This window comes from Somniosus microcephalus, chromosome 12, assembly GCF_052327205.1.
Source record: "Somniosus microcephalus isolate GS21.2 chromosome 12, FLI_Smic_1.0, whole genome shotgun sequence".
Classification (NCBI taxonomy): Eukaryota; Metazoa; Chordata; class Chondrichthyes; order Squaliformes; family Somniosidae; genus Somniosus; species Somniosus microcephalus.
Genome location: NC_140998.1, coordinates 39,456,125 through 39,528,213, shown reverse-complemented (window position 1 = coordinate 39,528,213; position 72,089 = coordinate 39,456,125).

Sequence of the window (72,089 nt, the reverse complement as noted above, 5' to 3'; positions counted from 1 at the left end):
CTTCTTGTTTGCCTACCGGAATGCGACACATGCGGTTACCAACCAAACTCCAGCCATGATGTTCTTCAATCGAAGGCTACGATGCCGCTTGGATTTGGTTAAGCCAAACGTCCGAAGAGATGTGGAGAACAGGCAGTTTCAGAATATGAATGAAAGGCCGACCAGGAGTTTTAAGATAGGTCAACCAGTTTTGGCCCGGGACTACCGCACTGAGAAATGGCAGCCAGGAACGATTTGTACACGACAAGGACCTCTCATGTATACCGTGGACGTTGGGGAGAGCATTGTAAGATGCCATGCTGTCCAGATTCTAGAGTCACTGGAAAACGTCAACTCCACACCACGATCTGATACACCTGGTAATGAAATCAACGTTCCAATTGCAGCTACCGCAGAATCGGTAATATTGGAAGCAGATGAACCAAACAACGACATTGATTCCGACTCAACATTGCCAGAAGAACCTGTTACCCCAAAGAGGCGTTATCCAGACAGAATCAGGAAGCCTCCTCAAAGACTGAACTTATAATTGCTTAAACTTAACCACTGTATCTAGTAACAGTAATTGTGATTGTAATTCGTTATCATTTAGTTGTTAAATGAATGTTATGTACTGTTTATCTAAAAGGGGAGGAATTGTTGTGTATGTACCTTTAAGAGAATAACTGGTCTCAGACTGCAGTACCGGCAGTGACCACCCCTGTATAAAAGGCGCTAGAGAGCCTCTGTTGTTTTAGCTTCGTTATTGCCTTTCACCAGTAAAGATGTGTTTGTTTTCACTCCTGCTAGTCCGTGTCTAAATCATTCACGGACTTAACAGTCTAGATAGGGGAAGGTGGCCTGCAGCGCGTTCTGGTCAACCATCCGGTCCATCTCCCTTTGGAAGACCGAGACCCCGTTGGTGACGCCGAAGGGGACTCGGAGGAAGTGGTAGAGGCGACCATCGGCCTCGAAGGCCGTGTACTGGCGGTCCTCAGGCCTGATGGGGAGCTGGTGGTATGCCGACTTCAGATCAATCGTCGAGAATACCCGGTATTGTGCTATCTGGTTGACCATGTCAGATATGCGGGGAAGTGGGTATGCGTCTAATTGCGTGTATCGATTGATTGCCTGGCTGTAATCAATAACCAGGCGCTGTTTTTTGCCGGTCTTCACTACCACCACTTGGGCTCGCCATGGGCTGGTGCTGCCCTCGATAATCCCTTCCCTCAGGAGTCTTTCTATTTCTGATTTAATAAAGCTCCTATCCCCGGCACTGTACCGCCTGCTTTTAGTAGCAATTGGCTTGCAGTCTTTGGCGAGGTTAGCGAACAATGGGGGGGTTTGACCTTCAGGGTGGACAGGCTGCATACTTTGCGCGGCGCTGTGTTTAAATTCTGCCGGCTGCAGACTGTAAGTGGGGGCAGGGGCCCACCATATGCCATCGTGACGCTCTCCAGATGGCACTGGAAGTCTAATCCTAGCAGTACGGGAGCGCAGAGCTGTGGCAGGACGAGGAATTTAAAATCTCTGTACTCCACGCCGTTCACTGTCAGAGTCACTACACAGTAGCCGCCGACGTCCGCCGTATGGGACTTTGAGGCCATAAAGACCTGGTGGCGTGTGTGCATAACCGATAGGGAGTAGCGTCGCACCGTGTCGGGGTGGATGAAGCTCTCCGTGCTTCCGCAGTCAAAAAGGCAATTTGTGGCATGGCCATTTACCTTTACGTTCATCATGGACCTGGCTAGTTGATGGGGCCTAGATTGGTCCAGGGTGATGGAGGCCATCGTCGCGGTCGGTGGGTCGCTGTAGTATTCGCCCGCGCTGGGGGCCTGGTCTCGAAATGGTGTCCAAGATGGCGGCTCCCCCGCGGCTGGTGGTGCCCAAAATGGCGGCCCGCACGGCTCACGCGTGGTTGGTGGGGTCCAAAATGGCGGCCTGCATGGTTCACACGCGGCGCTGCGGGAATTGGGGGTCGATTTCACCCTGCACACTCTCGCGTAGTGGCCTTTCTTGCCGCATTTGGAGCAGGTCGCGTCCTTTGCTGGGCATTGCTGTCTGGGGTGCTTGGCCTGGCTGCAGAAGTAGCATTTCTGGCCTCTGGTCATTGCAGCTGTAGTTGGGCTGCTGGCGGCTTGTGGCCTTACCGGGTCCCAAGATGGCTGCTCCCGTGACATCCACGTGGCCATCCGGTCAGGGGGGTAGGCGTCCATGTTCTGGAGGGCCACGTCTAACGAGTTAGCGAGGGCCACCGTCTTCTGCAGGTCGAGCCCCCTCTGTTCCAGCAGCCTCTGCCGAGTATAGTTGGACCTGATGCCGGCTACGTAGGCGTCTCGGATCAGGTCTTCCGTGCATTCCTTGGCCGTCACCGCTTTGCAATTACAGGCCCGGCCGAGGACTCTCAGTGCCAGTAAATATTCGGCACCCGATTCCCCGGGGCGCTGTTTTCGGGTAGCCAGGAGGTGTCTGGCGTAGACCTCGTTAACAGGCCTCACGTATTGTTCCTTTAGCGTCGCGATGGCGGCCGCATAAGTTGTGGCGTCTCGGATGATCGAGTAGACTCGGTGACTCACCCGTGAGTTCAAGACAAGCCGTTTCGCGTCATCTGTAGTGACGGTAGTGCTGGAGGCCTCCAGGAAGGCTTCGAAACAGCTCAGCCAGTGTTCAAAGTTATTGGATGCATCTGCTGCTTGAGGATCCAGGTCTAAACGTTCCGGCTTCAAGATTTGCTCCATGTTGAAAATTTAGTCAATAAAATTGATGCACTATCAACAACACCAAAGACTACGAGTTGAACTTATACGAAGTAGGCTTTTATTGACTAAGAACTGGAGCATGCCTCTGCTAGTGGATCCATCCTAAGAGCTCCCGGGGGAAGGGTGGTGAGTCACCTTTATACCCGGGCTTAGGGGTGGAGCCAGGGGCGGAGAGATGCCTGGACCTGTACAGAGTTAACAGTGGTTTACCACAGTTCCCTCTTCCTCTAAGGTAAGGTTCGATAGAATCATAGAATCATAGAAAGTTACAGCACGGAAGGAGACCATTTCGGCCCATCATGTCTGCGCCAGCCAACAAAGAGCTATCCAGCCTAATTCCACTTCCCAGCTCTTGGTCCGTAGCGCTGCAGATTAGAGCATCCCAAGTGCACATCCAAGTACTTTTTAAATGTGGTTAGGGTTCCTGCCTCTACCACCCTTTCAGGCAGTGAGTTCCAGATTCCAACCACCCTCTGGGTGAAGCAATTTCCCCTCAAATCCCCTCTAAACCTTCCACCAATTACTTTAAATCTGTGTCCCCTGATTTTTGACCTATCTGCTAAGGGATATAGGTCTTTTCTATCCACTTTTTCTATGCCCCTCATAATTTTGTACACTGCAATAAGGTCTCCCCTCAGCCTCCTCTGTTCCAAGGAAAACAGACCTAGCCTGTCCAGTCTTTCCTCATAGCTAAGATTCTCTATTCCCGGCAACATCCTTATAAATCTCCTCTGTACCCTCTCTAGTGAAATCACATCTTTCCTGTAATGTGGTGACCAGAGATGCATGCAGTACTCTAGCTGAGACCTAACTAGTAGTGTTTTATACAGTTGAAGCATAACCCCCCTGCTCTTGTATTCTATACCACGGCTAATAAAGGCAAGCATTCCGTATGCCTTCTTAACCACGTTATCTACTTGGCCTGCTACCTTCAGGCATCTGTGGACATGCATTCCAAGGTCCCTTTGTTCCTCTACACTACTCAGTGTCCTACCATTTAATGTGTATTCCCTTTCCTTATTAGCCCTCCCCAAATGCATTACCTCACACTTCTCCGGTTGAATTCCATTTGCCACTGTTCTGCCCACCTGACCAATTTATTGATATCTTCCTGCAGTCTACAGCTATATGCTTCAGGTGTCAAGTCACACCCCAAATACCTAATCCAATTGGCCAATTCCTCATATACGTACCTATCTTCTTCTTCTTCTTAGGCAGTCCCTCGGGAACCGAGGATGACTTGCTTCCCCATTAAAAATGAGTTTGCAGGTGAATGATGAGTCTAATGCAGGACCTACAGTCTCTGTCACAGGTGGGGCACAAGGTGGTTGAAGGGGCGGGTGGGTGGGGTGCTTGGGTTGACGTGCGCTCCTTGCACTGCCTGCGCTTGACTTCTGCTTGCTCCCGGCGAAGAGACTCAAGCTGTTCAGAGCCCCAAACACTCCTTCCAGGTGAAACAGCGATTTACTTGTACTTCTTGCAATTTAGTATAACGTACTCGCTGCTCATGATGCGGTCTCCTCTACATTTGGAAGACCAAATGCAGATTGGTTGACCTCTTTGCGGAACACCTCCGTTCAGTCCGTAAGAGTGACCCCGAGCTTCCAGTCGCCTGTCACTTTAATTCTCCACTCCATTCCCACTCTGACCTCTCGGCCCTTGGCCTCTTACACTGTTCCAATGAAGCTCAACGTAAGCTCGAGGAATAGCACCTTATCTTTCGATTAGGCACTTTACAGCTTTCTGGACTCAACATTGAGTTCAACAATTTCACACCACAACCTCTGCCCCATCTTATTTTTGTTTCTCTCTCACATGGCAGCTGTCGATCATTCTGCCATTTGCACTTCATCTAGAGTCATCTTTTGTTTCTTAACTTGTCCCATTACCATCTCATTTTGCCTTGCACCAGCATCCCTTTGTCTCGTAATCTCTCCTGCCTTCTATCCTGTCACAGACCTTCCCTTGTATTCTTTCCTCCCCTCCCCCCTTTCCCTGCTCCTACACTTGCTTAAAAGCCTGTTCCATCGCCAACTTTTTGCTGTTCTGACGAATGGTCAGCAACCTGAACTGTCAACTCTGTTTCTCTCTCCACAGATGCTGACTGACCTGCTGAGTATTTCCAGCATTTTCTGTTTTTATATCAGATTTCCAGCATCCGCAGTATTTTGCTTTTGTATTAGATAAGAATGGAACCAGGTGAGGGCAATTCCACCCAGCTGGACGACGGAGAAGAGGTGTTGGAAGAGGATGGTGTGGTCAACAGTGTCAAAAGCTGCAGACAGGTCGAGAAAGGTGAGGAGGGATAGTACATGCAGTAGTACTTAGGTGTACAGTTCATCACATAGTATTTACAATCACACCTGATGAGTGGGCAATTCAAACAAGTTACAATTTCTGAACTCAATATTTAGGTTGATCAAAGCCTTTGGGATCAATTTTGCCAGTGTGAGCGGGCCGGGCGTGTCAGGTGGGATTCGTGTCAGGACCCCAACTCTGAAGTGAAGTGTTGAAAAATTGCGATTTTCCCCTAATAAGGCAATTGATTTCCAGCATTTGGGAACCCCTGGCCCAATGAGTCTTTTTGTTCTGGACCGATGGACTATTTTACATGCAGTAGCACCCTCTGGTGGTGGTTATTGTGTTAGCAGTGTGTTTGTACAAAACAGAGGTCATTTGACCTTTGTTCCTTTCTTCCTGTGTGAGGTCATTTGACCTTTGTTCCTTTCTTCCTGTGTGAGGTCATTTGACCTTTGTTCCTTTCTTCCTGTGTGAGGTCATTTGACCTTTGTTCCTTTCTTCCTGTGTGAGGTCATTTGACCTTTGTACCTTTCTTCCTGTGTAACCCAGGAAGTAGAATCCCAGGAAGTAGAATTCCAGGAAGAACCTGGCAGTAATGGAGGATTCCATAAGGGTTTCACTATCCAATGTAATCTGATTTCATATGTTAGGCCAAGCGCAATATTTGTGAGTATCTTTGTTTGTTAGCATAATAGCAATGTTGTCAGAGTAGTATTTTGACAATAATATTGTCGGCAGCACGGTGGCATAGTGGTTAGCACTGTTGCCTCACAGCGCCAGGGACCCGGGTTCGAATCCGGCCTCGGGTGACTGTCTGTGTGGAGTTTGCACATTCTCCCCGTGTTTGCGTGGGTTTCCTCCGGGTGCTCCGGTTTCCTCCCACAGTCCAAAGATGTGCGGGTTAGGTTGATTGGCTATGATAAATTGACCCTTAGTGTTAGGGGGATTAAATACGTGGGGTTACGGGGATAGGGTGGGATATGTGTTGGTGTAGAGGTTACGGGGATCGGGTGGGATATGTGTCGGTGCAGGCTCGATGGGCCGAAATGGCCTCTATCTGCACTGTGGGGTTTCTGTGATTCTGTGAATATGTTTCTAAAAGGTTAATATTTGATAGTTACAGAAGTGAGTCCAAATGTTAGTTAGTTATACAATTAGTCTATTCTACTGTTGTAAATATGTTTATATCTTATGTAATATCGAATGTATGGTACTCAGTTTATGTACAAAACATACTTTATCTTTGTTTACAGTTTCACAAATTTGTTCAAGTAAAGGCTTCAAACAGCAAACGGCTTCACAAAGAATTATTTTGAATAAGTGTTTAACTTGCTGGATAACTAGATAGGAGCACGTCTAGCGCGGCCAGTACACTTTTCATACAGAAAGTCACCTCCGATGACGTCATCAGTGCTGCTGGATTTAAGGCCTGCAAGCAGCCTTGCTTCTTCTGGAGACTGGAAACGCTTTGGACATTGTATGAAGGATTTCATTTACTGACCATGTCCACCAGCAAGCAAAGGTGTGCACCCCACTTTGATGAGCCCTCCCTCCAAGCTCTGGTGCAGGGAGCAAGATCTAATAATGAGGTGCTCCTCCCTTCCTCAGGGAGAAAAAAGCCACCCCAGCAGACTAAAGCTGTGTGGCTGCAAATGGCTGAGGAGATCAACTCCATATCAATGAGTCACAGAACCTGGCTGCAATGCAGGAAGAGGTTTCATGATCTTCCCCGCACAGGAAAAGTGAGTATGACTTTCCCATCACCCTCAATCTGATCCCCATCGCCTCTCCTCACCAACACTCTGCTTTGCCAACCTCTTCCTCCACATCCCACTTGACACTTACATCCCTGCACCCTTACCCATTCCCTCTCTCTTTATGGTCACATTTACTTAACTATTCTACCATGTAGCCCTCACATTCTCTATCACTGTGATGCAATGACAACAACTTACAACACACAGGGAGGGATCTTTGTCTCCTTCTAAGCATCTATGCTATGGATTTTCTATACTCAATCCTTCATTCTCACTCAAATTCCACTTGTGTCCCTCATTGAGGAAAAGAGAGCCCACAATAAGAGGGAGAGCCATGACAGGAGGAGGGCCACCCTCAGTAGCCCAGCTCACCGCCTGGGAAGAGGCGGCCCTGGAAATCGCCGGGATCGAGGAGGATTCCCAAGTGGAGGACGGTCAGACAGGCGCATCACAGCAAGCTGGTGACAGAATAGTTTGGCATCTCTCTCATTGGCATTGCATGAGTCACTGATAATGAATCTGATGCTCTAACAGATTGACTTATGATCATCTGCACTATTCAATGTGCATGTAACCTTTACCTCACATCTCTAACTCTTTCTTTTACTCCCCCACAGGACCATTGAAAGTCCCCGTCCCCACTGTCCAGGAGGAAGAGCCTGAGCTTCCAGAATCCTCAGAGGAAGCTGCAACCTCTGAGGGCACAGCGTCAGCAGAAATCAGCGCACCCAGCACCAGCGTAGACACTCACACCTTGGTGGGACCTTTGCGAGATAGAGTAGTGTTGGCACCTGGTGTATCACAGCTCACAAGTGATCATCAGCAGATGGTGGAGACAGGGACAGCAGTGGAGAGTCCTCATTGAAGGGCGCAGGACTCTCCCAGCTCGGCTCAGCTGCATGTTGACCCTATGCCTCCGGGTCCATCCAGAAGGAGAGCGGTGCTGGAACTCCAGGAACAGGTGCAGGTTTTGTCTCCAGGGTCACTGCGAGTGGAGGAGTCCATCGCGAACATGAGCAGAACAGCATGGTGGCATAGTGGTTAGCACTGTTGCCTCACAGCGCCAGGGACCCGGGTTCGAATTCGGCCTCGGGCAACTGTCTGTGTGGAGTTTGCACATTCTCCCCGTGTTTGCGTGGGTTTACTCCGGGTGCTCCGGTTTCCTCCCACAGTCCAAAGATGTGCAGGTTAGGTTGATTGGCTATGATAAATTGACCCTTAGTGTTAGGGGGATTAAATACGTGGGGTTACGGGGATAGGGTGGGATATGTGTTGGTGTAGAGGTTATGGGGATCGGGTGGGATATGTGTCGGTGCAGGCTCGATGGGCCGAAATGGCCTCTATCTGCACTGTGGGGTTTCTGTGATTCTGTGATTTGTGGAGGCATTGGCGCATAAACGCATCACCACGGAAAGGATGGCAACCTCCGTGAAAAGATGGCTAACTCCGTGGTAAGGCTGGCTACCATAGAGGAGAGGATTGCTACGGTAGAGGAGAGGATGACTAAGGCCATGGAGGAGCTTAGTTGCCAGGTTATGGAAAATATGGTAATTGTTCAGAATAGAATGACATCTCTTGAGGAGCGATGGTCAGCTATTGAGCTTACAAACCAGACCTTCATGGAAGTCCTCTGGAGTAGGACTTCCAGTGCAGAAACGGATCCTCATGGCCCCCCTGAAGTGCAGCAAGGTGCTGTCAAGCCACTTGCTAGCACTGAAGTGGGGCTGACCCATGAGAGGCATGTTGGTGGCAGAGAAGAAGGAAGTGGGGGCTCCTCTCCAAGCGTTCATATGACCATGCCACTGCAGAGCCCTCAGTCAGAGCCCCACCAGAGTCCTCACCCAACTGAGATCAGCTTCTCAGCCCCTGCACAGCCGCGGGAGCAGCAGACTGTTGGTGAGCCCGCACAGGTTCCCCACTCCAGAGGACGGCTGCCAAAGGCATTGAGACAGGAGCAGCAAGAAAGTGAGCAAGGGGCCTCCACATCTGCTGAAGCCACAGGGGAAGCACCACATAGGAGCATGCGTAAGAGGAAGATAAAGCACAAGTAGTCACAAGGGTAGTCACTTGGGTGCTGTGATGTTTTGTATTTGGACCAGCCATCATTGTCATTGTATTATTAACAGATTTGATGGCAAACTGTTGAAGTTGTAGCCTGTGTCATTTTGCAAATGGGGCTTTCACATTGAGGGCTTAGGGCGGCTTGCAATTCTCAGTATGGTGGTCAGAGTGATAGGAATCCTCAGGTTCTTGTCCATTGTGGATGCTCTGGTAAGAAGGTGCGAAACAAAAGTGTTGATTGTGCAGGCTCACCAAATCTGGCCCAGATGAGTGCATCCCTTGCATCCCGGGCAACAATGTTGTCGCGCGCTGGCGCCTTCTGGCCTGTGCAGCTTCAGGTGGGTGACTAGCAGCTTGGCGCTCCTGTTGTTGCTGCTGCTGTTGGTGCTGCTGTTGCTCATGGTTCTGCTGCTGCCGCGGCTGGTCTTCGTTTGAATCTGATGTCCAGGAGGAAAGGAATTAAATGTCACCATGCTTCTGATATATGCCTCAGTTGAGGAAGCGCTCAGTCAAGGTGGGGAGAGGGGTTTCCCAGGAGGTCACACTGGAGATGGGTGTCAGGCTCCAAACTTCCACAACCATGAGTAGGCCTGCTAAAAGATCCTCCAGACCTGAGACAACAAAGTTCTGCCACCTGCAAATGATCATCGGTGAAAACTCCTTTGTAATGGTGGCGCTGCAGCTGTTAGTAAGCAATCCAATTGTGAGGCCACCAGGATTACCTGGCGTGTTGCAGAGGAGGTGTGTAGGATGGGGAAATGTCTAAAAATCGGAAGGGCCTCTCAAAATGGGATTATAGAGGCAATTAAGTGGTTGTTAAGGGCATCTTAGAGGCGGGATGGAAACGGGGTCAGAAAACACGCATGTGGGAAAATTGCTCGGAGGCGGGATGGAGGAGGGATTGGGCCCGCTCGCCATTTTTTACGATTTTACCACCTCACATGCCTCGAAACCCACCTCCTCGTGCTTGGTAAGATCAAGCCCTTTGATTCAAATTCTAATTACAATTACTGGTGTATATTCTTTTAACTACCTATAGGTCTCTTATCAAAATGATCTTAAATGGCAGGCTCAGCACAACTTGATCATGCTTTGTGCAACTTTTAAATCTTTAAACTACAGAGTACATAAACAATGGATAATTTTACAATGCTCCTATTGATTGACATGGGTGAGTATGACTCTAATTTTCAAACATTTTGCTTTCCAGTTTCTCAGGATCCTTCTCGAGGTTATCAGGTTATTTTAGTTCAGATAGTGCCGGGCAAGTTCATGTTTGGCAAAATTTAATGCAGAGAAATGCAAGGTGATACATTTTGGGAGGAAGGGTAAGGAATGGAAATACACACTCAATGGTTAAAAATTGAACAGTTGCAGAAGAACAGAGGGAATTAGGATCCCAGATAACATCTTAAAAATTGCAGGCCAAGTTGACAAGGCTATACAAGAGGTGTGTGGACATTGAGTACAAAAACAGAGGTAATGCTTAACCTGAACAAATCAGTTTCGAGTATCCTACTTTAGTAAGGATATCAAGGCTGTGGCGGTGTAAATGAGAGGCCTTACTTGTGAGGAGAGACTAGAGACACTAATTGAAATGAGGTAAGTCGTGCTTAAAATTTAGCACACAGTATTCAACTAATTAGAGATTAATGTCAGAATTTAGGCCTTATCTTAGTGAGAGGATGTTTCCCCTGGCTGGAGAGTCTAGAACTACGGGGCATAGAATCAGGACAAGACTTCGGCCATTTAAGACTGAGATGAGGAGGAATTTCTTCACTCAGAGGGTTGTGAATCTTTGAAATTCTCTACCCCAAAGGGCTGTAGGTGCTCAGTCATTGCGTATATTCAAGGCTGAGATAGATCGATAGATTTTTGGACTCTAGGGGAATCAAGGGATATGGGTGATTGGGCGGGAAAGTGGAGTTGAGGTCGAAGTTCAGCCATGATCTTATTGAATGGCGGAGCAGGCTCGAGGGCTGTATAGCCTACTCCTGCTCCTAATTTTTAAGTTCTCATGAATCCAAACCAGGAATTTGCAAGAGCTCCATTGGAAGCTTTGACAGGCAGTTTTGATTACATGTCACTCTCACTGTGTGAAATGCTTCATAACTGCAGTTCTATCCATTTCATTCCCATAAAAGCATTTCACGATGATAATTAATACCCAGAAAGCTAAAATGTACAGTATTATAACTTACCTTTAAAGCTCTATTATGTGCAACATAAAGGATATTTGTGTCACAGACCATCAAATTAGCTTGCACTTTGTGTCTGAAACACCAAATGAAAATGAAAGAATTTTAATGTTTGATAATAACTGGATGCACACAAATGTTTAAAATGTAATTAATTTTGAAACACATTTTAGAAACATAGGGGGAGAAATTCGGTGGGCTACGCCACCAGTTAGCGCCTAAAGAGAGCACTCAGTGGCTTTAGCGCCACTGGCCACGCCTCCCGTGATATTTTGCTGGGGAGCTAATGGCGGCATTAGCCTGTTGCGCTGCACCACCACCGATGATGTCATCAGTGTGCGCAGCGCCCTGCTACCGCCCCGATCGCGATATTTGGCAGCGACCGCCTCTGTAGCGCCGCTCGCTAATCGTGCCCGGTTCACGGGGCCTACCTGTGGCGACAGTGGTGCAAATTAAGGTGGAGGTGCGGGGCGGCGGTTTTTTTTGGCGGCCGCCTGCCAGCACCTCCGTCCCCGGCCTCCTGTTTTCCCCCTGCGGCATTGCCGGCTGCTTTCCAGGAGCCCGGCACTTCTCCTCGGTGCCGGGCTCTTTTGCCGGCACTCGCAATCGCTGATCGCGCTGGTGCAGGTCCCTCCCCCTTAAGAATGGGAGGAAGGCCTGCAGTACCGCAGCGAGCTGTGCCGCAGCGTGTGGCGCTGCAGCACGTTGCGCTGCGATATTCAGTTTCAGCGCCCTAAGAGGGACACAGAGCACCTCGAGCCTCACCCCGTGTCCCTCTTGGGCGCTCAAGCTGAATTTCCGGCGATCGCTGCTGTTCCGATCGCAGCGCTAATTCCGGCGCCCAGGCGAGCTTGGCGCCCCATTTGCACCTCAACCCAATTTCTCCCCCATAATTTTTTAGAAAAGGCATGGCCAAGTAGAACGTCACATAAAATTTAAATCAGTATTACACTATGCAAAGCGCATCTAAATAATCATCAAAATAATGCTTTAACCCAACAGTACAGCACAAATTGTCAGGAAGCCAATTTAACAGTCAGTAAAGTAACACTAATCTTCAGCTACAACGGGGTAAAAGTCTGTTACACCACACACTGGGTGTGCATTTCGCGAATATGCAGACTCCCAACCTGCAAATCTGCATCTGTTAAAGTTAGTGGATGGAAAATTGTAGGCTATGTAGGAACACTGGGATTTATACCCTAACAAGAATATTCACCTTTGCCTTAACCCAAAGTCAAGGAACTGCCTGGGTTTTATCACCCATTCTGTGCCTAGGAGATATTGATGCCTAAATTAGTCTCACCAAAATGTGCTACTTCAACTAGTACAGATAATATTAGCATTTATGCTAACATCCCCATAAAAGTCCTCACAAGAGACTAAGCGAATGAATTAACCGTTTCTTGCCAATTATCAAAGACAGACCGTGAAGTCATGAACTAACAATCGTTTATTAACCTTAGAATCATAGTTAGCAGCGATTAAACTTAAACATTGAGCATGCACATAATTAGTGGAGAGGGTTAATTGACAAAAGAAGGAACAGAGGTTAAAAGGGCAGTTCAGTTAAGTCACAGTAATTCAGCATTAACTACTTGCTGATTCGAACTTTGCAGCTGAGATCAGTGTCTGAGCTTGCTATAATATATTGAGATTAATTTAGCATTACATTCCTTAGATAGTTGACACGTTAACAGCTTTAGATAGCCAGTCTATTGACTAGATTCAGGTCAGCAATGTTTCCAGAACTTATACAAACCTGTTCTTATGAGCTGGCAAGGATAAACTTTTTGCCTTGCTTCTCCTGGGAGGATGGTGTTAACCTTCTGAGATGTCAGACTCATGAAACTTCATCTGTAGAAGTGCTATCCACTCTTCTTGGATCCTCTACTCTTGAGTAAATTCACCTTTTGCTCTAATAGCTGTATCTGGACTAACTGATTTAAATCAAAATTTATTTGATCAACATCATGGCCTTGACAGAAACTTGGTTCACACCTTGCCCCTTACTGAAGTCTCCTTGTCTGGCTATACCTTCCATCACCTGCCCTCATCCCCTAAACAGCCACGGTGGTGGTGTGGCCCTTATTACCAAATCTCACCTTGGTCTGTCCCCCTACTCCTCTGGCACTGTCTCATTCTTTGAGCACCCGACCTTGTTCCATTCCCCTCGCCCTACATTTACAATCCTCGTTCTCTACTGCCCACCCAAGCCCCTAGCCAAATTTCACGATGCGATTTCCTCACTGCTTTCCTCCCTCAGCCTTTGCGCTCTCCTCTTAGTACACCACCCTCCTGTCCTGCCTTAAACTCTTCTGCCATATAAACTCAGCTACCTATATTAACAGCCACCCTCTCGACCTTACCATCTCACATGGGCCTCTTAATTCCCATCTTGATCACTTCCTTATATCCCTCACCACTCACAGCCCCCTACCAACCCCATTTCATTCTGTGTTCATCCTGGAAAAACTCTTCCCCCAAGTCATTTATAATGGCACTTTCAAACAGTCGCCTTTGGCTCTCCGTCCGCCACAACACTTTTGCAGCTATTGATCTGCACAATCACACCCTCACATTTGATGCCTTTTTTCTCTAGTAAAACTGTTACTTTCTCCCACCTTGATCACTCCCCGGTACAGTGCTCACATTCGCTCCCTTCAGCCCAAGACTTCAGCATACTGGTTTAGCCATTCTTTGCGAGATCTGGCTGGACCACATCAAGCCCTATCGGGCCCTGCTCTCCTCTGCCAAAACTGCTCACTATACCAGGATTATCTTCGAATGCAAAGCTAACCCCTGGCATCTCTTCTCAACTACAACCATTTCCTTAAACCCATCTACCCTGCCCCCTCCAAACTCATCTCCAACAAGAAATGCGAAGAACTCATGGACTTCTTTGTCACTAAGATTAATATTATCTGTTCAGTTGTCTGTGCCATATCCCTCCCTATCCCTTGCCCACCAAACTAAGCTTCCCCAAGATTCTTCCCTGTCATAGCCCTGAACACGCATCTTTCTTTAGTTTCTCTCCCATCTCTCCTCATACCCTCTGAACTCATCTTGTCCATGAGACCCACCACCTGCTCCTTCGATCCTATTCCCACTAAGTTGCTGACCACCCAACATCCTTTCCTGGCCCCCATGCTAGCTGATATTGTAACCAATTCCCTCTCCTCAGGCACTGTCCCACTCGCTTTCAAATCTGCCGTCATCACCCCATCCTCAAAAAAAACACCCTTGACACTTCTGTCCTTGCCAACTACCACCCTATCTCCAAACTCCCTTTCCACTCCAAAGTCCTTGAATATGTTGTCACCTCCCAAATCTGTGCGCAGCTTTCCTGCAACTCCATGCTTGAACCGCTTAAGGGTCACGCCACTGCCACAGCACTGAAACGGCCCTAATCAAAGTTACAGGTGACATCCTCTGTGACTGTTGTGCACTGTCCCTCATCCTTCTCAACCACATTGTAGCCTTTGAAACGGTTGACCAAACCATCCTCCTCCAACGTCTCTCCTCCATTGTCCAGCTGAGTGGGACTGCCCTTGCCTAGTTCCATTCTTACCTATCCAGTTATATTAAGAAAATCTCCTGAAATGGCTTCACTTCCCTTGACATCATAGTGTCAGGTTTCACATATAAGCTGACACCACCCAGCTCTACCTCACCACCACCTCTCTCAACCCCTCCACTGCCTCTGTGTTGTCAGACTGCTTGTTCGAAATCCAGTCCTGCATGAGCCACAATTTCTTCCAATTAAACACTGGGGAAACCAAACCCATTGGCTTCAACCACCACCAAAAACTTTGTAACCTTTCTCACTGATTCCAACCCTTTCCCACCGATTCCCTCAGGCTGAACCAGACTTCTTACAATCTAGGCATCTTATTTGACCCCATTACCTCGCCATCACAAAGACTGTTTACTTTCACCCCCATAACATTGCTCACCTCCGCTCCTGCCTCAGTTCATCTGCTGCTGAAACCCTCATCCATGCTTTTTGTTACCTCCAGACTCGACTATTCCATCCCTTTGCCCCGCCATTGGCGGCCGTGCGGCCAGCCATCTAGGCCCTAGGCTCTGGAATTCCCTGCCTAAACTTGGCAGTCTGCCAGCTCCGGGCCATAAGCAGGTATGTAAGGTGGGTGCGCCCCAATGTCTGGGGAAGGGGTGAGCCAGAGGCAGCATTGTGAGAGTACCTTCATCACACAGATTGTAGCGGTTCAAGAAGAAGACCCAGCACCACCTCCTCTAAAGGACAACTAGGGATAGGCAATAAATGCCAGCCTTGCCAGCGATGCCCATATCCTAAGAGCGAAAAATAAAATTAAAACTTTCCTGGATTGCTTTTGCTGAACTGCATTGCCTGAGAATCTTAGAGCTATTTCTGTTAGCAGGAAGATCTAAATACCTGGATTTCTGAGGGCAAATAACCATAGAAACAAATTTAGAAAATTCTTCCAAAGTCAAATGATACTCAGGTGTTTTTCTCATCTGTTCAATAACTTCCCAATGACCAGCTAGACTGAACAGGATCCGCTCATGGATCATCTCAGGATAAGAATTGAAGTGGATGCAATCCCCCTGTTTTCCAGAGAAATAGATATGTCTGATGGAGTTTACATAGAATTACATAGACTCTACAGCACAGAAACAGGCTATGGTTTATGCCCGTGCCTCCTCCCACCCTACTTCATCTAGCCCTATCAGTATGCTCTTCTAATCCTTTCCTCCTCATGTACTTATCTAGCTTCCCCTTAAATCCATCTATGCGATTCGCCCAACTACTCCTTGTAGCAGTGCGGTCCACATTCTAACCACTCTCTGGGAAAAGAAGTTTCTCCTGAATTCATTATTGGATTTATTAGTAACTATCTTACATTTATGACCCCCTAGTTTTGGACTCCCCCACAAGTGAAAACATAGGGGGAGAAATTCAGTTGGTTGTGCCACCCGTTAGCACCTTAAGAGGGTGCTAAGTGGGTCGCAAGCCAACTCGCGCCCGGGCGCGGCACTGCCCACGCCTCCCGCTAAATTCCGCGGGACGTTAGTGGTGGCGCTAACCGTTAGCGCTGTGCCGCTGCTGATGACGTCATCGGAATGCGCAGCACCCCGCTGATGCCCCGGCCGCGATATTCGGCAGCGCCCCCTGATTTACCACCGGACGCTATGTCCGACAGGGTCAGGGTGGCGTACCTGCGGCCAGGGAGGCGCAAATTACAGGCGAGGTGCGGGGCGGCCATTTTTGTTGTTGGCCGCCTGCCAGCACCTGCCTGCGCTCCTGTCCCCGGCCTCCTGAACCCCCCCTCCGCCGCGGAGCGCCGGCTGTGCTCCAAGAGCCCGGCACTTCTCCTCGGTGCCAGGCTCTTTTGCTGGCACTCCTGATCCTCGGGGGCCCAGCTGGGCCCCAGATCGCACTGCACAAGGCCCCTCCCCTTTAAGAAGGGGAGGAAGGCCTGCAATACCACAGCGTGACATGCCGCAGCGTGTGATGCTGCGGCACATTGCGCCACAATATTTACTCGCAGTGCCCCAAGAGGGATGCGGAACGCCTCCTGTAGCGCCCCGCTTCCCTTTGGGGCGCAACCACTCAATTTCCGGTGCAGGGGCACAAATGTTTCCGGGGCGCTACTTTTAGCGCCCTGGCGAGGCTGGCGCCCCAAACGGGGCTATACTCAATTTCTCCCCCATAATCTCTCTGCCTACCCTATCAAACCCCTTCATAATTTTAAAGACCTCTATTAGGTCACCCCCTCAGCCTTCTCTTTTCTAAAGAAAGAGCCCTAGCCTGTTCAGTCTTTTCCACTTGACTACAATGGATATGGATATCTTCAATGTATATTAGTGAACCAGCAGGAAAACTGGAATAATTTATGTGTGTTTTATACTACATGTATTTTAGTTAGCCACTTCCAGCTGCTGCACCAGAAGAGTGAATTATGGAGCCCAAGGAAATTTTAACTGTACAAATTGAACAAAAATTTGAATTGCAAATATGGTTTGAAAGCTCATGCTCACAGGCCAACCTCACACAGTAAAGAACACTAACCTCTGCACACCATGAGGCGGACCCCTGATACAGTACTTTAATAACCCAATTGAATTAGCATCAAACTCAGCCAGTGGTTGAATAGTTGATTAATATTTATGAGAATTGCTCAATTCTTGCTGTCAAGAATGTGATGTCTCTATCCACTCTGAATCTCCATATATTAGGGAATATAAAAAAATTCAAGTTAACGGTGAAAATCTGTAAATACAAAAGCTGCATGAATAGGAAATTATAAAGCACCAAATTATAATCAATATTTGGAGTCCTATTACAGTATGTTGTTTTTTCTTTCTGGGATATTCACTCAGGAAATTTATTTTGAATCAAAATATTACAAAATAAATGTGTTATTTATTTTTTCCAACAGGAAGCTGGCTGGCATTCAGTCAATTTAAGTACTTGCAGGCTTGAGCCAACAGAATGCTGCCTACTGGCCCAACATAAACAGTGCCATTTAAATCAGTGCTACGGTGCATTAGATTTCATTTCTATCTAATGGTTCAATTTAGCTTTTCCTCTTTGAGACATTAAAATGATGGAAGCTAGCTCTGTATTATTAAGAGGAACAGTCCCTCTATAATGTCCAGGGGAAACATATGTAGTGGATTCTAAGTGAAGTCAATCTGTTACGCGGTTTCTCCATTTCCAGCAGCTTACATTTTTCCATTTCTCAGATTTTGTTTGAGTACACTGTGGTGTAAGCAGTCTCTTGATCTTATTCTGTTTCACCTATTATAGTTTAACAACAACAACTTTTATTTATATAGCGCCTTTCACGTGGCAAACCATCCCAAGGCGCGACACAGGAGCGTTATCAAAACAAAATTTGACACCGAACAACGTAAGGGGATATTAGGACAGGTGACTAAAAGCTTGGTCAAAGAGGTAGGTTTCAAGGAGCGTCTTAAAGGAGGAGAGAGAGGTAGAGAGGCGGGGAGGTTTAGGGAGGGAATTCCAGAGCTAAGGGCTTAGGCAGCTGGAGGCATGGCCACCAATGGTGGAGCAATGAAAATCGGGATGCGCAAAAGGCCAGAATTGGAGGAGCACAGAGGTCTCGGAGGGTTGTAATGCTGACCATTTCACACAAATGCGATTGTCAATACAAACATCCATTCATAACTTGAATGACTGTTATTAAGATTTCTCAATTAGACCTGCAAAGATTACCCTTGGAAATTAAAAATTCAGGCTCACAAAATGTCAGTACATGACAGTACCTCTAGGAAAGCAGCCAGTTGAGTAACATAAAACTTTAATTGAGGGCAGATTGTTCCGTCTTCAGGTGTCACATTAAACATGGAACTGATTTGATATTTGTATTTTGACAATGAAGTTTTTGTATAAATTGCTCATTATTAAAGATAATCCTTAAACAAAATTTGCAACTCAATTCAAATTAACTCTGATCACTTTAGATATGCCTCGCTGTTAAGAAAACAATATTGCATAATGCATTACAGCATTTTTATAGCAAGTTTACTTTCTAGGCATTCATCGTGACACTTTGACAACAGCACACTCCTCTCAATCAGTAAGAGGAGCAAACCAGTGCGAGTACAAAATGGGAGTAAGAGGAATTTCACCCGCAATGTTGGTGTATTTTATGGCCTGATGTGTCATTGCCTAGAAAAGAACGATTGACAGATTGATGTATTTATACTGTACACATAATGTTTTTATTATTTGAGTTTGTCTTGGAGACACCTGTATTTTGTAGTTTCTATGCTGGTCTACCGTCTGAGTATTTGAGCCATCGGTTTCTCCAGGGGTAAATTTTAATCTAACCCGCCCATCGGGAAACTGACTGGAATCGGGTGCAATGGTGGTTTTACACTTTACATGATATTTTTCTCCATTGAAATCAATGGAAAGTAATATTGGGTGGGATGCAAAACTGGCCTTCCACCTGATCCGGTGGGTTTCCTGTTGGGGAGGTGGATTTAAATTATCCGCTATGTCTTTGAAGTATACATTTCCCTGATAGTCTGGAGGGCATGTGTTTCCACTGTGGTCTCCACTCATGAACTGATAGTGGGTTTTTTTGAGCGGAGGGGTTTGAATTCATATTTTTATATTCTAAAGTCTGAATAGGAAATTGTAGCCCAAACTGAATTGAACGCTCATTGTTAACTCCCTGCATTATCTAAATACTGTAATGATATCAGCAAATAGAGATGGTATTTGCCTGTTTGATTATCATGTCTTACCAGCATAGTTGCCTGATTGATTACTTATGCCTGACCAGCAGAGGGCATGTGACCGAGACAAGCAAGGCAGTGTAGTTTAGTTTCAGTTTCATTCTAGATGCATCACTAGCATGATGTCTCCTGTAAATGCTGTTAAAATAGTTGAACAAGCTTTAGATTAAAAGACATTCTCTTTCATAAATGTCTCGTCATTGAACCCACAAAGAAATCAATACATGGTGTCAGAAGTGATTGAAAGAGATGAAGAGAAAAAATCTGAAGTTAAATCAGCTCTCCACAAATTAGCAAGCCAAAAGAGAACATCGTTGCTTACCATTGGAGAATAGCTAACGAAGTGAAAAAATGGAAGGTTTACACCCACCGGCGACGCTTCAGTTGACAGGTAATGTGGCTGAAAATTGGAGGAGGTTCAAACAACGTTTGGGGTTGTATTTATCAGCAATCGGAGCTGACGAGAAAGGTGATAAAATGAAAGCGTCACTGTTCTTACATGTCGTGGGTGATGAAGCGCTGGAGGTGTATAATAACTTCACATTCACTGCTGATGGAGACAAAATGAAACTAGATAAAATAATGGAACAGTTTGAGGCCTACTGCATACCTAAACGTAACGTGACGTTTGAGAGGCACAGATTTTTCACATGTGTACAGAAAATGGGTGAGACTATTGATCAGTATGTGACTGAACTGAGAAACCGAAGCAAATCGTGTGAATTTGGGGGACTGACAGACTCGCTGATAAAAGACAGACTGGTTTGTGGTATTCCAGATAATGGTCTAAGGGAAAGACTGCTAAGAGAGCAAGATCTAGACCTGGGAAAAGCCATAGCACTGTGTAGGGCTACAGAGACTGTGAAGTTGCAGGCAAAGGAGCTGTTCAGTGACAGTAGCTGCAACATGGATGCAGTGAGAAAGAACGGATACAAACCGTTTAATAAAAAGAGCGCCAATGTGAAAAAAGAGGCGTGGCCAGCGAACGAAAATGAAAGGGACAATCGAAAGTCATGTAGTCGATGCGGTACACAACATCCACCAAGAAAGTGTCCAGCATATGGTAAAACATGCAATAGTTGCAACAAGAACAACCATTATGCCCGTTGCTGTAAGAACCAAATGCAACAAAGCAAGGTCCATGCAGTAGATGAAAGCGACATAGAGGAGTTCTATGTAGATGTTGTGTCTGAAAACAAAAAAGAAGAAAGAGACTGGATGTTGACACTAAAAGTGAATGACATACACATTCCATTTAAATTGGATATTGGAGCACAAGTTAATGTGATATCAGAGACTGATTTTAAGAAAATTAGACCCAGACCAAAGATACATGGAATAAAAGTGAAAGTGACAGGATACTCAGGTATTGATATACCAGTGAAAGGAAGATGCATTGTCAAAGTAACACACAAGGACAGAGAGCACACGCTAGCATTAATCGTGGTGCCAAAGGATGTGCAAGCCACATTAGGTTTAAAAGCCTGTGAGAGACTGAACCTGGTAAAGAGAGTCCTCGTTGTGGAACGCAAAGGAGAGACAGTCTATGATGAACTCATGAAAGAGTACAACGACCTATTTAAGGGTCTAGGATGCATTCCAGGAGAACACACGATCAGAGTAGATAAAAGTATGACACCGGTCATACATCCATGCAGAAAATTTCCGTTTGCTCTTCAAAAGCAACTGAAGGCAGAGTTGGACAGGATGGAAAGCCTGAACGTGATTCGGAAGATAGATGAGCCAACTGAGTGGGTGAGTTCCCTCGTCGTAGTGGACAAAAAGAATGGAAAGCTCAGAATTTGCCTGGATCCAAGCGATCTAAACAGAGCAATAAAGAGAGAGCACTTCAAGCTTCCTACATGTGAGGAAATCATGGCACAGTTTGCAAATGTAAAACATTTCAGCAAGTTAGATGCATCATCAGGATTTTGGCAGATGAAGCTGGACGAAGCAAGTTCAAGACTGTGCACGTTCAACAGTCCATTTGGCAGATACAGATTCCTAAGGTTACCATTTGGCATTGCCTCAGCTCCTGAAGTGTATCACAAAACTATCCATATGATCTATGAGCACCTGGAGGGAGTTGATACATCAATGGATGACATCATAGTATGGGGAACCACGAGAACTGAGCATGACGAGAGACTGAAAAAAGTGCTGGAAGCAACAAGGAAAACAAACCTGAAGCTGAATAGAGAGAAATGCCAGCTCGGGGTGACAGAACTGACATTCATGGGAGATATCCTTAGCAATGAGGGCATCAGACCAGATCCCAGAAAGGTGTCCGCCATTGAGAATATGCCAAAGCCACAATGCAAAAAGGACGTGCAGAGGTTTAATGGAATGATCAACTACATGGGTAAATTCATATCCAACCTCTCAGAAAAGATGGCGCCACTGAGAAGACTAACTGAAAAGAACATAGAATGGGAATGGAATCATGAGCATGAGAAGTCATGGAGCGATCTAAAGAAACTGCTCACAGAGGAACCAGTTCTGAGGTTTTATGACCCAGCGAGACCCATCAAGATATCATCAGATGCATCACAGAGTGGGCTCGGTGCCGTTCTTCTGCAACAATATGACTACTGGCAACCTATTGCATATGCATAGCGCTCAATGACAGACGCGGAGACGCGATATGCTCAAATAGAAAAGGAGCTGCTCAGCATCACATACGCCTGTGAAAGATTTTGCCAGTTTGTGGCAGGACAAGCAATCAGTGTAGAGACTGACCATAAGCCCTTGATTGCATTGTTCCAAAAGCCACTAAATAGCTGTCCGCTTAGAATACAAAGATTGATGATCAGGCTGCAACGCTATACACTGAATGTTGCGTACACACCGGGTAAACTGATGTATACAGCAGACACGTTGTCCAGAGCTGTTGACCCAAGTGAGCCCGCAAACGGATGAAAAAGTGAATGCTTACGTGGACATGATCACAAGTGCACTGTACATAGCAGATGCAAAAATGGAGCTCATGAAGACTGAGACAAACAAAGATGAAACAATGAGACGACTGAGAAAAAGCATCTTGGATGGATGGCCCAACATGAAGCAAGACTGCTCACCTGACATGGCAGAGTACTGGAACTGCAGGGCGGAACTATCAGTGGTCGTAGACATCATCTACAAAGGAAGTAAAATAGTTATCCCAAAGAGTCTGAGAAAAAAGATGTTAAAAAAGATCCATGGAAGACATCTGGGAATCGAAAAGTGTAAGAAAAGAGCACGAGAGGTGATGTACTGGCCACGAATCAACCAAGATGTGACAAATGAGGTGTCAAACTGCACAATATGCCTGAAATATCGAGCAAGCAATCCGGTAGAACCACTAAAGCCACACCCAGCACCAGACAGACCTTACCAGAAGGTAGGCGCTGACCTATTCGTATGTCAAGGGAAGGACTATCTTGTAGTCACAGACTATTACTCCCTGTATCCAGAGGTTTGTAGACTGCACACCACCACTGCAGATGCTGTGATAACATGTATGAAAGCCATATTCTCCAGACATGGCGTGGCAAGCGAGGTCTTCACAGACAACGGACCTCAGTTTTACAATGCAAGTTTCTGACACTTTGCCAAAGAGTGGGACTTTGTCCACACAACGTCAAGTCCTCACTATCCACAGTCCAATGGACTAGTGGAAAAATCGGTCCAGACAGTGAAAAGACTGATGTACAAGGCAAAAGACACTGGAACTGACTTCTACCAGAGCATGCTTGTATACCGCACAACGCCGCTCGAGTGTGGTAAGTCACCAGCCCAACTCCTGATGGGACGTCGGCTAAGGTCAAACCTACCCATCCCGGAGAACCTCCTGAAAACAAAAGAGGGGGAGAAAGTGAGGAAGTTCAAAGAACAACAGAAAGAAAAGCAAAAGTACTACTATGACAGAGGAACACAAAACCTACCTGAACTCCACACTGGTGACCAAGTAAGGTTCAAAGACAAAACAAACATATGGACTCAGAAGGGAACTGTCCTGAGTGAAGTTCAACCAAGATCATACACCATTCAGACAGATGAGGGTGCTGTTCTGAGAAGAAATCGTCGAGATCTTCTCATGGGTCCAGCCACAGCAGGTCAAAAGACTGATACTGTTGAACAACCTGATCACACAGCTGAGAACACATCATCTGAGGCAACAACTCAGATTCAAGGACAATGAATCAGAAAATCCTCAAGACACGTGAAGCCTCCTGAGAGACTCATTGAGCAAATTTAAGGACTATTGTTATCGAAGGAAGTAATGTTATCTTATTTTTTCTTCAAGTTCTAGTGTATTGACATATTTCATGTGAACACACAAAGCAAGGTTAAAAAACCTTGATCATGATAATGATAATGTAAGTTCATTAAGTGTTACAGTTAAAATGCAGATTAATACAAAGAAAACATGTTGTTAGTTAAAAGTAAAATACTTTTGTTTTAAGAAAAGGAGATGTAATGATATCAGCAAATAGAGATGGTATTTGCCTGTTTGATTATCATGTCTTACCAGCATAGTTGCCTGATTGATTACTTATGCCTGACCAACAGAGGGCATGCGACCGAGACAAGCAAGGCAGTGTAGTTTAGTTTCAGTTTCATTCTAGATGCATCACTAGCATGATGTCTCCTGTAAATGCTGTTAAAAGAGTTGAACAAGCTTTAGATTAAAAGACATTCTCTTTCATAAATGTCTCGTCATTGAACCCACAAAGAAATCAATACAAATACGTTCCATATAACATCCGCCTGGGCACCTCCACTGTTGAAGCTTCGGTTTGAAAGAATTTTGCTGGTCCTGAGGTGAGCATTCTACTTTCAGGAGGCATTCTACTAATGGCACATTGCTACTGAAATAACGTTTTTAGGATGTGCTAGATAAAACCTGGAATGAAAAGTATAAAACCATATTCCAGGAAGTTTATCTAGAAATTACTTGCATAACATTATCCCATAAGTAAATGATTCCATGGTGTCAGGTAATCAAGGATAAGGTTCTCCCCTTCCCTAGCCCTGAACTCGCATCTTTCTCTCGTGACTCTTCTATCTCCCTTCAAATCCTCTCCAAGCTCATCTTGTCCATGAGACCAACCTCCTGCTCCTCTTTTGTCTGATTGGGCGGAATGGCCTGTTTCTGCGTCATAATTTTATATAACTCTCAATTCGTAGGCTGCTGATCATCACAGCTCTTGCTTCAGTCAAGGGTGCTGGACAACCAGCAGTGCTGAGTGATCGATCAGGAGTGCACACCTTGAAACTCCTGACTAACACAAAGTCCGCCCCATCTGGCAAGTGAGACAAAAATGTATTTTAGTGGCAAGCAGCAATGTAAGTACAAGGATTTAAATCAACATCCTTCTGGCAAGGATGCGAGTGCAAGTATTATTCCATTTGCTCAATCTGCTTAAGTAAAGGCATTGCTATGTAAACAGGAACTCAGCTTTATCAGCCTCATTAGGTCATAATAGTATAGGAGAAGATATTGGCATCTATTGAAACATATAAGATACTGAGGGGGCTCGACAAGGTAGATGCAGAGAGGATGTTTCCCCTCATGGGGAAATCGAGAACTCGGGGGCATAGTTTCAGAATAAAGGGACCTGAGATGAGGAGGAATTTCTTCTGAGGGTTGTAAATCTGTGGAATTCTCTGCCCCAGAGTGCTGTGGAGGCTGGGTCAGATTTTTTACAAGATAAGGAAGTGAAGGGTTATGGGGAGCAGGCGGGGAAGTGACTTTGAGCTTAAGGTCAGCCATTATCCTATTGAATGGCGGAGCAGGCTCGAGGGACCAAGTGGCCTATTCCTGCTCCTATTTCTTTTATTCTTATGGAATGCATTGCCTCAAAGGGTGGTGAAAGCAGATTCAGTTGTCACTTTCAGTAGGGAATTGGATATGAAGGGGCGGGGGGGGATTGCTGACCCATGGGAAAAGAGCAGGGGAGTGGGACTAATTGGATAGTTCTTTCTTTCTTTCAAAGAGCCGGCACAGGCACGATGGGCCGAATGGCTTCCTTCTGTGTTGAATGATTCTATGAAATTTGACGTGGAAGCAGGAATGAGCGGGAGCTGGAAATTGGGAAGCTGTGATTTCTGCAAAAAAATTCTGCCAATAAGTCATTTGTATAAAGTACCACATAACAGACATGTTAGCAATATTGAAGCCCATGAGATTACTGGGTTAGTGGCAGTGTGGATGCAAAATTGACTAAGGGACAGAAAGCAGAGAGTAGTGGTGAGTGGTTGCTTTTCAGACTGGAGGGATGTGTGCAGATGTGCCCCAGATGTGTCGGTGTTGGGACCGCTGCTCCTTTTGATATATATTAATGACCTGGACTTGGTTATACAGGGCCTAATTTCAAAGTTTGCAGACGATACGAAACTCGGAAATGTAATAAACAGTGAGGAAGATAGTAACAGACTTCAAGAGGACATGGGCAGACTGGTGAAGTGGGCAGACACACGGTAAATGAAATTTAATGCAGAGAAATGTGAAGTGATTCATTTTGGTAGGAAGAATGATGAGAGGAAATATAAACTAAATGGTATAATTTTAAAAGGGGTGCAGGAATAGAGAGACCTGGGTTATATGTACACAAGTCTTTGAAGATGGCAGGATAAGTTGAGAAGGCTGTTAAATAAGCATATGGGATGCTTGGCTTTATAAATAGGGACATAGAGAACAATAGCAAGGAAATTATGGTAAACTTTTATAAACCACTGGTTAGGCCCCACCTGGATGATTGTGGCCAATTCTGGGCACCACACTTTAGGAAGGCCTTAGAGAAGGTGCAGAGGAGATTTACTAGAATGGTACCAGTGTGGCAAAGCCACCAAGGGACTCTTATATGGATGTACATAATTGCCTGTAACAGAGTGAATCGGTACCTGTATTTGTTTGCTGTATGTAAATAACGTGGTCCCTTTAAGATGTAGACTGAACACGATGACGTCATCACGCAGGTCACGTGACGTTCCCAACAGCGGGAAATGTGATGACGTCATGACGTCAGCGGGGAAGTTTCCAGAATCAGTCCTCGTGGAGTCAGCCTTAAGTAAACACCTGCTGTTTAGTTCTCTTGCGTTTTAACTGTTACTTCCACCAGTTTGTATTAAACATCGTTTAATTACCAGAGTGGCCTGGTCTCAGTACTTCAGATAGGAATTTGGCAATTCCTACAGTGGTGACCCCGAATCTTCGTGGACGATCTTCGCGGAGGAAGCGAGACGCAGTGCCACGATGGATGCGAATGCAGTGGCTTTGAAGCTCCCTCGGTTCTGGGAACAACAGGCAGCCTCCTGGTTTGTGCAAGTGGAGGCTCAGTTCGAGCTTCGGAATATCGTGGTGGATCAGACCCGGTATCGCTACGTGGCCTCCGCACTCGACAGCTCCACGGCTTCGAGGATCATCAACCTGCTGGAAAACCCCCCGGCCGACAGCAAGTATAATACCCTTAAGGCCTGGCTACTTCAGGTTTTCGGCCTCACGAAGGCGGAGCGTGCACGACGATTGCTCACGCTGCCCGGGCTAGGCGAATCCAAGCCGTTGGAGGTAATGAGCCAGATGCTCACACTCCTCGGGTCCGAACCGCAATGTTTCTTCTTTTGGGAGTTGTTCCTGAGCCAGTTGCCCGAGCAGGTACAGGTGGCCCTTGCACGGTCAGAACCCACGGATTGTGTGGCGCTTGCGGGCGAAGCTGATACTATTTACGCGGTCATGCAGTGACATTGTGCCGCCTCGAGGCATCCTTCCCCACGGGACCCCGCCCCGATGCCTCCACCATCCGTCTTGTGTTATTACCACGCCCGTTTCGGCACGAAGGCCAGATGCTGCCGCCCGCCCTGTGGTTTCACGCCCAAGGCAACCAGAAACTACCAGCACCGGCTGCGCGAAAGGAAGACCGAACCTGCAGTATGCCCCACGGCTGCGATGGCGATTGGCGACTCCAGCAAGTTACTCTATATCACCGATTCCATCTCGGGCCGGCGATTTTTGTGCGACACGGGGGCGCAGTGCAGCATTCTTCCCGCATTAGCCCTCGACATCCGGGCTGGGAGGCGCGGGCTTCCCCTCCAAGCCACCAACGGCAGTGCTATTCGTACATTCGGGAGTCAGCGGATCAAGGTATGTTTCGGCGGGCAACACTTCCAATGGGAGTTCATCACCGCCAGAATTTCGCAAGCGATCCTCGGCGCGGACTTTTTATGTGCCAACGGCTTGTGGGTAGATTTTAAAAATTGTCAACTGATCAACACCGCCACTTACAACTCCATTCCGTGCGTTCGAGGTTCAGTCGCGTCGCACGCGGTCTCCTGTGCCGTGCCAGAGCTCAACGAATTTACCCGCCTTCTTGGCGAGTTTCCGGAGCTAACCAGGCCCACCTTCTCTGCGACGTCCGCCAAGCATGGCGTGGAGCACCATATTACAATGACCGGCTCCCCGGTCTACGCATGGGCTCGGCGACTAGAAGCCAGCAAACTCGCAGCTGCAAAGGCGGAGTTCGCCACAATGGAGCGGTTGGGGATTATTCGCCAGTCGAATAGTCCCTGGTCTTTGCCACTTCATATTGTCCCTAAACCCGGCGGCGGCTGGCGGTCCTGCGGTGACTACCGGCGCCTTAATGAAGTCACAACCCCCGTCCGTGACTGGGCTAACACCTGCGTCGTTTGCCAAAGAGCCAAAGTGCAATGCCATGTCAAAGCCCCCTTGGCCACTTTCGAAGTACCGGAGCGCCGTTTTGACCATGTCCACGTCGACCTCGTTGGGCCTCTTCCACCGTCGCACGGGTTCACACACCTCCTGACTATCGTCGACTGCACCACAAGATGGCCGGAGGCGGTCCCTCTGACGTCCACCACCTCCGCGGACGTCGCCAGGGCTTTTATTTCCTCATGGGTTGCGCGGTTCGGTGTCCCAACAGATATTTCCTCAGACCGCGGCCCGCAATTCTCGTCCGAACTTTGGAACGCTGTAGCTTTAGCTTTGGGCACCAAGCTCCATTGCACCACAGCCTACCATCCGCGGGCAAACGGATTATGTGAGCGCTTTCATCGGTCTTTGAAGGCATCGTTGAGGGCCACCCTCCAGGGCACCGCATGGGCAGATAGGCTGCCTTGGGTTATGCTTGGGTTGCGGACAGCACCAAAGGAGGACTTGCAGTCTTCTGCCGCAGAACTTGTGTACGGCCAGCCACTCCAGGTGCCAGGTGAGTTCTTGCCGTCACCGACGAAGCCGTGGTCTGCAGCCGCCCAACTAGACGCCCACCGGGAAGCAGCCCAGTGTTTCAAGCCAATTCCGACGTCACATCATGGTTTGCCTGCCTCCCACGTTCCAACGGAGTTGATGCAGGCCAGGTTCGTTTTCATTCGTCATGATGCCCATCGCAGTCCACTCACACCTCCTTATACGGGCCCTTTCCGAGTATTGCAGGCAGGTGCCAAGAGCTTTTTGGTCGACATCGGCGGCAAACCCGACCACATCTCAATCGACCGCCTCAAGCCCGCGCACCTGGATCTCGAGCAACCAGTTGAGATTGCACAGCCACCGCGTCATGGTCGACTGCCTGCTGCTACCCCGCCTGACCGGACCGTTCCACCGGCCAGCTCCTCAGCTGCCCAGCAATTTCCTCTCCGGGAATATAGGAGCCGTTCGAACAGGCTCGTCCGACCTCCTCTTCGATTGACTTTCGCTGTTAAGGACAATTCTGGGGGGGCGCATGTGGCAAAGCCACCAAGGGACTCTTATATGGATGTACATAATTGCCTGTAACAGAGTGAATTGGTACCTGTATTTATTTGCTGTATGTAAATAACGTGGTCCCTTTAAGATGTAGACCGAACGCGATGTAAGGGGTTTTTAGATCGCAGAGGTTTCTGTCTGTAGAGGCCTCTCTCTCTTGCACAGTAAAACCTTGAGTGGTTCGCCCCACTCGCCCCTTAGGTTCTATACACTGGACTTTGAGGCAGGAACTACAATGCAGAGAATACTCTACAGACCAAGTTTAATGAAAACGAAATGAAATTTTATTGCATAAAGGAACAAAATTGAATGTAAGCCAATAAGGTACATGGGAGGGAAAAACAAATCATAATACAGGACTAACCAACGTATATAGAGGCATGATATACTTTACAAAAGTCATCTCGAAATGGGGAAACACACAGAACATCGAGGGACAACAACTCATAATTAATTATACCCAAAATGCCCACCCCCTAAGCCTAGCTAGATCAGATTATGAAGGGCCAGAAACATGCTCATCAATCCAATGAGGAAGTATAAGATTTTGAAAGGTCTGCGTTTTGCTCCTCTCAGGCGTCCTGTCTCCACGTGGTCAATGCTGCGGGCTGCGACACTCTCTCTTCTTCCTCGAGGTGAAGGTCACGGACAGGCTGGATGCTGGCGGGCCTGGACGGCGGCGTGGACGGAGACCACCTATTTGATCATGGTCAAATAGGTTTCTTCGCAGAGCCCAGCTGGTTTACCATTTTCAGATAGGTTTCTTCTGAAAGGCTGCTGTCATTCGTCTCGGCAACGGCCCGGAGTTTGTCGATGATCTCCCGATGGTTACCCCGGGGCGAGACGCAGACTCGAATCACCTTCTTGGCTGGTCTCCGGGTCGACATTCCTCCACGGCTCTCGAAAAAGCAAGCTAGCTCAAAAGCTACCGATCAAGCTCCAAGAAGCTACCAGCTACAAGCTACAAGCTACCGATGGCTACCCCGGGACTCTAGTTATACTTTTCCATGGAGGCCCTTATCTCCCACCAAATCAAGGTTAGTCTTTGTTTAACTTTTGGCGGGCTTGTGGCACAGCGGGGTAGTCTTTGTTTTTAAAGTATCTTTGAATGGCCGGTAACTGCCATCTCTGGTCTGGAACGACCCTGTATTGTCTTTAATGTCCTTCTGATGTCTTAATCGGTGCTTGATGTTCCCCCTATGAATATGAAACTGTTTCCCTTTGTCTGGGTAAACATTTTGATGGCCTTTATCTACAGGCCGATCTGATCGGATCTGCATCCAATCTATATGTATGGGGCTCTGTCTGGTTTCGTTTTCCCTGAAACTGCCTTCCAGAACCTACTGTGGGCTGAATCCACAAAAAGCTGTCTGGGGACTGCAGGAACCATTTTAAAGTGTCCCAAAAGCTGGTCACGGGGTCTGGCGGTCATTTTGTGTGTCCCTTTTTCTGGGCTTCTTTTTAAAACAGTCTTTAAAATTTAAGGCCTTTTCTTCCAATAGACCCTTATAGGACAATGTTCAATTTTGCGAATTCTACAGCGATGACATCATCACGCAGGTCATGTGACGTTCCCAACAGCGGTAAATGTCAGCGGGGAAGCTTCCAGAATCAGTCCTCGTGGAGTCAGCCTTAAGCAAACACCTGCTGTTTAGTTCTCTTGCGTTTTAACTGTTACTTCCACCAGTTTGTATTAAACATCATTTAATTACCAGAGTGGCCTGGTCTCAGTACTTCAGATAGGAATTTGGCAATTCCTACACCAGGAATGAAAGACTTCAGTTACGTGGAGAGACTGGAGAAATTTTTCCTTAAAGCAGAAAAGGTTAAGGGAGATTTGATAGAGGTGCTTAAAATCTTGAAGGGTTTTGATAGAGTAAATAAGGAGAAACTGTTCTAGTGGTAACCAGAGGACATAGATTTAAGGTAATTGGCAAAACAACCAACATGAGGGAGATTTCTTTTAAGCAGCGAGTTGCTATGATCTGGAATGCACTGCCTGAAAGGGCGGTGGAAGCAGATTTAATAATAAATTTCAAAAGGGAATTGGATAAATACTTGAAAAGGAAAAATTTCCTGGGCTATGGGGAAAGAGCAGGGGACTGGAGCTAATTAGATAGATTTTCCAAAGAGCCGACACTGGCACGATGGGCTAAATGGCCTCCTTCTATGCTGTATCATTCTATGATTCTATGATAACTTACAGCAAAATTACTATCTTAAATGCACTCACAACAAAAATAATTTAAATTATTTTCAATATTTTCCCATGACAAGCTGTCCTTAGGAAAAACATTGGAATTGATAATGCAATCCCCAACTGCTGCTGTGAATTGGGTACTAGCCATGCCTGCAGACTCTCCGTAATGGAGAGTCACCTAATTTCAATATTTAGGGGGTGCTCCCAGCATGTAATGTATAGAATCATAGAAATTTACGGCACAGAAGGAGGCCATTCTGCCCATGACGCACCGGAAAGCCCCAACATCCCAGGACAGGTTAATGGGCACCAGCAGCTGTTGAAGGGCTGTTGCCGGCACTGAAAACTATGCCTGTGACTCATTTAATAACAAAAAAAAAATTGGTTGGGGAACAACGAGGGGAGAAAGTCATGTTAGCCAGTAAAGTTGCCCACCGGCAACTGGAGTTAACGACCGCTGAAAATGGCTGCAACGCTAACGGAGCAAAATTCATCTGGGGGTGGCTGGAGATTGTTGGCACAGTGCTTACCTGCCATGCAGCACAGTCCTTGTGGCATTGCTGGAGGCATCCAACCCGAAGTTTGTGTGCAGGTGCGACGTTCGAGCCTCGCACAGCCTCTGGAAGCGAGGCTTTGGAGCTTGCAAGGAATTGTGGGCAATGAAGAGGCCTGAGAATTAAAGGGGCCATGCACACTGAAGCAATACAAACTAAAATGAAGTGAACCAATGCAGTTTTCAGCCCTTTCTGCCTTTAAAAAAATCTATTTAACATTAAAAGAAGCCCCAAATGTGAATATTCAACTTTTAAAGCGGAATTCCCTTCTTAACCTCAAAAAATGGGAAAAATGCCTCAGCACTAACACAAATGGCTCAGCCTGCCAGGGAAGGGGCACCCATGGTCTCACACGCTTTGTGCAGGAAGTCAACACTGTAAGAGAGGTCCTCAACCCACAGGGGCCAGGAGGTGCTCTGGAAAGAAAGATGTGGGAGTACATCACCGAGGCCGTAACTGCCAGCAGTGTCGGCCCCACCAACTGGCTCCAGTGCTCAAGGAAGCTTCATGACCTCAGGTCACTGGTCAAGGTCAGTGAATACATCTTCAACAGCCATCTCCTACCAACTGCACCACTAGCCTCACACGCTGCTCAACGCATGCCCCCATCCCCAAATCACTCATCTACCAACAATCTGCACCAATCACGAAGCACATCTCCCATTCCTAGCCTCACCTCACCTCCTTGGAAGAGATGGTGCACGGCATTCATAGCAGGTTCATGGCTGCGCCCTTGGCCAGTGGCAGGACTGAAAGGATACAAGATGCTTGTATCCTCATACATTATCCTCCTTCTGGCTTGCCCCACCTGCTTTTCCACCCTCCCCTCACCACAACTTCACCCTTTCACCTTCCGCATGTCACACACCCAAGCAATGCAGCCTGCCCAGCCAATGGGTGACCACGAAGAAGGAGAGGATGGTGAAGAAGAACAAAAAGAAGAAGGTTGATTTAACACTCCCAGCCACCAGCTCCTCAAGGTCAACTAGCAAGGCAATCTGCAGTGTCCCCCACTGAAAGTCAACCGCCTTCCACCAGCCATGCTGCAGCCACTGGGGTAGCACTGTGTGACATCAGTAGGATAGGCAAAGGCACACACAATACAGTCACTAAGGGAATACATACGGGTGATTCGTTGATTTTTTGTTGTCACATTGGATCGATAGACGTATTTGGGTGGATTGGAAAGTTTGCTTTGTGGTGGCTTTTATTTCAATAAAATTAAAAAAAAAGTCTAAAATCTTAAATCCAAACTCACCTGCAAGATGTGTGTGTCCCTTTAAGCAGTGCTGACATCAACACTGTCAGCCTGCTTGCACGCCAGGTTAAACTTGTGTGCTTAGGACCCAGCGCTGAATTCAGCTCTAGGGTCAAAGTTTGCGCTTGTGGCATAAAGTCAGCATTGCATGCTGATTAATGTCACAATGCCACCATTTTGTTGGAGATGGCGCTGCCAGTTACCGGCAGCGCAAAGGTAGGGGCCAAAATGGCGGCTGCCATGGGACACACCAGCAGCTGGCGTAAGAGCAGCGGCCACCGTTTTAGCGCCATTTAATGGCACTACAGAGTGGCGCTAAGGCCACGAATTTCTCGCCCAACAGATCTCTTGCAGATTAAACGTTGGAAGCCGGGTTGCAGGATATCCAGCAAGGAATAGTAGCCCTGTATAGCTACAGTAAAGCAGTATCACCATTTGTTGAAGTGTCCATCTCAAACAGACACTGAGCATCTGGAGTGCTGCTCAGGAACTCCAGGCACATTATGGGATTTGCCCTTAAGTACATGAATCAGGGCCTTGACAAGCCTTACATGCAGCAGGATTGAGTTCCACATTGGGCACTCCCAAAACTCATGGATCCGCAGCATTTGATTTTGCAACCGTTAACTTAAATGGATGGGAAACCAACATTTCCTGCAAGTACTGCTCATGTCTGGGAGCGTCTGATTGGGGAATTAGCCCTAGTGTGTGTCCAGGCTCTATGCACTGAGAGCACTTGTGATATGCATTCTGTGGTGCTCTATGCATGGAGTGCTAAATAGGCCTGAAGCCTCAATGCCTGTTACTGCGAGGTGCCCATGCCCAATGCGCAGCAACACTTCAGGTGTCACAAACTGCATTGTTGGCCTTGTAGTCAAAATGCAATACAAAAACACAAATGATACCTTGTACCATGAATAGGTCCATTAATATACTATGAGATGCCTCAAGTGACTGTGTGAGTAAATGCTTAACATGATACATAGCTGTATGGACCAGGAGTGTGTCCTACATTACAACAGTGACTACACTTCAAAAGTACTTCATTGGCTGTAAAGTGCATTGGGACGTCCTGAGGCTGTGAAAGGCGCTATATAAATATATGTCTTTCTTTTTTTTTAGGAAGGTTCATTTTCAAGCCATAGCCTTTGTTGAGATTGTTTATTTTAGCTCTGGCAGTGATGGGGATGTTAAAATTAGTTTCAGTCCCTCTGAGGAAAAAAAGACAACGGCTGGATTTTCATTGAGGAGGCGGGACTACAACTTTCGGTGTTGTAGTCCCGCCTCCATCGAGTTTTAGTGTAAGATTTGCAAAATTCCCACATTCCCCCAAGGTTATTAATAAAAGGGACCCTGCATCAACATTTTAAAAAGGGTACCCAAAAGATGGTGTCCGCACCTCGTGACCAAAAGCCTGTAAGATGTTTAAAGCTTGGACTCTGTGGCAGCACAAGCAGCTTTAGGGGAAATTGAAACTTAAAATGCAGTTTCTGTGAAAAAGGACTTTGTGTTTTGAAAACCAGACAGCAAACATTGAATATGCATTAAGTCAGATCGTAGACAGATCAAAACCAGTTAGGCCTATTCTTGAGGCCTTTGAGTTGTTTGCATAATGAATCGGAAACAGCTTATGGGAGCCATCGAGGCTGGACAGGCCGATTAAAATGCATTAATGACAATACAGCTCAGACATCAGGCCAGTAGGTGCGATCACCGGCCATCTAAAAACAATTAGTTTAGATTGCTACAATTATTTAAACTAGCCCGCCAAGATTGGAACAATGAACTAACCTGATTTGGCGCGCAGATGAGGGGCTATCGTAAGGAGTATAACTGCAGGTCCCGGGTAGCAATCTCTCTCTGCTCTTCTTGGCTCTTGCTCTGCTCTCGTGGCTCCGGCCTCTTGGGCTACCGCTCATACTCGTGCCCTGGACTCGTGGCGGGTTCTCTCCCCATAGCAGATTTTCAGTAGCCAGTTACACCATACCAACAGCAGGGGAGGGGAACGAGGCCCAAGTCCATAGCCATCCAGGACACCCAGGCCGCAGAAAGGGGCGAGACGAAGTCAAGCAGTTAGCCCAGGACTTGTATAGTAGTCCGACGAGATGAGACGAGTAGAGACAAAGAAGACGATAATAACTCGATAAGGGCAGAGCAGGGCAGTGAAAAACGTATCGATAAGAAAACCAAGTGCCTAGTTATAAGCTGACGCTTGGGAAGACAAACATTCCTTGTTGAACACTGCGAAAATGCAGGTGGCCACTGTAATGATCAATAACATGTCATTCTAGAGTGGTACACTAGATGGAGCCATAGAGCTGTATAGAGCTGTATATTTAGTTGTATGTGTTTAAGACTACGCTACCCACAATGCACTAGGCTACCCACAAGGCAGTAGTCAAGATGGAAGCCTGCACACAGAAGTACACATGCTGAATCTCTACAGATGCTGTACCTAGAGAATGTGTACTGAACAAATGACTAGCTAGAAGCTAGCTGTTCATAATAAGAATGTCTAGTTATTAATGAACATAACATGGTACCAGGAGTTGTGAAAATCTGCTAAACATTGTGAAAAGCGACATGGAGAATTTGAGGCCACCGGAGTTTTTGAAACTCACGGGAAATGTCTACTACAATTGGCGGACTTTCAAACAACAATTCGAACTCTACATTGCTGCCATCGGGTTCGGTACGAAGCCAGACACAAGGAAGGTAGCGTTGCTGCTCACAGTTGCAGGCCCACAGGTGATAGAGGTATTTAATACATTTGTATTCAATCCAGAGGAGAACAGAGAAAAATTAGACGATGTGCTAAAGAAATTTGATACACATTGTTCTCCGAAAAAGAACGAAACCTATGAAAGGTACGTGTTCCGTTCAAGGACACAGCAGCAAAATGAGACTTTTGATAGCTTTGTGACCGATCTGAAACTGAAAGCACAGACATGTAATTTCTCTGAACTGAAAGCATCCATGATTCGTGACCAGATTGTGTTTGGTATTCAGGATAAAAAGGTCAGGGAACATCTGTTGAGAGAAACCGAACTGACATTGGAAAATGCTGTGAAAATATGCCAAGCCAGTGAGCTAGCTCGACAGCACGTGAAGACTTTCAGTGAAATCAATAATGATACGATTGTAGTAAGTGCTGCTGTCGGTGCTGTGTCCTACAAAAGGAAGGAACATGGCAGAACAGAAATGAAAAGCAATCGGAGGAAGGAATTTTTAATTGTAAACACTGTGGTTACAAACACTAATTAAAACAATGCCCAGCGTTTGGAAAAATGTGCACAAAATGTAATGGAAAGAATCACTTTGTCAAAGAATGCTTTTCAAAAGTAAAAACAAAGAAAGGGCAACAAGTCCAAGTCAATGTGATTGAGGACACTGATTTAAGTGAGACATTTTTTGTACGAATGGTGTCATGTGACAATGTCAAAAATGATACAGAAAATGTGCAGCCCTCAGATCTGGACAATGCTGAACATAATGTCAATGCAGTAAAAGAGGACAAATGGATGATCCCACTGCAGGTAAATGGAGCATTAGTTACATTGAAACTAGATACTGGGGCAAAAGCAAACTTAATCAGTATGAGTAACATTACAAATATGAAAGAAAAGCCCAAAATACAGAAAAAGTCAGTACTACTGAAGAACTATAATGGACAGAAAATAGATAGCTTAGGTGTATGCAGACTTAAAGTGACAGTCAAAGACAAAGTGCATCATCTCATGTTTTCTGTTGTGGCTGAAGGACTTGATTCACTACTAGGTGACAAAGCTTGTGAAGACTTAGAACTGGTCAAGAGAGTCTACCGTATAAACTGTGCCATAAGCAGACCAGATGACTCAGTGGATTCTGTAGTGAGTAATTTCCAGGATGTGTTCAAAGGATTTGGAGTTCTTCCATTCACTTACAAGATCCAGCTAAAGGAGGATGCTCAGCCAGTGGTACATGCTCCATGAAGAGTTCCAGCACCCCTGCGTGACCGGCTCAAGAAAGAACTGGACAGAATGACCACACTAGGAGTCATCAGGAAAGTCGAAGAGCCAACAGGCTGGGTTAACTCCATGGTATGTGTAAAGAAAAAGAACAATGATCTAAGAATATGCATGGATCCAAAGGACTTAAATGCAAACATAAAATGTGAACACTACCAGAGTCCCAAGTGAGAAGAAATCACCAGTGAAATGTCAGGTGCCAGATACTTTACAAAGCTCGATGCCTCACAAGGATTTTGGCAACTAAAACTGGATGAAGAGAGCACCAAATACTGTACCTTCAACACACCATTTGGCAGGTATTGTTTCCTCAGAATGTCTTTCGGGATAAAATCTGCATCTGAAATCTTTCATAGAGCGATGGAACACATAATTGAAGGTCTGGAAGGAGTCCGGGTCTATGTTGATGATATCATCAACTGGGGCTCCACACTGAAAGAACACAATGAGCAACTGACTAAAGTGCTACAGAGCATACGCCTGAAGCTCAACAAAGCCAAGTGTCAGTTTGGCGTCCAGGAAGTCACTTTCCTAGGAGATATTCTATCTGGTAAAGGAATAGAGCCAGATATGGAAAAAGTAAACGCCATACTCAACATGTCCCGACCCACTGACAAAAAAGGAGTGCTACGCATCATGGGGATGATAAACTTCATTGGAAAGTTCATTCCTAACTTGTCAGCCAAGACAACCTGTCTGCGAGACCTGCTACATAAAACAAATGAGTTCGCATGGACAGGAAGACATGAACAAGAGTAGATGAACCTCAAAACAGTGCTGACAACCACACCTGTACTCACTTTCTTTGACACAACAAGGAGAATCAAAGTATCAACAGATGCATCAAAAGATGGCCTAGGCGTGGTCTTGCTACAAGCAGAGGGTGAAGATTGGAAGCCTGTTGCCTATGCCTCCAGGTCTATGACTGATACTGAGTGTCGATACGCCCAGATTGAAAAGGAATGTCTAGGCTTGGTAGTTGGATTAGAAAAGTTCCATGGCTACATATATGGACTTCCCACCTTCACAGTTGAGACAGACCACAGCCCACTGGTTGCCATCATTAAAAAAAATCTGAATGAGATGTCTCCAAGGATTCAACGACTCATGATGAAGCTGCAAAGATATGACTTTGAACTGATCTACACACCAGGCAAATACATATTGTTAGCAGATGCACTATCCCGAGCACCCTCAATGAGTCAAGTGAGCTCTACTGAAGAAGACGTGGATGTTCATGTGAGTATGGTCACTGCTGTGCTGCCCGAGTCAGACACAAAATCAAAGCAAATAGCAGAAGAAACAGTAAAAGATACAGGCCTAGAAATTCGGTGGGGTTAGCGCCCAATTAGGGGCGTTAGAGGGCCTTGCACCGGAATTATAGCCGCGATCGAAATTGCGTTGGGCCCTACCATCGGCGTTAGCCGGTAGCGCTGCGCCGGCACCGATGACGTCATCGGTGTGCGCAGCGTCCCGGTTGCCGTGGTAACGCGGCCGGACGCCCAAATTCAGTTGCGGCCGCCTCGCCCGTGGCAGCCGCAACCAACGATTGTTCAACGCGATGTTGCAGCACGTAGCGCTGGCGCATTAAGGTGGAGCGGCGGCCGGACGCTTTCCCGGCGGCCGCCTGCCCGCACCTCCCTCCCCGGACTCCTCCACCACCCCCCCGCGGCACTGATGTGTGTGGCCCGCGAGCCCGGCACTTCTCCGAGGTGCCGGGCTCTTTTGTCGGGCGAATCGACCGGTCAGCGGTCGGCTGCAGGCAGCTGCTCCTTAACAGAAGGAGGAGGCCTGCAGTACCCCAGTCTGCCGCACCGCATCGGGTGCCGCAGCGGGGGATTAGCGCCGCAAACCTGCATTCAGCGCCCATAGCGTGGCGCTGAAACCCTCCATTAGCGCCCGCAGCCGTCTGGGCGCGGGGCAGCTGAATTTTTGGCGGGCGCAGCGGCAATTATCGCGGGCGCAAAATTTCGGGCGCAAACGCCCTGGCGGAGGCAAACCTAATTTCTAGGCCACAGTGTTACAAACAGTAATAGAGAACATTCATCATGGTTGGCCAAAAGGTTCCTGTCCAAAATACTATCACATAAGGTCAGAATTGAGTGTCGCAAGTGGACTATTACTAAAACAGAACAGAATAGTCATTCCACAGGCTCTACGTCAAGACATGCTCAAAAGGATTCATGAGGGACACCTCGGAATTGAAAAATGCAAAAGGAGAGCAAGAGACACTGTTAATTGGCCTGGCATAAATAAGGACATTGAGAACATGATAGGCAAATGTGAGACATGTCAGAAAACACAAGAAACTATCCAAGAGCAGATTGATGACAATGCCGCAAATGAATCTTGTCATTCACCACCAGAACGATCTCATGAAAACACATCAGACTTACCCGCGCTGAGAAGATCCACACATGTAGTAAAAAAGCCTGATAGACTTAATCTTTGAGTACAAAGAAAAACTATATTGAAAATGTATTGACTGTTGTGAAAATGTTTAAGTTTATAGAGCACTAACAAAAGTGTTACTGATATCATCTTTATCGTTTTTCTTGAAAGTTGATTGATATTGATTTTGTTAACCTCAAAGAAAGGGGGATGTAATGATCAATAACATGTCATTCTAGAGTGGTACACTAGATGGAGCCGTAGAGCTGTATAGAGCTGTATATTTAGTTGTATGTTTTTAAGACCATACTACCCACGATGCACTAGGCTACCCACAAGGCAGTAGTCAAGATGGAAGCCTGCACACAGAAGTACACATGCTGAATCTCTACAGATGCTGTACCTAGAGAACGTGTACTGAACAAATGACTGGCTAGAAGCTAGCTGTTCATAATAAGAATGTCTAGTTATTAATGAACATAACAGCCACACCACAATGAATAGACTGGCATTCTTAAGCTTGGGTAGGAAAATCTAGGCAGTTAAAACTGCCAGCTGCCCTGTAGGCACAACAGTGCCGCCGCCGACCGCCCGAGGGAGAAGAAGAGGAGAACCCATCGCGACGAGATGACGACGGCAGCGGAGGGGAGAAGGTGTGTCGCAGTAGCAGACCCAGCACCGCGCCCCTGAAGACCATGTGGTGACAAGGTACCTGGATGGACCAAGGAGCAGACTTCAAAACTCGCACTCGTTAACAGTTGGCTTTATTAAGAATGATTGGTGAGCATGAATTCTGGCCCCTCGTAGCTTAATCTAGTTAGGTATAGGGGGTGGGATAAGGATAAGGGGATTGTTAATATAGTTTGTTTTCCCTCGATGTGCCGCGTGTTCACCATTCCCTGTATAAGTATAGTTATTTTGTATTTGCCTGTAATTTTATACTAGTAACTTCTCATAAGATTGTGTTAATTTCTATTTCAATAAAATCTTGGTTTTTTTACATCGACTCGAGTCTTTTCTGTATTGCCACCTGTACCTAAGTCCGGTGTCTAGAACCCAGGGGCGTGGGAGCGATTCGAACCGCTCACAAACAGTCAGGGGCATAACTGACTGGCGCACGCGCCAACCACACCACCCCCTACACTAGCCAACCCACGTGATTTTGACTTGATTGACCTTGTTGCACCCACCCAGTGGGCTCAGCAGGCCAATTAAGGGCCACCCGCCAACAGGTGACGTCACAAATTGAAATTTCTTCTGTCAGGACCCTTTGACAGATGAAATATCAGCGTTTGACAGATGTTTGAAGCTGTGAAACACTGACAATCTGTACTCCAGGTTAATTCCTTCCTCTCAGGATGATTTAGAGATTTCCCCAGAACAGAAAGCAGAGGCTGCAGATTTTGACAGCTAGCGGCCATTCTGCTTTCTGTGCCGATGAGATGAGGGACTCCCGAGACCTGAAGGAAGGAAGGCTGTAAAGGTAAGTAAAGGTTAGTAAAACTTCTTTAAATACTTTACACAGACCAAACACACTTACCTCTGCACTCATGCACCCATCACTCACCTGAACACCGGACATCTCGACCCCTCCAAGCCCTTCATCCCGACGGCCCGCCTCGCTAACTTGGCATGGTTTGGAGCCATCATGAATCCCACATTTCAACAATGAAAATAGGGATTAGGCTAAAAACTGCCTGTTAACTACCAGTTAACAGGCAGTTAATTGGCACTAATCCCCTTCCCGCCTCGGGGAGGCGGGTCCCAGTGCGGGGCGGGTACCCACCTCCTTTGAAACTGGCATGGAGGCAGGTTGGGGGCAGGATGGGGTCGGGACCCCCGATTTCGGGATTTTAAACCCCCACACACCTCCAATCCCGACTCCATGGCCCAATGAAAATCCAGCCCGTTAACATGTTCAAATAATCTTCATCGATACCTGTGGTGTGTGTAACCGTTCCACCTTTAAGAGAACTATTTTAAGAGATGCACTACTTTATCTTGGCTGCTGTATACTGTAATACCGGTGGTGACCACACCGGTATATAAGTGCTGTGTAATGATTTATTGGGCAGTTCAGCCTGACCTCCGACTGGTAAAGACCTGTTGAATTTACTCTTGTGGTCTGTGTGCAGTGATTCTTATTAACAATAACTAGAACTCACAGACTTAACAGTGGCGATGATGACGATCTTACGCTGCGGCAGAGATTTATCCAAGGCAGTTTAACGGGCGTCGAGAAGAGGCATCCGCCCTCATCATCCTGCTGAGAAAAGACTCGGGTCTGAAGAGCAAGGAAGAATCCTGACACGAAGCCTTCCATCAGCAACAGGCAGTGATCATCCCTTCTATCACGGTGGTGGGTAAGCCGATCAGCGACAAGCAGCAAGTCGGCCACGTTAGCTGTGAAGTAGGGGAGGGAAAAACGGAAGATATAAGGGCGGAGAACTCGACCACGGCCGGGGAAAAGAGCCGGACAGAAGTCGGGGCCAGAGGCGCTGAGACTGGGCAGCGTAAGGCACGGGAGCCGCGGTGAATGCAAACGCAGCCGGTGTAAAAGACCGGGCTGCAAGCGGGCTGGGAGACGCAACAGCGTCGAGAGAGAGCTCGACCGCAACCGGGGAAAAAGGCCGGGCAGCTACCGAGGCCGCGAGGCGCGGGATAAAATTTAAAAAAAACGCGGAGAACTCAGCCGCAGCCGGGGGAAAGGACCGGACTGCAAGAGGGGCTGGGAGGCACGATTTGAGAACCGCTGGGGAGGGCGAACACAGCAATATGGCAATCGCCATTACAGCCAGCGGGGGAGAAAGGCAAACGCGGGAAGCCGCCATTTTCGTAGGCGGGGGAAGAAGACAAGCGCGGGAAACCGCCATTTTGAAAAAAAATAAAAGAAAAATTTATTTTTGTTTCTCAAGAAGATTGCGAGGATGCCTAAGCGTGGTAACATCAACGATTTCGATCCCGATGTTGAAGATTGGGCCACGTATGTAGAACGCATAGAGATTTATTGTAAGGCAAATAAAATATCAGATGAAGATAAAGCACTAACCTTACTAAACTCAATGGGTGCGAAGACATACGGGCTATTGAAGCATCTTCTATCACCAGCTAAACCGGCGGATCAGGCTTTCGCTAATATTGTTGCTGTCCTGAGAAATCATTTGAACCCCACACCGCTGATGTTAGCGGAACGATTTAAATTTTATGCGCGAACGCAACTGAAAGAGGAAAGCAACGCGGAGTATTTAATTGAACTGCGTAAGCTAGCGAAATACTGTCAGTTTGGGGAAAGACTGACAGAGGCACTGAGAGACAAATTTGTGTGTGGATTGTCGAAAGAAGGAACACAAAAGCGGCTGCTTGAAGAGAATGATCTTACACTTGATAAGGCTGTCACTATTGCAGCATCGCACGAAGCCGCAGCAAGAGGCACTGTGGAAATGCAGCTGAAGGCAGCGGTACTCAGCGTAGATCAAATGGCTTTGGGTACAGCGAAATGTTATCGTTGTGGAAAGACAACACATGATCAGAACCAATGCTGGTTTAAAAATCAGGAATGTAGAAAATGTGGCAAGCTTGGCCACATAGCTAAAGTATGCCGGTCAGGAAAGAAGACCAGCAACAAAAAGTCACCGCAGGAAAAGTGCAGAAAGGTACATAAGGTGGCTGAGAAGAGTTCGGATGAACAGAATTCGGATTCAGACTCCAACAGCAAGGAACTGGGTAGTCTGAGAATTCACAATGTGAGTAAGGAAGCTGACCTACAAACTATCTGGGTCACACTTCAGATAGCAGGAGTCCAAGTGAAGATGGAATTGGACACCGGATCGGCGTTGACGGTCATGAATAAGCAAGATTACAAAAGGTTATTCACACATATTCCCCTACGGGATACGGAGATAGTATTGCAGACATACACGGGGCAAAGAGTATACCCCATCGGAAAGATAAAAGTCAAGGTGGTACACAAGGGCAAAGAACACCAAGGAATGGACTTATATGTACTACCTGAGGGAGGTCCACCACTTCTGGGACGGGAGTGGATCAGGAAAATAAATATGGACTGGCACTCCCTAAAAGCAATGACGGTAGATTCCGGAAAAAAAGATGTCAAACCTGAACGATTGTCCAGAATATTGGATGAGGCTAAAGAGGTGTTCCAACAGGGACTGGGAACACTGAGAGGAATTACAGCAAAAATAAAGATTGCAGAACATGCAAACCCAAAATTTTTCAAAGCCAGACCGGTACCTTATGCGATACGACCTGCTGTGGAAGCTGAGCTGGAAGGGCTAGAACGTTCAGGAGTACTGTCTAAGGTGGACTGGAGTGAGTGGGCCATGCCCATTGTTCCCGTCATGAAGCGTTCATCGAGTAACAAGCCAGGGGAACTGGGGAAGGTCCGCATCTGTGGAGACTTCAAGATCACGGTTAATCCGGTGCTTCACACGGTGCAATATCCGCTTCCGCGGATTGAGGATATCTTTGCTTCATTGTCTGGCGGGAAACACTTCACCAAGATAGACCTGGCGCAAGCGTACTTACAGATGGAAGTTGAGGAAGAGTCGCGCCAGTATCTCACAATCAACACGCACAGAGGCTTGTATCGATATAATAGACTGGTTTTTGGAGTGGCTTCGGCTCCAGCAATTTGGCAGAGGGCCATGGAGCAGGTATTACAGGGAATTCCAAGCACTCAATGTTACTTGGACGATATCCTGATTACAGGAGATGACGATGAGGAACACCTTGCAAATTTGAAACTGGTGCTCACCAGATTGAAGGAATATGGACTTCGAGTTAATTGCCAGAAATGTGAGTTCTTTCAGAAACGGATCTCGTACTGTGGTCATGTCATTGACCAGGAGGGGCTGCACAAGTCACCTGACAAGATCGAAGCTGTTGTGAAGGCTCCCGCTCCGGAAAATGTATCCCAGTTGAGGTCGTTCCTAGGGTTGATTAACTATTACCATAAGTTTCTGCCAAATCTATCCACGGTGCTGCACCCGCTGAACGCTCTTTTGCAGAAAGAAGTACCATGGAAGTGGAGCGAGGACTGTAAGAAGGCCTTTCGCAAAAGCAAGGCATTGATCACCTCAGAGGAAGTGTTGGCTCACTTCAACCCAAGGCTACCTATTCGTTTAGCTTGTGATGCTTCTCCTTATGGTATTGGAGCAGTACTCTCACACAAGTTGCCAAATGGCTTGGAAAGGCCAGTCGCATTTGCATCCAAATCATTGACCTCCGCTGAGCGCAACTATGCTCAGATAGACAGGGAGGCTCTCAGCCTTGTGGGGAGTAAAGAAGTTTAATCATTACCGGCAGGGCCAGAAGTTTACACTGCTGACAGACCACCAGCCGTTGGTATCCATTTTTAACCCTAAGAAGGGTGTTTCGGTGATGACAGCACAGAGGCTCCAGAGATGGTCCCTTTTCCTAGGGGCACATCAATATCAGATAGAATTCAAAGGTACAAAGCAGCATGGTAATGCTGATGGGCTGTCATGCCTGCCATTACCTACTGAGGAGGAGGCACCGACGGTTGACCCGGTGGAGTTATTTCACTCGACCATCATCGAATGTTTACCTGTCACCAATGCAAATATTGAAAGGGAGACTAGGAATGACCCGACACTGTCCCGGGTCTATGAATTGACAGTAAAGGGATGGCCAGCCCATGGTGATCCACTGTTACCGGCATTCTCAGCAAGACGAGAACAGCTGTCCATCTGTCAGGGAACATTGATGTACGGAACAAGGGTGATTATCCCTCCTAAGTTAAGAGAGAGAGTTCTAAAAGAACTACATGAAGGTCATCTGGGGGGAGTCAAGATGAAAAGCCTTGCTAGGGCTTATGTGTGGTGGCCGGGTATCGACCAACAGATAGAGGAGCTGACGAAAAGCTGCTCAGGGTGCCAAAAAGTCCAAAATGCACCTCCAATTGCACCGCTGCATCCATGGGAATGGCCTTCAACCCCATGGCAACGTGTACATATTGACTTTGCTGGTCCATTCATGGATTCCATGTTTTTAATTGCGGTGGACGCACATTCTAAATGGCCAGAAGTGATTAAAATGACTATCACTACCTCGGAGAAGACGATCGCGGTGCTAAGAACGATATTTGCAAGAAATGGATTGCCAGAGCAAATATGTTCAGACAACGGACCACAGTTCGTGTCAGAGGAATTCCAGAAATTCCTGAAGAAGAATGGGGTGAAACATTATACCTCTGCCCCATATCATCCAGCTACGAATGGGCTGGCCGAGAGGTTTGTACAGACGTTCAAAAAGGCAATAAAGGCCATGAGCGAAGATCAGATTCCACTGCAACACAAGGTGGACAATTTCCTACTGGCATATCGAAACGCCACCCATGCAACAACAAACCAAAGTCCTGCCATGATGTTCTATAACAGGAGGTTGCGGTCCAGGTTGGACTTGTTAAAACCAAATGTGCGGAGGGAAGTCGAAAACAAACAGTTCCAGCATATCAATAACAAGCCCACTCGGAGTTTTGAAATAGGACAACCGGTGTTAGCCAGGGACTATAAAAACGAGAAATGGCAATCTGGAACAATTCGGGCCAGACAAGGACCCCTGATGTACACGGTAGATGTTGGTGAAAATGTAATGCGACGTCATGCTGACCAACTGGTGGGATCGAGAACAAGGGTCGAGCCCATGGTTACGACAGAGACAACCGTGGAGGAAGTTAGTGAACCTGAAGCATCTACCTCAGAAGTGAATATACCTGATGATGATGTCCTAACCATAGGGGATCAACTAGATGAGTCACCCCAGCAATGAGAACCAGAGACCCCTGAAAGGCGTTATCTGTCTCGGATCAGGAGGCCTCCTCAGAGACTGAATCTGTGAACTGTTTTTGCATGAAGTTGTGTATATATGTTATTATGTTATGTTTAATGGGGAATATATACTGTTAAGCTAAAAAGGGAGGATTGTGGTGTATGTAACCGTTCCACCTTTAAGAGAACTATTTTAAGAGATGCACTACTTTATCTTGGCTGCTGTATACTGTAATACCGGTGGTGACCACACCGGTATATAAGTGCTGTGTAATGATTTATTGGGCAGTTCAGCCTGACCTCCGACTAGTAAAGACCTGTTGAATTTACTCTTGTGGTCTGTGTGCAGTGATTCTTATTAACAATAACTAGAACACACAGACTTAACAATACCCAGTACCCCATGTTGGAAAATTGCCTGTGTGTTGCTGAGTGCAGGACCGGCTTTGGAAAGATAGTCCATATGGAAAAATACTCTAATGATACTCACTGTCTACCTGACGAATGAAGAATGGCCACTTGGCAGCCAGAAGATGGCTGCCAGCAGCTTAATTTTAAGGCCGCGATTTTGCCAGCGCTCAGCGGACCCGATTGGTGGCGGGTCAGCTGTAAAATTTAAAATGATTGACAGCGGGTTGGGAACCCGCTGTCCAAACATGCACACCTACATTTCCCGATGTCAGGTCTGCCAGCGCTTAGCAGACCCAACAGTCAGCGGCGGGGTAATTCAAATCATTAGTGGCTTGTTTACAGCCACTTAACAATGTTTATTTTCCCAGCTATTTGAATTTGACAGGTCGCCCACCGGTTTCACACTGTGCCTAGACCTCGTCAGTGAAGGTGAGATGGGAGGTCACTTGCTATTGAATCAGCTGATGAGTTGACAGCTTCAAATGTCAAGTCAAAGCTCCCAGCTGATTGAGAAATGTTCCCTTAACCACTAGCTTCTCTAAACAGTTTCAGAATGCTGCAAGTCTTTACACAAGTCTCCATGCAGTCTGCCCTCATTACATCTCCAACCATTGAAAGGCCGCTTCTGTCATCTCTACTCACCTGCTATCTATTCCATCAGCATGGGTGCACTTTATAGTCTCCCACCTTGGTCCTCAGAATCTGACCACGATCAGCCCCAACACCAGCATCAACAAGCACACCAGCAGCACCAACAACAACACCAACCTTCTCCGCAATCACCTGATGCTGCACAGGACAGAGGACATCAGCACACGACCACATTGCTGCCTCAGACACCAGGGATGGTCTCACCATGGCCAGATTTACTTCACTTGACACTGTACACCCTGGTGGCCACATGATGCACCAGGTTGGCACGACCCCACACCAACACCATAAAGCATTCCTACAATGCCCAAGCCATTCCTTACACACTCATCAGCATTGCGGGGGTTACCATTGTGTCTCACTATTCACTGCAACTTACTAAGCCACTTCCAAAGGTGCACACAAATCTGTCCAAGAAAGCAAAGTGTTGAAAATAAAGATTTCAGTGTTTGACAGCATATTAACAGAAACTTCACATGAACATTGGCTAAAACATACAAGTGCCTACCCTTGTGTGTTGTTAGTTGGTATGATTGGACTAGGATGAGGGTGAGTGTGAGGGGTGGCTAGTGAGATGGGGGAAGTGATAATGTAGATAGAGAGGGATGGGTGGAGGTGCAAGGTAAGTTGGTGTGAGTAAGGATGTGCAGGAGTAGGGTAGGGAAGGCAGAATGATGGGGATCTGATGAGTGGCACAGCAGGATGAGGTTGAGTGTGGCTTTGCAGTAATGTTTTGTGATCTATTGAGATAATTGAAAGGTTTGCACCACTGCAGCCTGGTCCTCCTGACGACCTCCATGCTTGTGTTCTCCTGTGCAGTGTGTAACCAGTCTGTCTTGGTCTCCTGGGGAGGTGTCTTCTGCCCATTGGAAGGGAAGAGAACCTCCCTGCGTGCTGTGACTCCCTCCATAAGCATATGGAGGGAGTCATGGAAGAGCCTGGGTGCAGCCGTGCACCTCTGTGCAGTGCTTGTCAGTGTTTGCAGCCCCTCAATGCTGTAGAATACTGACTGAACAAATGTGAAACTAAATTTGGGCATGGCCTCTTTAAGCAAACTGGGTAGTATAGACTAAATCTCATTTAGGAAACATATCCTACAGCCAAGTAGTGTATTCTTCAGGTCTAGACTTTTCTGTATTATTTTGGTTGTTTTTAAAGGTCAGTCCATTTTCTTTTACGTGCCTCACTTATGATGATCTAAGCGTAAGCAAATATCATTCTCTGGTTGATTTTGAATGTTTGAAATTGACCCCAAGACCATTTGAAAATGCACTGTGAAAAAAAGTTTCTGCTGGTTTCTGCGTAATCAGGGCAGAATTGGCCCAACCAGTGCTAAAGATCAGGTCATTTTAAACGTAGGTGGGTTACGCCCAAAACCACTTATGCTCGTCTATTCCGCGATCTTTTACACCAGTTCAAGATTCAATTCACCTGAATCAGGTCCCGCCCTTAAAACCAGACTTGCCCCCAGGTCAAAATTGCGAGATTCCATTGATTGCCCTGGTTCGGGAAGGATCTTCAAATTGCGCTCATTTTCTTAGCTGCACAGGCACATTTTAAAAGTATTTTCATGTCAAAAAATATATAATTTACTATGAATTTGACCAATATACACCAATGAAACTAGTAAATGGTTCAGTACAGTGGTTTTATTAATTAATTCTCAGTGATTTTAAATCAGGTTACTCACAAGTGGAGGACTGGACACTTTTATTAAAAATGCTTATTTTTGCTGATAAACCCATTTTCAGCTGTATTAATAAAACTGCGCCAGGTTACCACTCTTAAATATATCAAGGAATTGTTTTTAATGTTAACTGAAAAAAAAAGAAACATTTACGTTCTGTTAGGCTGCCAATGGCAATGGTTCATGGAAGATTTTGCGGTTGTGATTATGCAAATGAATTTTAGCGGAAACCTGACCTAAACCTAAGCGAAAGCAAAATACTGCGGATGCTGGAAATCTGAAATAAAAACAGAAAATGCTGGAAATACTCAGCAGGCCAGGCAGCATCTGTGGAGAGAGAAACAGAGTTAACGTTTCAGGTCGATGACCCTTCGTCTGAACTGACAAAGTTCTGACGAAAGGTCATCGACCTGAAACGTTAACTCTGTTTCTCTCTCCACAGATGCTGCCTGGCCTGCTGAGTATTTCCAGCATTTTCTATTTTGATTTCTAAACCTAAGCGATGTCATTTCAAGCGCCTTTTGGCCGCAGTTGTGCCTAAAGTGGAAACTCTTGCCCCGTTATATTTAAGCCACTGCATTAGAATTTGGAATACGATTCGGTCAACATTTCTACAATAAGATTGCAAGGGAAGCTCATCTGAATATTCATGAATATGCAGCATTTTGATAAGGTCATCCAGAGTGCATCCTCCCTATGTGAAGCCATATGGGAGCAACAATGAGAGAGGCTTACTGGAGTTCGCACACATGCTAAACAGCACAAGTCAAAGCCCAGTAATGCTGAAACTTCGGATCATTTTTACAGAAAGGTTACCTGACTAAAGGTAACCAGGGCTCCTGCTCCTGATTAATATTCATACTGGACAAGTGCACACTGGTGCTGAATACCACATTAATTTATGTTTTTTCAAACAAAGATTTGTTCTCAATGTGATTTATTTTATTGCATATCAGTTATTCTATGGGAATTCTCCACATAATTGTGATGAGCAACATTTTCCCTAACCAAATTTGGGTTGACTGTAACAGCACATTAATTAGATGCATCAATGAGGATTCTAATGGTGGAGCAGGTCAGAACTCAATTCTCTCAAAAGGAAGGATGTTTTGATGTACTCATTTAATTCTGAATAATGCAATCCAAACAACATTTATATTTATGCCTAGAGGTCTATTTAGGTATATTTACTGTATGAAGCAAAACGTTTTATTACTGAGCATGCAGCTACTTACAAAATGGGTTGTTAGCAAACAGATTGAATCAAATTTTTTAAATATTATTTGGAACGAGGGCAAAGATTCTCAATTAAAATGCTGTATGAGCTGTTTTTACTGACAGTATTTCATTGCTATTGACATTATAATCCTGGGATTTACTATGAGCAGTGTTATTGTATAAATGTTAATGCACTCAACAACAACTTGCATTTATATAGTGCCTTTAACATAGTAAAACATCCCAAGGCACTTCACAGGAGCGTTATCAAACGAAGTTTGACACTGAGCCACACAAGGAGATATTAGGGCAGAAGAGGTAGGTTTGAAGGGACATCTTAAAGGAGGAAAGAGAAGTAGAGCGGCAGAGAGGTTTAGGGAGGGAATTCCAGAGCTTAGGGCTTAGGCAGGTGAAGGCACGGCTGCCAATGGTGGAGCGATTAAAATCGGGGATGCTCAAGAGGCCAGAATTCGAGTAGCACAGATATCCCGATGGGTTGTGGGGCTGGAAGAGATTACAGAGATAAGGAGGGGTGAGGCCAGGGAGGAATTTGAAAACAAGGATGAGAATTTTAAAATTGTAGTGTTGCTTAACTGGGCAGCAATGTAGGTCGGCAAGCACAGGGGTGATGGGCGAACGGGACGTGGTGCGAGTTAGGACACGGATAGCAAAGCTTTGGTTGACCTCAAGTTTACGGAGTGTAGCATGTGGGAGACCAGCCAGGAGTGCTTTGGAATAGTCAAGTCGAGAGGTAACAAAGGCATGAATGAGGGTTTCAGCAGCTGATGAGTTGAGGAAGGGGCGGAGTCGGGCGAAGTAACAGAGGTGGAAATAGGCGGTCTTAGTGATGGCGCGGGTATGTGTTCAGAAGCTCATTTCGGGGTCAAATATGACACCAAGGTTGTGAACAGTCTGGTTCAACCTCAGACAGTTAATAGGGTGAGGGATGGAATCAGTGGTTAGGGAACATTTTGAAAGACTATTCCACTACATGTTAAATCCATATCTATACATATAAAACGGTATGTCTCTCTGTCTGTCTTTCTGTCTCTGTCCGGCTCTACAGTCAAAAGTTATAGAGCGTACCTACATGTGTGTTACATCAAAAGAAAGCTTACGATTCCAGAATGGTCGTAAGCGTATTTACGTTTCGGTGAGACAAAAATTGTGCCCGCGGTATCCAAAAAACGTTCAAAATTCCGCTCATTATCTGCTCATTAGCATTGAGTGAGGTCGAGGTCGACCAATCGTACGGTCGAGCGACCCGACGGTCGACCAATCGCTGCGTGGCGGGGTCGGGTTCTTGGCGCGTGCGGGCGGGCCCTCCTAGAGTCGAGTGACGGGACGATTGACCAATCTTACGTTTCGGTGACCTGACGGCGTGTGTGGGCAGGCCTTATTGTTCTGAACCGAGGTGAGTCGCCGCCATCTTGATTCCAAACTTTTCATTTCTTTTTCCCGCTTTCTGCGTCTTTAAAAAAAAAGTTGCTTTTAAAACACAATGGGCTAGATTTTGAGTTGCTTGCGCCAGCAGTTAGCGCCTTAAGAGAAGTGATTTTCGGGCGCTATGCGTGTAGCGCCTGGGCGCAGCGCAGTTTGCGCCCCACCCCAAATTAAGTTGCCCGTTAGCGCCGGCGCAAAGTTTAGCGGCCGCCCGGATGCGCGCGCAGAAAATGACGTCACATCCTCGTGCAACGCCCTTTGGCCGCCCCGAATCCAAACTTCAGTCGGACCGCCCCATTGTGCGGCTGGCGTCCAGAGCGTTTGTAAAATGGAACGCAACACCCCTGGGGAGCGCAAATTAAAGGGCACTCGTACAAAAGGCACTCTGCATGTGTTGTGTGGAAGTAAGCAGTGTGCTGTTGTGAACGGTCTGTTTATGTTTCCCTCCTCCTCCTCCTCCTCCTCCTCCTCCTCCTCCTCCTCCTCCTCCTCACGTTTCCCCCCAGACTTTGCATTTGAAAAAAATACATGCACCCTTCCCCTTTAAGAGCTCACTGGCACCAGAGTGTCTGCCGTGCGCTGCACCCGAGCTCGGGTGTTGCGCTCTCCACCGCCGGCTTAGCGCCTAAAGATACTAGTGGAACGCCTCTTTTAGCGCTCCACCAACCTCTTAGGGCGAAGCCACTGAATTTCCGGCAACGGGGCGCTACTTTGGGGCGGGCGATAACTTCGGGCGCTAAGCTTAGCGCCCCAAAACTGTCTATACTGAAAATCTAGCCCATATTGTTTTTAAAAAAAGTTAATTACTTTCTAAATCTTTTATCTAATCTCATTAATTTTCCTACCTTTCCCCGTTTTTGCAGGTAGGCCTCGAAGCCTGGGCGTCTGTTGCCAGCCATGCTGGACCCGAGGCAATTGTTTTGTGGCAAGCTCCTCCCACCCCTCACCCCCCACCCCCCCGCTGGGCCCGATTCTGAACCAGCGGCCAGCCATCTTGGTAAAGGCTGGCTGGGCTCACTGCAAGCTCCTCGCGCTTCATTCGCGCTCGCGCTGCACGGCGCACGCGCACCTCCACACAGAGCGCGGCCAGAGGGAAGTGAGCAGGTTAGGGGGCAGGGCTCGGGAGGGGAGGGGGAGCGGAGAGGGTTACCCCGGCAACCGGGCTCGCTAGCTGCAATCGGCCGTCTCAAGCCGCTCAGGCCCAGGCCCGGTCCCGGAGATCGGGAGGCAGAGAGGGGAGGAGGGTTACCAAGGCAACCGGGCCCGGCCAGCCGCAATCAGCCGCCTCAAGCCGCCTCAGGCCCGGCCTTGGGAGGGCGGGGCTCGGGCTGACCGGGGCGCTGCGCTCGGCATGTCAGTGCGTGGGTTGGCACGGAGCTCAGCGGAGCCATCGCCGGCAGAGGGGAGAGGGTCTGCTGGCTCCCCCCTCGCTTTCTCCCCCCCTCCCTTTCTCCCCCCTCCTACCCCCACCTCCCCCACCCCTCCCCTCCTCTCCCCCCTCTCCTCCCCCCCTCCCCCTCCCCTCCCCTCTCCCCTTCCCTCTCCCCCTCCCCTCCCCTCCCCCCCTCTCCCCTCTCCCCCCTCCCCTTCCCTCCCCCTCCCCTTCCCTTCCCCCTCCCCCTCCTCCCCCTCCCCCTTCCTCCCCCCTCCCCCTCCCCACCTCCCACTCCCTCCCCCCTCCCCCTCCCCCGCCCCTCCTCCCCCCCTTCCCCCCTCCCCTTTCCCCCCTCCCCTTTCCCCCCTCGCCTTCCCCCCTCCCCTTTCCCCCCCTTCCCCCTTCCCCCCAGTCGCGCTCTCTCTTCCCCCCAGTCGCTCTCTCTCTTCCCCCCAGTCGCTCTCTCTCTCTCTCTCTCTTCCAACAACAACATGCCCTCAAAAATCCCTCAGCACCGCCGGGCATTTCAGCTAGTCAGATATGTATTTTGTGAAATCACCTTCATATTAACCAAATATGTACCTGGTGACTACTAACAGATTGTAAGCACTTGTTATAACCTCACACATGCACCTTGATACATTGTACCACATGTATTTTTGATATGGAACTTTTACAGTTCTTTATATGATCACCTTTTTCATATTAATCAAACAAGTATACAATAGTCATAAAATCTAAAAGTTGTCAAACTTTGCAAAACTGTGAGAAAAAGAAGCATTCTGCCTTCATGCAATTAACACAGTGTGAGAATCAACTAACTGGTCTTGGGACTAGATAAGACACGGGGCTAGAATTTCATGTCCTTACCAACACTCCGTAGCGCCATGAAATGGCGATAAAATGGCGGCCGCCACTTTTTCGCCAGCTAGTGGCAGGTCCCGCAGCGGTTGCCATATTGCTCTCCCTCCTTGCGCTGCTGGTAACTGGCAGCACCCATGATAAAAAATGACAGCATCTTGATGTCAATCGGCGTGCAATGCCAACTTAACGTCACCAAGGCAACTTCGACATTAGTGCTGAATTCATCGCTGGGTCCTAAGCAGGCCAGGTTAACCTGGTGTATTAGCCAGCTAACAGTGGTGATGTCTGCAGCTCTTAAAGGGACACACACATCATTTAGGTAAGTTTGAATTTAAGGGTTTGGACTGTGTTTTATTGATTTTATTGAAGTGGTGGCTTGCTGCATTAGATATGAGAAGTTTGTTAATTGTGTAGGGAGTGCTGCTGGACACTTGCAAGGGCTCAGATGGTAAATAAAGTCCTTTGAGAAGACATAACATGCTGCAAATACTCAGCATGTCACGCAACATCTGTGCAGAGAAATAGAGTTCACATCTTAGGTCGACATGCTGCCTGACCAACTGAATATTTCGAGAATTTATGCTGTCATTTCACATTTACAGCATTTGCTTGCAGAGGGAAGAGAAAGACACAGAAGAGGAGGAAGCTGAAGAGGAGGAATCAGAGGGAGGGATGCATCCCAGACAGCCCCTTTGTGGCCAGGATATCTGGGATGGAATCATCCACCTGCAGTCCCACTGACTGGGCAGGCTGCCTCTTCTTGTTGACCTACAGGCTGGGCAGGCTGCGTTTCTTCGGTGTGTGAAATGAGGAAGGCACAATGGTGGAGTTGTGCTGATGGGAGGGCAGGAAAGCAAGAGGTGCAAGCCAGAAAGAGAATAAGGTAAGAGGATACCAGCATTTTTTATCCTTTCAGCCCCGCCACTGGCCAAGGGCTCACCCATGCCCCTGCCAAGAATGGCCTGCACTGTCTCCTCCAAGGGGGTGAGGTGAGGCTAGGAATGGGAGATGTTCCTCGTCATTGGTTCAGATTGTTGGCAGGTGAGTGATTGGGGGTCGTGCATTGAACAGTGTGTGAGGCTAGTGGTGCAGTTGGCAGGAGACGGCTTTTGAAGACACATTCACTGGCCTTGACCAGTGGTCTGAGGTCATGAAGCTTCTTTGGGCACTGGAGCCAGATGGTGGGGGCCACACTGCTGGCAGTGACGGCCTCAGTGACGTACTCCCACATCCTTTTTGGAGGGTCTCCTGGCCCCTGTGGGTAGAGGACCGCTCTTGCAGTGTTGACCCCCTGCACAAAGCTGGAGTGCTGTGTGTCAGACCATTGGTGCCCCTTCATTGGCTTGCTGAGCCATTTGTGTTAGTGCTGAGGCAGTTTTCCCATCTGTTGATGTTAGGAAGGTAATTCAGCTTTAACAGAACTTCTTTTAAATGTTGAATATTTCTTAAAAGGCAGAAAGGGCTGACAAATGTATTGATTCACTTCACTTTATTTTATATTGCTTCAGTGTGCATGGCCTTTTTAGATCTCAGTCCTCTTCATTGCCCACAATTCCTTGCAAGCTCCACAGCTTCGCTCCCAGAGGCTGTGGGAAGCTGCAACGCCGGACCTGGACAGAAACTTCATCCCGGATCCCTCCAGCAACACCACCAGGACGACATTGCATGGAAGGTGAATGCTGCGCCACCTATCTCCATGCCCCCCAGGCCAATTTCACTCGCTTAGTGTTGCGGCCATTTCCAGCGGCCATTAACTGCCATTAACTTTGCTGGCGAACACAAATTTCCCCCCCCCACTGTCTTTACAATAGGGTCTTAGAATTACCAGGCCTGGGACCAGACAATGTCTGTAACACAGGAGATTAAAAAATCCTGAAGTTGCTGGCTAAGGCCTTGAGAAAAAGCAAGAGCCAGATAAGATGGAGGAACAGCCTTCTTCCTCTGTTGTAGACCGATGATTGGTCAGCCATAAAGGTATGACATCTTGAGGTCCAGTGAACCACCCCTTGTCCATCAAAGGTAGGGGTGGGGATTGGGCTGACTCTTCTTTCCTTTGTCTGAAAGATACTCGACGCACTATTGGCCACCCCGCCCTTTGGAAAGACCCCAATAGGGTAGATACCTGTTTCAATATCGACCACTGTAACTGCCCTCAAAAGTGGCACTTACTCGAGGTAGGCTGTCGTGCAGCAGGAGAAAAGGCTGACCCTAGAGAGGAACCAGGAGGCAGTGGCCCACAAGAATAGGATCCGGATTCAAACAGAGGAAGCTCTAGACAGTGTGAGACCAAGGAAATGGCCAACGAACCAGGCGGGGTGAGACCAAGGCAAGGACCAATGAACAGAGGATACTTCAGGTGGTGTGAGACCAAGGCAAGGGCCAATGAGCAGAGGATACTTCAGGTGGTGTGAGACCAAGGCAAGGGCCAATGAACAGAGGATACCCCAGGCGGGATGTAGTGGAAGAGATCCCAGGTGGGGCGGAAGCTTCCTTCAAGACTCCTATCAAGAGGGCATGAACTCTACTCAGGTCAGCATGGGTGATATAATTCTCGTTTTGTAGTGTAAACTACTGCTAAGGCACATATAGGTGTTGACCTTTGTGTAATACCTAATAAAATACCACAGTACAATATTGGAGTCACATCAAACATTGGGAAAGGGTATGAAAAACCCCAACAGTTTGTGGTGGGGACCGAAGACAATCGGTCTTCCCAATATTTAGCGGGATTAAATTTCTGATCATTCTTTACTGGCTGTCGGACAAGCAGTCTGACAATTTAGAGACAGTGGAGGGTCGAGAGAAGTGGTGGTGAGTTAGAGCTGGGTGTCATCAGCTTACATGTGAAAACTGACACTGTGCTTTCAGATGATGTCGCCAAGGGGCAGCATGTAGATGAGAAATAGGAGGGGGCCAAGGAGAGATACTTGGGGGACACCAGATGTAACGGTACAGGAGTAGGAAGAGAAGCCATTGTAGGTGATTCTATGGCTACGACTGGATAGATAAGAATGGAACCAGGCAAGTTTACCTTTGTCACAGTTACATAGGATGTCATTTGTAATTTTGATAAGATTTATTTCGGTACTGTGGCAAGGGTGGAAACTTGATTGGAGGGATTCAAACATGGAGTTCCAGGAAAGATGGGCACAGATTTGGGAAGTGACAGTACATTCAAGAACTTTGGAGAGAAAGGGGAGGTTGGTGATGGGCGGTAGCTTGCAAGGACGGAGGGGTCAAGGGTGGGTTTCTTGAGGAGAGGGGTGAAAATGGCAGATTTGAAGGAAAGGGGGACAGTACCTGAGGAGAGAAAATCATTAACAATATCAGCTAACATGGGGGCAGGAAGGGAAGTTGGGTGGTCAGCAGTTTAGTAGGAATAGGGTCAATGGAGCAGGAAGTGGGTCTCATGCACAAAATGAGTTAGGAGAGTATATGAGGAGAGATCGGAGAGAAACTGGAGAAAGATGCGATTTCAGGGCTAGGGCAGGGGGGAACCTCAGAGGAAGTTTGGCCCAGTGGGCTAGGGGAAGGAAGGGAAGCGACCAAGGCAGCTGATTGGATGGTCTCAATCTTAGAGACAAAGAAGTCGATGATCTCCTCGCATTTGTTGTTGGAGGTGAGGGTGGAGGAGACAGGGGAGAGGGCTTAAAGAAGCCAGTTTGCAGTACAGAAAAGAAGCCGGATGTTATCTTTGCATTCCAGAATGAGCTGTTTTGGCAGACAATAGCAGGACCCGATCGTGCTTGAAGTGGTCCAGCCAGATCTGGCGGTGAAAGGCTAAACCAGATGTCAGCCATGCGTCTGTGTCACTTGGATTTAAGGGAGCGGAGATGAGGGCCGTAACCAAGGGGAAACGCCCAGGGTGTGAGAGGGTAATTGTTTTAATGGGGACTAGGGCATCAAAGGTGGAAGTGAGGGTATGGTTGAGCAGATCGGTAGCTGCAGAAATGCCGTGGTGAATGGAGGGCCAAAGGCTGGAGAGTTGGGATTTTGAAAGTGGTAGTTGTAAATGAATTGGGAGAGAGATCTTTCCAGGGATGGACACAGAAGGAAGTAGGGTTGGGAGGGGGAAGGGGGATGTGGGTGGAGCCTTATCAAACTTCTTTTCAAACTCCTATCACGCTTCCCCGATTATTATTTTAACAGGGATGTTAACTCATTTTATTTTAAGTAGGTTAACCAAACAGAGAAAAGAATCTGATACTAATGTTTCAGCATTTGCATAACATCACATTGTCTATACACGTCTATAGAAACTGGACTTGGACTGGTTGCTTTTTGTAGATAGCTCTTAGAAAACTTGTTATTTAATAAGAAAGCTACATATATTGAATTTAAATCAAATATTATGATTCATTCTGGCTACATGCATGACATAACTGCCAGTCTGGGCCTGCGACAGGTGGTGAGTGAATCAACACGAGGGAAAAACCTACTTGACCTCGTCCTCACCAATCTAACTGTCACAGATGCATCTGTCCATGACAGCATTGGCAGCAGTGACCACTGCACAGTCATTGTGGAGACGAAGTCCCATCTTCACACTGAGAACACCCTCCATCGTGTTGTATGGCACTACGACCGTGCTAAATGGGATAGATTCAGAACAGATCTAGCAGCTTAAAACTGGGCATCCATGAGGCGCTGTGGGCCATCAGCAGCAGCAGAATTGTATTCCATCACAATCTGTAACCTCATGGCCCGGCATATCCCTCACTCTACCATTACAATCAAGCCAGGGGACCAGCCCTGGTTCAACAAGGAGTGTAGAAGAGCATGCCAGGAGCAGCACCAGGCGTACGTAAATATGAGGTGCCAACCTGGGGAAGCTGCAACACAGGACTACATGCATGCTAAAAAGCGGAAGCAGCATGCTATAGACGGGGCTAAGTGATCCCACAATCAATGGATCAGATCAAAGCTCTGCAGTCCTGCCACATCCAGTCGTGAATGCTGGTGGACCATTAAACAACTAACGGGAGGAGGAGGGTCCAAGAATATCCCCATTGTCTAAGATGGTGGAGCCCAGCACGTGAGTGCAAAAGACAAGGCTGAAGCGTTTGCAACCAACTTCAGCCAGAAGTGCCGAGTGGATGATCCATCTCGGCCTACTCCCAAGGTCCCCACCATCACAGAAGCCAGTCTTCAGCCAATTTGATTCACTCCACGTGATATCAAGAAATGGCTGAGCGCATTGGATACAGCAAAGGCTATGGGCCCTGACAACATCCCGGCTATCGTGCTGAAGACTTGTGCTCCAGAACTAGCCGCGCCTCTAGCCAAGCTGTTCCAGTACAGCTACAACACTGGCATCTATCCGACAATGTGGAAAACCGCTCAGGTATGTCCTGTCTACAAAAAGCAGGACAAATCCAACCCGGCCAATTAATGCCCCATCAGTCTACTCTCAATCATCAGCAAAGTGATGGAAGGTGTCATCGACACTGCTATCAAGCGGCACTTACTCACCAATAACCTGCTGACTGATGCCCAGTTTGGGTTCTGCCAAGACCACTCAGCTCCCGACCTCATTACAGCCTTGGTCCAAACATGGACAAAGGAGCTGAATTTGAGAGTGACTGCCCTTGGCATCAAGGCAGCAATTGACCGAGTCTGGCATCAAGGAGCCCTAGTAAAACTGAAGTCAATGTGAATCAGGGGGAAAACGCTCCACTGGCTGGAGTCATACCGAGCACAAAGGAAGATGGTTGTGGTGGTTGAAGGTCAATCATCACAGCCCCAGGACATCGCTGCAGGAGTTTCTCAGGGCAGTGTCCTAGGCCCAACCATCTTCAGCTGCTTCATCAATGACCTTCCCTCCAACATAAGGTCAGAAATGGGGATGTCCGCTGATGACTGCACAGTGTTCAGTGCCATTCACAACTCCTCAGATAATGAAGCCGTCCATGCCTGCATGCAACAAGACCTGGACAACGTTCAGGCTTGGGCTGATAAGTGTAAGGTAACATTTGCGCCACAGAAGTGCCAGGCAATGACTATCTCCAACAAGCAAGAGTCTAACCACCTACCCTTGACATTCAATGGCATTACCATCGCCAAATCCCCCACTATCAACATCCTGGGGGTCACCATTAACCAGCAACTTAACTGGACCAGCCACATAAATGCTGTGGCAACAAGAGCAGGTCAGAGGTTAGGTATTCTGTGGCGAGTGTCTCACCTCCTGACTCCTCAAAGCCTTTCCACCATCTACAGGGCACAAGTAAGGAGTGTGATGGAATACTCTCCACTTGCCTGGATGAGTGCAGCTCCAACAACACTGAAGAAGCTTGACACCATCCAGGACAAATCAGCCCACTTGATTGGCACCCCAACCACCACCTTAAGCATTCACTCCCTCCACCACCGGCGCACAGTGGCTGCAGTGTGTACCATCTACAAGATGCACTGCAGCAACTTGCCAAGGCTTCTTCGGCAGCACCTCCCAAACCCACGACCTCTTCCACATAGAAGGACAAGTGGAGCAGGCGCATGGGAACACCACCACCTCCAAGTTCCCCTCCAAGTCACACACCATCCTGACTTAGAAGTATATCGCCGATCCTTCATCATCGCTGGGTCAAAATCCTGGAACACCGAACAGCACTGTGGGAGTACCATCACCACACAGACTGCAGCGGTTCAAGAAGGCGGCTCACCACCACCTTCTCAAGGGCAACTAAGGATGGGCAATAAATGCTGGCCTTGCCAGCGACGCCCAGATTCCATAAACGAATTTAAAAATAATTGTATGGCTCCACTGTCTAAAAATGTGCAAAGTTTTTCCACCGTTTTCTAAATTTTGTTCTTTCGCGTGCAACAAGCTATTTGGCACTGGTCCTATCTTGATTAGCATACGAGATGTCAATCATTATTAACGCTCACTGGCTTAACAGTGACAGCTGTAAGAAGCATCGCAAGCACCATCTGCACCAGCTCCATCACATCATGGTGTTCATAATAGGAACTATTAATGGAATAACTGATAAATGACACACTGAATAATAAATCTGTCAGGAATCTGATAACAAGACACAAAATCCAGCTGAGGCTCACTGTGAACAAACATTCAGGTAATGGGTAGCACGCAGCAAGAGATGATTTTCTGATAACAAGCTATGGCTGTGCATCTGATTTTCGAGAATTACATGCAGGCTAATTTGATCTGCAACCAAATTCCTGCAATGCTGTCTTCACCTCTCACAATAAGGCACTTTTGGCTCATTGAACTAACCTTCAGGAATATCAAATCATAATTATAATCTCATGAATTCTTTATTACCCCAATATGTATGCTAATTTTAAAAGAACAGTGCTGGTAAATGGAAAAGTTAGCACACAGTAGGCTGGTTGAACTCTCTTGAGGTGCTGCCGAAAGCATTCACTACCGGGGCAATATGAATTAGGATTAACATGCTTTCATTTAACAAATGCATAATGTTAGTGTTTGTTCTTAAGTCTCTATTGTGTAATTTATTCCAGAATCTTTCAACTTGTATTTTTCTGGTCTAGCTGCTAAATGTAATAACTGAATCAGAGATCAAATATTCAAGACCTTACTGTACTGGGCAATTTAATGTCCTGACTGAAGCACTTGCAGCTACATCACAGGCCAAAACGTTAAAAAATGATCCTGTTGCGCGTACCAAAAAAGTTGGGCTAAGTTGTTCATGTGCATGTATTAAGGCTACGCAACGTGCTGCATGCTGAGCATCAATGCTTGAACATTTGATTCAGTTGGATAGAACCAAACTCCAAGTTACAATCGACTAAGATCAGAGTATCAGACACATGGTACTTTACTAATTTATTTAAGGCAATGCATTTCAGCTCAATAACTTGCTGATCTATTATAAAGTTAAACCTTTAGATCTCTACTGAGCATATTAATGCTATACCTCCATCTTATCATATATAATTTACATTACAGCTATGTAGTTGAACTGCATGCTTCCCTGCAGTGTATGTCTCATATTCTTCTACTCATTCTCACTTCAATTCTTTAAGAACTTTCAGAGGTGTCAGCTGTGGCTCGGTGGCTCGCCTCTTGGTCAGAAGGTTGTGGTTTTAAGCCCCACTCCAGAGACGAGAGCACATAATCTAGGCTAACTTCGCCGGGGCTACTTTAAGCGCCCCGAAAAAGTTAGTGCCCCCGGTCCCGAAATTGAATGGTAGCGCCCCAAACAGGAGGTGGGGCGCTACTGAAAGTGCTCCCCCTCCCTCTTGGGGTGCTTCTATTGAATATCGCGGCGCTATGTGCAGCAGCGCCACGCGTGTCGGCATGTAGCGCCGCGGTACTACAGGCCTCCCTCCCCTGATTAAAGGGGAAGGGACTAGTGCAGCATACACCAGAGCCCTGCTGGACCACCGGGGAGCGGGGTGCTGGGAAAAGAGCCCGGCACTCAAGAGGAGTGCAGGGTTGACCAATCGCGGCCGGCACCCCACATGAGGACGGCAGAGGGGGCAGGTGCTGGCAGGCGGCCCCAAAAAAAATGGACGCCCAGCACCTGCCATTTCATTTGCGCCACCGTGGCTGCAAGCTCGGCACCCTGACCCTGTCGAACATAGCATCCGGTGGTAGGTATGGGAGTGCGAGTGAAGTTTGCGGCTGGGACGCGAGCCGGGTGCTGCACACGTCAATGACATCGTCGCTGGAGGTGCAGCACTGTGGGGCGCTATCGGCTACCACTGCCGCTAACCTCCTGCTGAATTTCACGAGGGGCGTCAACTGGAGGTGCAAAGCAACCCAATTTTTCCCCCTAACAGATTTGTCAAACACGATTTCCCTTTCATAAAACTATGTTGACTCTGCCTAATCATATTACGATTTTCTTTGACCAGGCTTGATCAGCTCTGATGGATGGGCCACATCGTCTGCATGCCCGATACGAGACTCCCAAAATAAGCTTCTACTCGGAGCTCTGACACGCCAAGAGAGCACCAGGTGGGCAGAGGAAATGCTTCAAGGACACCCTCAAAGCCTCCTTGAAAAAGTGCAACATCCCCACCGACACCTGAGAATCCCTGGCCCAAGACTGCACGAAGTGGAGGAGAAGCATCCAGGAAGGCGCCGAACACCTCGAGTCTTTTCGCTGGGAGCAAGCGGAAGCCAAGCGCAAACAGCGGAAGGACTGCATGTCAACCCGAGCATCCCACCCAACCGCCCCTTCAACCATCATTTGCCCCACCTGTGACAGAGACCGTGAGTTGGATTTTCTCAGCCCCGAGGAGGCGGGCATGGAAGTGGGACTGTCGGGAAAGTTGCAAAATTTGGGGGCTAGTGGCAAACCTGCCCCCAACCCACCTCCGTGCCCTCTTACCAGGAGGCGGGAAGTTGTCCTGCCCCGGGTCCCATCTCCTTGGAGGCGGGAAGGGATTAAAGCCTATTAACTGCCTGTTAACAGGTAGTTAACAGGCAGAAAATAGGATTATCCCCATTTCTCATGATGAAGTGCGGGCTTCCCGACCTGGGGGAACCCCAGAGGGGTGTTGGAGGTGAGTAGGAGGTCTGCGGGGGTCGGAGGGGTCTGAAAGTGCGATGTAGAGGTGAGTGATGGGTGCAAGTGTGGAGTGGTAATTATGTGAGGTGAGTGTAAAGTGTTAAAAAATGTTAACTTACCTTTGTTTCTCCCTACAGCTTTCAGCTGCTGTGGAGCCGTAGTCCCCAGCATCTCCATTGTAGAGATCACAGACTGGCTTTTGGATCCTCCAATCCAACAGCCAACTGTTTTCTGTAAAGTAGAAAGGTTTGTTGAGTCCTGAACACAAGGAATCAACAAACTACACAGAATGTCAGTGTTTGACAGCTTCACAGAGCTGTCAAACAATGACATTTCTTCTTTCAAAAATTCTTGACAGATGACAAATCATATGTTGACGTGCTCTGTCACTGACTTCCCCCTAATTGGCCTGCTGAGTCAACAAGGTCAATCATGGGAAAATCCCGCTGGTTGGCCAGAAGCTGATGGAGGAGGGACTGAAACTGGGCAAGCAGCAGTCCTGCCTCTAACACATCTCCATTCAGAAAATCCAGCCCTGTAGGACCCGCATTGGACTCATCAGTCACCTGTGAACTCATTTTTAGTGTGGAAGCAAGTCATCCTCGGTTCTGAGGGACTGCCTAAGAAGAAGAAGAAGAATCTAGACATAGTAAAACTGCATAAGCCCTCTGGTTGAGAAATGTGGAAAAATAAATTTATGAGGGGGCCTTTGTATTGAGTTTGCGAAATGCATAAGTATGCTTTGGACTCATTGGAAACAGAACAGAAAATATCTGAACATTCAAGATAGTACATTCAATAAAATAAAGCATCCTATTTTTTAGGCATTGTGTCCCTGATTTTCAGTCTTGCAGAGCACTTGGAAAACAGCGACAGGATCGGACAAAGTCAACATGGATTTACAAAAGGTAAATCATGCTTGACTAATCTACTGGAATATTTTGAGGATGTGACTGGTAGAGAACCAGTAGATGTGGTGTATTTGGACTTTCAGAAGGCTTTCAATAAGGTTCCGCATAAGAGATTGGCGTGCAAAGTTAAAGCACATGGGATTGGGGGTAAGGTACTGACTTGGATAGAGAACTGGTTGGCAGACAGGAAGCAAAGAGTTGGAATAAACGGGTCTTTTTCCGAGTGGCAGGCAGTGACTAGTGGGTTACCATAGGGATCGGTGCTAGGACCCCAGCTATTCACAATATATATATTAATGATCTAGACGAGGGAACTAGATGTAATATCTCCAAGTTTGCAGATGACACAAAGCTGGGTGGGCGTGTGTGCTTTGAGGAGGATGCAGAGAAACTCCAGTATGATTTGGACAGGTTGGGTAATTGGGCAGATGCCTGGCAGATGCAGTATAATGTGGATAAATGCGAGGTTATCCATTTTGGTTGCAAAAACAGGAAGGCAGATTATTATCTGAATGGCAATAGATTGGGAGAAGGGGAAGTGCAACGAGACCTGGGTGTCCTTGTGCACCAGTCACTGAAGGTAAGCATGCAGTTGCAGCAGGTGGCTAATAAGGCAAATGGTACGTTGGCCTTCATAATGAGAGGATTCAATTACAGGAGCAAGGTTGTCTTGCTGCAGTTGTACAGGGCCTTGGTGAGACCACATGTTGAGTATTGTGTGCAGTTTTGGTCGAATTATCTGAGGAAGGATGTTCTTGCCATGGAGGGAGTGCAGCAAAGATTCACCAGACTGATATCTGTGATGGCAGGAATGACGTATGAAGAGAGATTGAGTCGATTAGGCTTATATTCGCTAGAATTTAGAAGAATGAGAGGGGATCTCATTGAAACTTATAAAATTCTAACAGGACTAGACAGACTAGATGCAGGAAGGATGTTCCCGATGGTGGGGGGGGGTGGGGTGGGGGGTTGTCCAGAACCAGGGGTCACAGTCTAAGGATAAGGGGTAAACTATTTAGGACTGAGATGAGCAGGAATTTCTTCACCCAGAGAGTGGTGAACCTGTGGAATTATCTACCACAGAAGGCAGTTGAGGCCAATTCATTAAATATATTCAAGAAGGAGTTAGATATATTTCTTAAGGCTAAAGGGATCAAGGGATATGGGGAGAAAGCAGGGACAGGGTAATGAATTTGGATGATCAGCCATGATCTCATTAAGTGGCAGAGCAGGCTCGAGGGGACGAATGGCATTCTTCTATTGAGGGGTATGGGCAAGAACTCCAAATTCAAAGTATGAATGACCTACTGGGTAAATGTGGTATTGCACCATACAAAATCAGCAAGGCTCCAGGTTCAATCCTGGTCTGTGTTTAGTTAGCTCACCTCAATTAAGGCAGTTTGAGGTGAGCTAATTGGGAGAAGTAGCCTCAGTTCATGATGAGGTGCTACCACCAGCATTAGGTGTCCCTGAGGTAATGATGGTTAAAATCAGCCAAGGTCCCTGCTGCTCAATGTCGGCTGGATGAAGGCAGGATTAGTTTTGAGTGTGACATCTTTCACAGTTGGATTGGTGGAGAGAAAATCGGAACTTTTTAATAAAAACTCTAGCTTATTCCAAGGTTACTGACGACACCATGGAAAGCAATCCGCAGAGTCTGCAACGTGATGCTGTAAGGACAAATAGCTACTGTAGAGTTTTGCTCACTTAACTTTAACGTCAAAGAGAAAAATGACTGACTTTTCCCACAATAGATAAATACATGAGCCAGAGTCCATTCTGGGGTATATTGTATAGAGTCTATGACAGGAGTGGTCTCAATGGAACAAAAAGCCTTTTCTCATCCAATGCTTTCCTATGCTCTTACATGAACAAACTACATTCAATCCAGGGGTATTGTGCAAATACATAAACATCTGTTTTAAACTAATAATTCAAAGAAATATTCAATTTTTCACAAGCTCATAGAAAAGTGCACACCTACAGAGGAATTCTGAATGCTATGTTGTAATGACCTAGCTAAGAATTTAATTTGGTCAGTGGAATGCAATTATATTGTTCAAACAAAACTTAGCATTATCACAATGCCAGCGTAATGCTACTTACATGATATGATTTCAGTGGGAAATAAACAACCATTAAATTTTAAATGTGACAGATGTCAGACACTAACCCTTCCATCTGAGTTCTGTGATACTAGTCAATATACTTAACTCCTAGTCTGCCGCTAGCAGCAGGATGGCTATCTTCTTTTAACATTTCAACTCATAAACTGCAATGCTGTCAAATCCCTTTATATTTCAGTAATCCCATGTCAGAGCCAGGTTTATCACTAATGATAAGGTACTACAATTAACATATATACTTAACAAAATGTTGAATCAAAAATAGAGGCTATGCATATCGGCTGCACATAGTGGTAACACAAGACCCGGCCAGAATGGAGATGATTGGATAAATCCCCTGCCGATCACGCCTGGAAACCGCAATGCTGCAAGTAAATGAGGTTGATTTTATGCACATAATTCATATGCAACTATCTTCCACTCACTGTACTTTGCTGGAAAAATCACCCTGCTCTTATTGGGAGAAGTTGCTGTAGTTCCAGTATTGAGTACTGTTTCCTCTAGTTCATAAAGACTCTTTTTAAATAGACTCTGTAGACTGTTTGCTGCAGTGTGCTATTTAATAGACTATATTTGTTTACTATTGCTGAGTAAATAGTCTTTGTTTGCTGTCAAATAGACTCTTTGTCATAAGTCCCACCCTGCTTCCAACTCATTGGCTGGCATAATGGTGTCAATAGACACTCTGGTGAAAATCTTCATGTCCACTTCACCCTGCTGGACCACCCCAGGGTCAAGATATTACCATAAAGGCACCCACTGACATTAAATGGAAAAGAAAATTTGCACAATGTAAAACGGGCTGTTAATTCACTATGAGCCCATTTTGTGTGACTGGCTTGGAAGGATCTTCAAAGGATCGCTAAGAGTTATTATAAGGCAGTAAAACTCATTGACAAATTAAGGCAAACTTGACATCTCTCCAGAGTACATATTATTTTTCTTGCATATGATAGCCCTGAAGATCCACTGGGGCATAATACCAGCAGTTATTCAGAGTGAGGGGAAGATACCTCCAAGAATGGGCCTTCAGTAGTGTGGGGGCACACCTATTGAATCCCCCGTCCCCCACTGAAAAACCCTGGAGACTTGGCCTCGGGAGGAATTGGCAGCCAGGGCACCATCCACCCAGCAAGAGAATTGCAGCCCCAGCTGCCCTGTGTTGGGGGCCACTTTAAAAGTTGAAGGACATCTTCAGGAATCCAGGCCTTTCAGGAGTCCAGATCCTGACCCAGTCTGAACTCCCGCTCTCCATTCTCCAAACCTCCCGCCACCCAAATGGGATCCACCTGTGCCCTTATAGAAGCTGCTGCGATTCATCTCAGTGGGTGTTTTAACATCCAAACTTTTGCCGATGAGGGCAAGGAAGTGGTAACTCCCAGTGTAGGACGTCTGCATCCCTCTGATGTAGGAACCATGTTTGGGGCGGATGGAGGTTCCACCCCATACAAGGCCTCCTTGAAACTACCTGGAGTTATAGTGGGAGTGCGCCAGCAAGCATCGCGTTTTCAAGGGCTATTTCTCTGATCCAAGGGTCTAAATGACATATACTGAAGTAAGTTAGAGATTTGTTGTAGAATGGAAGCTTCTGTAGATTGGCAGTTGCTTGTAAATCCCCAGCTTCTACCCTTGAGGCGAGACTAGGTTAGCAAGGTCAGAAAACCCAGCAGGAAATAATTGTTTTTTTCCCTCTTCTCTAATACTTTTTACATTTTTACTTTTTATATTTCTATTTTTTATTTTGAAGTCTGAAAGAGCCAATCTTGTTAATGGATTTACTTCCTGGACCATCATAAATGTGACACCGTACACAAGGGCCCTGTCTTTAAGGCCAGATTTGTTAATGGCCTTACGGAGTCGGATATTGTAACTACACTTGCTGGTCAATGCTTTCTGTCTGGAAGACACCATACACAAAGACCAGAGGAGACGGAACCTAATCATGAGATTCGAACACAATGGTCCGATCGGCAACTAAGCAAAGTGAAGCTCAGACAGCCATCAACAAGTAGTGTGACTAATGCATATTGAAAAAAGGTATAAGAATGTTAACATCCAAACCCAATGCCACACGGAGGAGATGACTTCAAAGAAGATAGGAGAGAAGATGTCCAGCGAAGTCTTCCACGTCAGCGCGTTCTGTCGTCCTTGGTTGTACCGGACGTAAAGTTTGTATTTTGACCAAGTCATTACTGTCCAAGTTTGTATAATAGTGTGTGTTTAATAAACTGTTCTGGTTTACTAAAGCAAATACCCTTTGTCGTCACCATTTATGCCAGCCGAGTCTAAGTAAATAAGACATTTAAAACTGCCTACACTAGGTTAGCAACGTCAGAAAAACCAGCAGGAAATAACTGTTTTTTCCCTCTTCTATAATACTTTTTTGTATTTTTCTTTTTTATTTGGTAGTCTGAACTGTAATGGGCATGCACTTAACACAAAACTTTAATAAAAGTACTATGAAGATTATATGGGTGGTTTATAGTTTGATTAATTTGCGGAGTGAAAGTTATAATGGAATAGTCATGGCAGACAGCGATGATATCTAGTCGCAATAAACCACTGACACCATGGCTGTATGTTTACTAAGTGTTAATTTAGCAGATAATTAGCAGGAAATGATGTGACCAATTCAGTTTATGATCTCGAATCATAGAATCATAGAATGGTTACAGCACAGTAGGAGGCCATTCGGCCCGTTGAGCCGTTGCCGGTTCTCTGCAAGAGCAATTCAGCTAGTCCCACTCCCCTGCCCTTTCCCCGTACAGGTGGATGCATGGGTGGTTGACGATTAGATGATTAAATAGATAAATAAAAATAATATAATTTAAGTAAATGATGGAGGAATTGTCACTTCTTCTTTGGCCTGTGGTCAATCCCTCCCACACAGAATGGAAATAGTGCTGGTGAATCAGCTTTTAAAGATCAAAATTGATGTTCCTTGCATTGTAACTAATGGAACGCTGTGATTTAACACACTGACACACATTGAACATAACTGCTGGAAATTTAGTATGACTAATCGAAAATGGAAAATTGAGTGTCAAGGTCGTTCTTGTTATCTTTTCACTTTTCAAAGGAAGCTTTATTTGTTTATTTCTTTCCCCTTAACAAGGCTTTACTTCATGAAATCTGTCTTTTCCTCAAACTGAGACAGAAGCTGAGGAAGAAAAATGACTGCACAGTAAAATATGCTTATCGCTGACACCCAAATCATGTCCCAATCCCTTTCTCTGCTTTCCTTCACCGACATACAGTCCAAGGTTTCCTTCTGCCTGACAGATACCTGACACTGCCGAGCGCAGTTACATTTCACATATGTGCTTAAACTTCACATTGAAATGAGGTGGTGCAATAACTGCAGAAAGACTCCAGCGCTGAAGTTACAGCAGCTCATTAATAGAAAACATCATCAAAAATCTGCTAAATGGATGCAGCATGACTGCTACCTGTGGAAGAGATTCATGTCAAACTCCAGATACTCTGGGGCCTGCAGACAACCTCAAACCCTTCATTCGAATCTGTAAGATTCGCAAAGTTTCTACATTTCCCCAAAGGTTATTAATGAGTAAAAGGGACCCTGCATGGACATTTTAATGAAAAGGGTACCCAAAGATGGCGTCCGCACCTCGTGGCTAAAAGCCTGCAAGATTTAAAAAGGTTGGACTCTGTGGCACAAGCAGCTCTTTGGGAAATCGAAACCCAGGCTGCAGTTTCTGTGAAGAGAGACTTTTGTGTTTTGAAAGCAGACAGGACTTTGAATTATGCATTAAGTCAAATCGGAGATGGATCAAAACCAGTTAGGCCTATACTTAAGGCCATCAAGTTGTTTGCATAAATAATCAGAAACAGCTTAGGGAAGCCATCGAAGCTGGGCAGGCCGATTAAGATGTATTAATAACAAAAGCAAATCAGGAATCGGGCCAGTAGGTGCGATTACCGGCCATCTAAAAACAGTTAGTTTAAATTACTACAATTATTTAAACTAGCCTGCCAAGATTGGGACAAAGAACTAACCTGTTTTGGCGGGCAGATAAGGGCCATCCGTAGGAGTATAATTGTAGGCCCACTGGCAACCTTCTCTCTCTGCTCTCTGCCTGTGCTCCCGGCTCCTGCTCCGGCCCCTCGCCCTCGTGGCTACTGCTCTTCCCCTGTCCTGCGCTTACCGCCTGGCCACTGCCCGTGCCTTCCCCATTCCATCAGGGACGCCCAGCATTGCGCCAGGCGGGCACGGACAAACCAGGTCAGGTGAGGCGGGACGCGACGCGGCGAGGTGGTGAAGAAGCCGAATGGAAAGACGATTGAAGAAAAGCTTCGAATATTCGGGCCTTCAGTCCAGCCGACCTGCGACTATCTTCATGCAAACTCCAACTGCCGGCCGAGGAAGAGGAACCATCATCCCTGCGAGGTAAAGTACCCAAGCAGAGACTTTAACTTTGGGGTACGTGTACATGGATGACGCCCTTGCAGCACTCCGAGACCACGTGATGATGGCAGGCTCCAAAGAGCACAAAGAGCGAACCCCAAACCCCACCGCTGTTTTGAATTCAGCAGATATTTTGATTGGTGAGCATGAATTCTGACCCCTCATAGCTTAACCTAGTTAGGTATAGGGGGTGGGATAAGGATAAGGGGATTGTTAAGATAGTTTGCTTTCCCTCGATGTGCCATGTGTTCCCCATTCCCTGTATAAGTATAGTTATTTTGTATTTTGCCTGTAAAGTTTATACTAGTAACTTTTCATTGTGTTAATATTGTGTTAATTTCTATTTTCAATTAAATCTTGGTTTTGCTTACATCCAAACCACCTGTCTACTCGAGCCTTTTCTGTATCGTCGCTTGTACCTAAGTCCGGTGTCTAGAACCCAGGGGCGTGGGAGCGATTCGAACCGCTCACAAACAGTCAGAGGCATAACTGACTGGGTGTACGCGCCACCCCACGCCACCCCCTACAAATCTTTAAATTGAAGCAGGCCACAGACAAGAAGTCAATTTATTTTCTTGCTGAGAGAATCCAAGGTTAATTGGCTTTAAAATGTAAACATTTATGGAGCAAAACCAAGCGCAACACCAATTGTATAACTGGTGGAATCCTTGGAGAGACAGTGTGGATAACAATTGTCTGATTACTTTAATGCTGATCAAATAGATTTGGGGGGAACAATTTGGTTGTTTTGCACCTCCTGTTAGCGCCCTAAGAGGGTGCTAATGGGGCACAATGCCACTAGTGCCTGGGCACGGCGATGTTAGCGCCACTCGCGAAATTGACTAGAGCGTGCAACGCCCCGGTGGCGCCCCGGACCGGATATTGAGTGGTGCCCCGCTCCTTTCCGCCTGCCGCAAGCAACGACAGGGAGACTGGAACATTTTCCAGTCAGTGAGGGGCTTGGGGGGGCACTATTTAAAGGCGCCCTCTTCCTGCCTTTTATTGTGGTAGACATTTTTGCCCCACTCATTCTGACAGAGAGATTCTGAGAGAGAGAGAGAGAGAGACATCTGCATAGAGTCAACGCAGTGTGAAGTAGTTTTGGCTACTGAGCATCACTTTGCAGGTACTTTTGGATTTGACCTTCATTACTTCGATTGTCAAGAGACTATAGGGGATGCACTGATTCAGGGCATCGTCCTGCGCCT